The sequence below is a fragment of the Neolamprologus brichardi genome, chromosome 17, assembly GCF_056152115.1.
Source record: "Neolamprologus brichardi isolate AB-2024 chromosome 17, ASM5615211v1, whole genome shotgun sequence".
Taxonomy (NCBI): Eukaryota; Metazoa; Chordata; class Actinopteri; order Cichliformes; family Cichlidae; genus Neolamprologus; species Neolamprologus brichardi.
In genome coordinates this window covers 31,264,567-31,336,655 of record NC_142120.1, presented here as the reverse complement: position 1 = coordinate 31,336,655, position 72,089 = coordinate 31,264,567, and the positions used below count along the sequence as shown (strand labels likewise).

Below are 72,089 nucleotides of genomic sequence, written 5' to 3'. Positions count from 1 at the left end.
TCAGACTTTTGTAACGATATTGATATGTACAGGCTGTGCAGAAGTATTGAGCCATACTCATTTCCTCATAATTTACTTCCATAGAGCCTTTCTAAGTGGTCTTCAGCAATAGTTCTTCCAAACAAGGTGTGTCATAAGCGGATGAACCAATCTTGTGTCTACAGTTAACAGACAATTTGGCAAAGAACCGATTTTAAATAGATTTTTTAGGCACTTTTTTACGATCAGCCTGTTGAAAAACCATATTATTTGTTAATTTCTTCGGATGACCCTATGAAAATGCCAAAGAGTGCACAGGTTGACAGTATAAAATAGTATCTTTGCACCAATAAGGTGATTACCAAAGAGCTAAAAATGTGATGGCATGGTTTGCAGAGTGTTGTTAAAAACTCTGTGGAAGCTGAGGCCACTCAAATAAGTGGCAAGTCTAACAAAACAAAAAAGAAAGGCATTATCTACAGCTGATGAACTGTATCTGAAAATCAAGTTCTTAAGAAGTAGGAAAACAAATCCAGCAAGGGCCTGACATAAGACCTGAGAGATAAATCTGGCTCTGTAGTTGGTCAGAAATGGTCTCAGTGGAAGGGTTGCTGTCAAGAAGCCATTCTTAATGAAGGAAAGTAGGAGAAAAGGTTGAGGTTTGCCAGATTACACAAGAACTGGACTGAAAAACAGGGAGGGATGAAAGTACATTTGAAAATCTTGGTTTAAACTGGAGGTGGTCAGGAGAGAGGTACAATAGTGACTGTCTACAGTCATTTACAGTCATAACCATCGTGTTTTGAAGTGGACTTCAAGAAACCTGAAAAACTATCCTTTTAGGCTACTTAAAGAATTTAAAAGGAAGCTAAAGTTGTCTAATATTGATGCTTTTCAGCATCGTTTTTGACTTGCATGCCGTATTTTCATTTGTGTTTGCACATGTTCCAATAAATCGCTGTAAATCTTTTGCAACATCTAAAGAATTGAGGTGTAGCTTGAGACTTTTCCACATGTGTGATCTCATTGTGGTGCATGGAAGATGTTTTTCTGTCTTCTCTCTTTGCAAGTGAATGAGGCCAATAGAAACAATGTTAGGAAGACTTTTCATTATAACGTAGTGCAGTACAGCAACACCACAAGCCATAACCTCAGTGTTAACAAGTCAATATATATCTACTGTGAACATTATAAAGTGATTGAGTGATTCACATATTATAATAGTTATATTTCTTGTTTATTTTAAAGAGAATTTACTGTCTTGCATCTTTTATGGAGACTAGCTATGATCACCTTTGCTGTTTGACTTTCTCTAAACCAATTTTCCACTTTTTTTTTTCCTTGAAGGCTGCCAGAGAATTTAAGCCATGGAAGACAAATGCCGTGCCCCCGCCTGAAAGTTACACTGCAGAGCCAGAGAAGAAGAAAGGACCTCCCCCTGGAATGGACATGGCTATAAAGTGGTCCAATGTGTACGAGGACAACGGCGAAGACGCACCGCAAGCTTATACAGGCAAAGCTCGTTTTCTACCTGAAGAAGAGCAACCCTCAGACTCTGGTGAGTTTCAGTTTTATTCTCCTCATCCTTTTATACCGTTGTGCAATACCCACGGGCTTTAAAATCCCAATAAATTTTGATGTGTATTTAATCCTATGTTATTTGATACTTTGGCAAATTAGCAAGAAAGTATGAACTTGTGATAAGCAAAAGAACTACATGGAAATGAAACAAGGGCAATACAGTAGATACTAGAGGTGAACATTGAGTTAACGTTTTCAATATGTTGATTTTCAATAAGTTGTGTGAGGATTTTTGGATTTCTTCAGAGAAGAGCTGGAAATTAACAAAGATTTATTTGATTTGCTGCCACAAAAATGTGAAATAAATAATACCAAAAACTAAATAAAAGTATCAGATTATAAATGTAAACATCTGTTTCAGGCCATATATGTAACGAATGAGTGCACTACAGTAAAATAATGAGGGCGTTTGCTCTGCTTTCTGCTCTGCACCTGCTTGGAAAATGTGGACTTGTTTATTTAAACAATGTGCTGTTGAGAAATAATAATAAAGTTTATGTTTTACTCTCCGTCCCTCTACAAAATCTCAAACCCATCCAACTCGTCATCTGCTGATCAGATGAGGAGTCAGAGAAGCCAGGGCTGTCTGCCAAGAAACGGCGAGTGGAGACCTTCCAGCAGAAGGAGAAGAGGAAGAGGGACTTTGGACAAGCCACGTCTGACAAGAACTTTGTTGAAGAAGAGAAAAGGATCCTCAGGCAAAAGATTGAGTGAGGACCAAACTTTCTGCACCCAGGAAATTGTCTGCAATTTAAATCTTTTCCATCAGCAGGGAGCATTCACTGCATTAGAGCATGCAATCATAGAGCGTTGTTTTATCTGTATGTACATGTTATAATTTGAAGCAGTAGTTTGTTTTTTCAAGACTGTGAGCACATAAGAATTTTTTAATTTGATTCAGTTTGCAACATTGTTAACAGTGCTTAAATTTATCAGACCAGCTGCCATAAGCTCAAGAACATCTGTCAAAAACTTGTTTAAAGCTCAAACTTGTTGTAGTTTTTTAGACAAATGACAAACTGAATTCACACTTTTATACCCAAATCTGAGCCGGCACACTGAACTACAATAACAAGTCAGAAATGATCGATCCCGCTACTAGGCCCAAATTATAAACCTCTAACACCATTGTTTCTGTTCAGGAGTGCAACTTTGAGGTGGCATCTTAATCAAAAATAATAATTTACTGTTTTTTTTCTGCTTTTCAGTAAAACAGTTTGAAAATTGCTGGAAAAAATAGTTATGTATTTAGCACTAAAAATATAATTCAGAAGATGGATTACCTGTTACAGAAACATAAAATGATTTTGGTAATTCCAATATCGTTCATTTGGGGGAGCTGTGGTATAAGCCTTACACTGGGTAGTGGTCTAATAAATCTTTTAAGCACTGTATATCATGTAATATCAAAAAACATCATTTGATGGCCCCACTGCAAAGGCTAAAGGCTAACAGCTGTGATTTTGGACTTAATAACAAGCTAACGGGGTATTTTAAAGGCACAATGATAAAGGATATCACAGATGTACAAAAGTGATCATTTCCAAACAATTAACGTTGTGAGATTGTTCTTGTTTGACTCTGCTGGACTTCAATTATCGTTTTTAGTCATAGCCATTAGGCCTGAAGGCCAAAACATGTTGACCTGTAAGTGTGTTTACTTCCTGTTTTATAAATTTAATTAAGTATAATAACAGTGATGTTTGGCTGTGGTGGGTAACTTGGTCTGTACTTTGTTTTGTGTTGTATACTCACTGCCCATTCACCACCAAAATATGATTGTGTGTTGTTCTTTGAAATCTGAAATTGCACCATTCCCCCGTTTTTCCTGCTTATGGCCACTAGATGTCGCCTTTAGGCTACACTGAAACTCCATCCATGTTTATGGCGAGGTCAGCTGTGTGACTGCATAAATGCTGGCTGCTCAAATTACAATCAGGAGCTGTGTATATATGTCATGTCTGTCAAAAAGGGAGTGGTAATCTTTGATTTGGAAGTTTGTGTCGTCTCAGTTTTCTTGAGGTGCTTGTTCCATTCAAACTGTTGATTCAGTGTCATGTACCAGGGACTACAACAGGAAATAACCTCCTACATGTTTATTTAGACAACGTCGAGTATTGGAACAAGTATTTCTTTGTGGATCTTTTATTTCTTCCAGCAATTCTCTGAATTCAGTGTGAACCGTTACGGTATATTTATAGCTTTCTGGGCAACATAAACCATTGAGGCAATAAAATTGTTTATTGAAAAGAGTTATTTAACTTTTAAGTTGCAAAGTCTGTTTATTTATTGAATAGCTTATTTGTTTCTTTTTTAGCCATTAAGTTTTTTAGATTTGTGTTATCAAAGCAACAGACTGTAAAACTCACAATCCATTTTTTAGGTTCCTGTGGCCGTTGGAGTAAATATAATGGTTTTCTGAGAATTGGAGGAAAAAAGTTTCCACTTTGCAACAGTTTAGTGATCAGAGGAATTCCTGGTCTATCTGTCATCATGGGTTGACATGAAATAGTGGTGAATATGCTTCTGATAAAATTCCAGCCTCCAGGTATGTGCCTGGCCTTGTCTGAAATGTGTACCAGGGCCTGCAGAACAGCAGCGATGAACTGATTTTTATCAGCTGTATTTACGCACAAATAACCCCTCTCTGTACTGACTGAATGAGCAAAGACCAGCGAGGTCATATCCATCAGTGTTTAGGAATTATTCATCTCATTGTCAGTCTAGTAGCTGGAAATTTCCCAGGAGATGGATATTTTGCAATGCGTTGCCTTTAGAAATATAATTCCAGCTTAGTTTTTGTGAGGTTTTTTTGATGCTGTTGAATTGTTTCTGTCTTTGATATGATATCCGCAGCATTCTTTGACTTGAGCCTCTTTGTCTTATAGAGATCATTTTACCACAGGAAAGCATTTTTCATCCCGCCAGAAGCCACACATGGCTAACCTTATCCTCTTATCTTTAATGAAAGAGAACATATTAGTGTTATGTTACACACTTTTAACAAAAACAGAATGAATGCAGCAAAACGTCACTTAAAATTCTCAATATCTAAATCGCATTTTAAGAATATAACATTTTGTGGTCATTTGAAGGAATAAAACAGTACTAATGTAAAGTTAAATTGCAAGAGATTTCCAGTTACGGCTGTTCCCTGGATCACTCTGCTCATTGTGGAGTGTGTGTCACTCTAACCTTAGATCACTCTTGACACATTTACTGGAAGGTCAAGACCTCATCATGACCACTGAGTATTCAGGGGCCTTTACTAAGCTGGCTTCCAGCAGCTGCTGCTACCTGACTTATGACATTTTCACACTGTCAGCACAATGTAGCAGCTTGTATGTAAATGTAACCATGGCTGCTGTCTGGTGCTGCTGGGAAATTGGAGCCAATGAGAGAAAGAATACACCTAACAGCAGCTAAATGCAACTTCACATGTACAGTATATATACCAGGTTCATTATCTTATGATTGGCATGATAGCACGGTGCACGGTGGTTGCTTTTTCTTTTCTTTTCTCTTTTTTTACACAGACACGCAATAAAAGACATCTCAGGCTAACTGATATTGTAGCTGCATGGTCTAAAATATTTTATAATAGTTTATCCATTAGTTGTGACTGCTCGTGACAACAGAGGGAAAGTAAATTTCCTTTTAGGAGTTGTAAATGTCTAGAGAAATTTATCGCAATCCTTCCATTACTTGTTGAGATCTTTCACAGTTGACCAAAGCTGTGGACTGACTCACTTTTCCATCCACGGTGTCATGCTGCTATAGTGGCAGACTTTATGGTTTTATTTACACTCTCCACACCATGCTGGTCAACACACTCACCAACGTCCCTAAAATCTCCACTCATCCCTGGATGTTTTCTAGAGGCAAACAGCTGCTTTTCACACCAACAATCGGGTGTGGCCAATTGTGTCAAACAGATGTTCAGTAGAAGAGAAAATCTCCTAAGACTTGGGAAACAAATACAATTTTCTGCCTTGATCTGAAGTAAAGTCCTGTGCAAAAACCGTGAGCTATCCCTCATTTCTTTATGGGCAAAAACCTGGCCATATCTTGCATGGTCTGCAGTATGTCTTTAAAAAATTAGGAAACTAAAGTGAAGTGAAGTGGAAGACAGAAGAAGAAGTGGTAGGCATTAAGAAAATCTATCTACAGCACATGAATAGTTTGTCAAAGTCAAGTCCTTAAGGAAGGGGAAAAATCCACCAAACACCTGAGATAGAACCCAACAGATGCAGCAAGGCCCTCCTGTTGATTCATCTACTGTTTGCCAAAGACTCTTCAGAATTGGACTCAGTGACAGGGTGGCTGTCAACAAGCCATTCTTAGTGAAGGGGAGAAAAGGGCTGAGGTATGCCAGATCACAAAAGAACTAGAAATCATGGCAACAGGTCTTATGGAGTAATGAATCTTAAATTTTACATTTTGGTTCAAATCACCATCACTATGTACAGAGGAGGTCAGGATTACTTCTATGAATCACCACCTTACCATAGTGGTGCCATTTGTTTAACCCTGTGATCCCAGGTGCTATGTAATTGACGTTTCCCCCCTCGTAGTCTTCCAAGGAAAATTGGTCCTATGTAAGAGTCCAGGCTTTGCTCCACTCTGGCGTAAGGCCTGGGGAGGGAGCACAAGGCAGAGGACCTGATGAATAGTCCTTAGCCCATGGAGCTGGTTGGGCATAATCTGAAGAGGCAACATGTTTGATCAGGATACATGACAGGCTCAGCATGTCAAAACATGTAGCCAGGGTGCACTGGGAACATCTGGCCTAGGCTCCAGTTCATGAGATTTTCAGCTTCTACCTCCAGCAGACCTTTCTAAGCATTCCAAAGGAGGTTTGGGACACCAAGTCTGAATGGGCCGTCTTCCACACCTTGATTGCTTAGGTGGCTGTGCACAGCTATGGTTAAAGGATGGTTGGTGCCTGCCATGGTTGTAATCCCCAAACCAGATGATGGAAACTGGAGGTGGACGGAACCATCAAGCTGAGGAAGTCTGTGGGACTCCAAGGCAGCTGACAGGTACTAAGTACAGCTCTGGCAGTAGCTGAAACAAAAACTCAGGTGTTTGAGGAGTTGGATGAGGCCTCGAAGTGATTCTGTCAAATGGTCAGGTGACTTGGAAGGTGAAAGCAGTGCTCTATTCACACTGTGTACAGTGGGAGTGGTCTCCTGTTGACTTCAGCTGAGGATACAGATGGACGACAAAAGGAATACTTCAAGGATTTTCTCAATGCCACTAATTACCTTCTGTAGAGAAAGCAACAGGAATGAGGGAGATGACTTGCCCCATCACTACCAACCACAGGTTGTGGTGAAGAATAAGGGTTGCCATACCAATTATTGACTCCTAAGTTTGTTAGAATTGTACAGATGATGTTTCGCCTTATTTCCATGGATGGTTGCCCATTTCCATGAATCCCTGCAACCATTCCTCATTTCCTAAAAAAAAGTATAAAGAAAAGATGTGTGGCTCAAAACATTTACACATTAATGTACATTTGGATCACATTAATGATTAATATTAAATTGTTGAAAATATATACTTATAGAGAAAACTATGAAAGAGCAAAATTATTGCTTTACTCTGATCAGGCTTTATCTGTTATAAACCACGGGGTCTTTTCTCATAGCGTGAGCACGGGGTGGTCAGACTGTAACATAATATTGCAGTTTACAGTAACATTGTGGTACTGACCACTGATTGCAGTCGAATATTTCCAAAAGATGTTTGAAGCTTGAAAAAAAAAAGTTCCATTCCTTTATACCACCAAGAACATCTGTGAAGGATTTTAGAGAAGAGCAGTGTCATCAGACAGACAAATAAAGGTTACAACTGCAGAGTAGAGAAGGACAACAACGGCATCTGAAAAACTAAAAGACGTGGGATTCTTTTATGGGTTGAGACTCAAACAAATAAACTGCCACAATACACAAGCAAAGCTGTCATTTAAGTTTATAGAAAGATTATTTTTCTGCTAAAACATTGGATTGACTAAAGAAATTGAAAATATATTTAGCTTCCAAGACACTGAGCACCATCTTAACTCAAGTGTAGAACCTTGAATGAGAGATAATACAGCTTGGATAATATACAGTGATTCTGTGCTGGATCTGACAGAGTGAGCATGACAAGACGGCCGTGAAGCTGTCAGGGACAGGAACGTACTTTCACACTTCTCCAGCGATAGCGAACAGTAGCAGAGATAAGAAGACTGAGCTCTTGTCATGATAAATGTCAGAAGTTGTCTCTTGATAACGACGCGGAGCAGACACCAAAGACAGCCCAGTCTCCCCAGTCTCTCTCTGTTTGTGTGTGTGTGTGTTTGGGGGGTGCTATCTATGGGTATCCTATCATTTTGGCCATTTGTCCTTAATTCATCCAATCAGACCAAAGCCAGTTTTTTTTTTCTTCATTCATGATTGTGCTTTTTTTCTGTGTGAATATTGTGTAAGTATGTCTAAACACATGTATTAACCACAAAGCGCTGGTCTGTTGTGACACTGTGTTCTACTTACAAGACAGGTTAGCAAAACTTTTTGTTTTTAGATTCAGTTCAATTTCATTATGTTTATCGTATCTTTAAGGCAGCTTGTGTGGTCACTCTCCTCAATATGTATATATCCAATAGTATTTCAGTCAATATCTCAACTGTTTCAGTCAGGTTAATGTCCGATAAGAACTTATTTATGTTCCAGAGAAAGTATCAGGAGATACTAAAGGCTTATATTTACACCAACCAGTTCACAGATACTGTCCTTTTATTGTAGCGTAATTAATAGTTTATAGTTCATAATGATTGTCCCCAGCTTGATTGCACAGATGCATCACTTCTGTGGATGTTTTCATCATTTCAAGCTTAAAACCAGCTTAATGACTCTCTGGTAACAATGAAGCTCTTAGCTTAGCTTAGCATAAAGACTCAGGAGAGAAGAGGGGACAGTCAACCTGGCTCAGTCCAAAGATTAAAGGGTCTTCTGTTTGATCTTTCTATAAACTAAAGTATATACCAAGCAGTTTAGCATTTCCCAAGATCGCTTTTTCCCAGCCAAAGAAGTTGAATTATTTATTTGTTTCCACTGTAAAATGACCCTTTTAATTTACTCTTGATTATCTCATAAAAGAGCATCTAATTAGTGTATAAATGGATTTTCCACCCTGACAACAATTAACTTGCGTTTTATGGAACACAAGGTTTTGCTTATCGAACATGATTAAAGCTGCAATATGCCCACAACTTTGACAAGACTGTGCTGCGGATATAATGAAGCATAAAATAAACTGTAAAGGAATGCTTGTGACAATGTTGTGATTCTCTGAAACGTAAAGCTGCAGCCTCTTGGCACTGCAACTCTGACAGGGAGCATCCAGCCTAATTTATACCCTGAGAAAGGCTTCTGTCCAAGGGCATAAATTTAGCTGCGGTGTGCACTGAAAAAAAAAAGAGGGGGAAGGCCCATAAACAGGCTGGGACAGAGAGAGCGAGAGAGAGCCAGAGACACGGAGAGAGGAAACAATGGGCAGCCATCAGGAGGAGAGCCCCAACAGCTGCAAAGCTCTGAATCCCAACACACGCTCGCGTGCATGCGCAAATGTGCGTGCACATACACACATATATGCACATTCAATCCTTTTATTTTCCTCACTCTGCCGCACACACACACACACTTACACATTCACTTTTCTTCCTGGTACGCTCTCTGGCCAGGCCTTCTGAAAAGAGGCCAGCTAAGCAGATGTTCTGCTACTGCCTTCACAATAGGCACAAGTAACTGGTGGAGGCAGAACAGAAAAAGGTCAACAAACGTTCTCCATTCCTCCTGCACTGTCGAGTCAGCGCGCTGAGCAACCCGTAACACGTGCTTTATTTTGGGTTCCTTTGAATCTGCTTTAATTCATTGTGTGAAGCACTGTGGTGGGATAAGGCTCTACATATCTGCAGTGTCATCAAATTGAGTGAAGAAAAAAAAACAATAGTGTGCTTGTCTTTTTTCTGCCCTACTTTCTGTCATTTCCTTAACCAGTTGGATGCTGTAGATTTAGAAAATGCTACGGAAACAGCAGGTGCTGTTCATATTTAAGACAGATTTGGTGCTAGAGTAAGTATTTATAACTGTATGATGGAAATTGCCTTAATTAAATGGCAGTGCCTATGTTTCTGATTATGTCAGAAAATACAATGCAGTGTATGTTTTTTCACTGTTTGTGAAGACAGGCAGATCGTTATAGCCCTGCTCATTCCAGACGGCCCCCTATGAGCAAGCACTTGGCAACAGTGGTAAGGAAAAACTCCCTTTTAACAGGAAGAAACCTCAGGAAAACAACACACTGTGGAGGAGAGCCAGAGCTTAATAATAACTAATGATTAAGTGGAGAGCGCGGTATAAACACAAGAAGACAGAGACCAGCAGAGACATATAACAGGCATCACTTATTATTATATGGTCATATTATTAGAGGGGTGGGCAGTGTGACATCCAGACCAGTAGGCAGACCGTTGAGATCCAGTATGATCGATTTATATAATGTTTTCTAGTTACATTTTTTTAAAAGGCTATATCTTCTTAGTCTAATTTGTGTGTTCATAAGTTTTATATTCAATGCATGGGTCACTAGAGGTGAAACAGTAACCAATATTATAGTAATACATTACTAAATTGAAACAAATCTTTAAAAGTACTGCTAAAACTTTGATATTTCCATCCCTTTTTCTTCTCAGTAAAATTAACTTTTTAACATTAGCTCATGCCAAATAATGCCGGCTACTTTTCACTATTTTCTGACTCAGTGCAGATCAAATGATGACCCAAATAATCATTAATTAAGTTACTGAGTAACAGATAATCATCTTCTGCATTCCAGTCTCACACTGCTGTGCCTACGGGCAGCCAGTGCTGCTGGTACAAAGGAATCAAAAGCACATTTCGAAGAATGCGAGACATTTTAAATATGAAAATTGCACTAATTTGTCACAAAGAAGAGATAGCTCATGCCCTGAAGTGAGCCCACTGAATAACTCCTGCCCTTCTTTAAAGTTCAGAGGTCTGCATCCTTTGCTGTGCTTCTAGCTTCTTATCCCTAACCCCCCCTCATCTGTCTCCTGCTTTCTCTTTAGCTCTCTTTCAAACACAAACACACAATATGCAGCCTGCAGGTTTTGACCTGTAAATAACTGCCCAGACAGGGTCTAGTCAGTCAGTCGGGGAGGCAGGCCGAGGCGTCAGGGCCTACGCGGCTCCTGCAGGGCCATAACAGATGCTTATCATGTTTTAGTGAGGGTAGTGGAGGTGGGTGGAGGGGTGCGTGAAAGTGTGGACGCTGGGGCCCTGCTGATGAATGGCTCTGACAATAAATGCCCTCAATCATGGGTAGACTTTAGAAAACAGAGGTGCAGTGATGCCAAGAGGCTTACAATGGATTCAGATCCAGTCAGTGTGTGTGTGCAGGAGGGGGTATGAGCATGTCTTAAAGGGAGGGGTATATACAGAGCGCATGTGCACTTATACACCCACTGCAGCTTTTCAGCAGCTCATCCTCTTGCACATTCCAAGTAGAGGCAACAGCAAACAAACGGCTTAAGGTTGAAGTCAAGTATGTTTCATTCCTTTCACTGCGGTTTCGGCTGCTTTTAAGACACGGGTTGTCCTGCGAGCAGGGACAGGGGTTAGATGCGAGGTCAAAGAGGAGAGGATTACAGAAGATACACTTCAGATAAAAGTGTCAGTCCAGTAATCGGCAGTGATTTATCATCAGGCAGGCCAGGCTATTTACGTTGGCATCATTTTGAGGATAAAAAAAAGGGATTGTGTGTGTAAAGGTAAAGATAAAGTAATGAAAAGACAAGTTCCCCATTACACACGCGATCCTGCTCATTTTTAAAGAGTAACCCTGTGTGGCTACCTCATCACCATCTTCTTAAGCTTAGTGTTTTTCCCTTTTCCCTCTCTCTTCGCAGAGTGTCAAGCACATTTTTCCCATGAGATGAAAGTTGTTGTTTTCCCTGCTGTTTGCTGAAATGCCTTCACAGCTACCAGCGAAGGCGGTAATTTGAAGTCCTGGCTCACTGCTCTCCAACTGAATTTAATTCACATTTTGGGGACAAATATGTGTTGAATTTTAGCAGAGAGGCAGGAGCTCCCGAGAGCTGCGCTTCACACCCCATCACCCGCGCCGTGGCTCTGCACGTAAAGCTTAAAACGCTACAATTATACGCATGTATTACCAAAACGGAGAAGTTCTGTGATGTGTGGAGCCATACTCGTGTTTAGATGCAAAGCACATTTGCAGCTTCATTCCAAGGAGTTTGTTTGTTTCACTACATTTAGTTTATGGCAACTCTTACCAAGATTTACAGTTTGTCTGTTTTTTTTTTTTAATTATTGTACTGCATGTTTATCAATGAACATACAGGACTGAATCAGCAATATGTCAGTGGTATACATTTGTATAAAACCATTGTTTTTCACATAAATGCATTTCCTCACAAGAAAACCTGTAACTGAAACACTGTTATATCATTTACATGTCATTTAAACCCTTATATTTGTCTGGATATATATATATATATATATATATATATATATATATATATATATATATATATATATATATATATATATATATATAATTTCCTTATTCTGTAAAAATAAATGTGAACCACAAGAATGCAATGCCGCCTGAAGGCCCAAAGATCACCAGAGTCCAGTACTGATTTTCTGGCCTTGTCTCTTGCACACAGGATACAAGCAGTTATAATCTAAAGAACATTCTTCTTTGTAGAAACAGTTTTTTGCAGATTGTTGAGCCTCCACTCATCTTTACTTCTGAGAAACTGCCTGTATGAGATGCTCTTTTTATACTCAGTCACTGAACTGTGGACTGTTAATCTAAATAGCTGCAATATGCTCCTCCATTTGTTTCTTTTTAACACCTCTTACTCTCCAGCCTTTTGCTACCCCGTCCCAACTTCCCCGTCCGTTGCTGCCATTAACCCTCCTGTTATGTTGCTGGTCAGATTGACCCAGAACAGAAGAGATGTCACATGTCATCTGTATCACTACAGAAAACGAAAAAAACCAACCAAAATTAGAAAAGAAAATTGTAAAATAATCAATTCCAGTGTTTCTGACATTTTTGGATGAGTAAATTTGCCCCGGGTTCAAATTAACCCAAATTGGTGTCCCTGGAAACCAACAAAACAGGAGGGTTAAATTGAAAATGACACATTTTTTTCTTAAAGTAGTCTCAGTGAAAATATCCAGTGTGTTTTCTATGTTCTACTACTATGTTCTGGAATTTTGCCCAGACTGTCTTGTAATTTGAAAACATAAATCTTTTGTTAATCAAAAACAATTTTCTTTTCTTGCTAAATCCCTTCCCCGTCTAAAGTAGACGTTGAAAAGACATGATTTTCTTCTGTTTTTCTATTACTTACTTAAACTCTGAGTTTGAATGTAAGCTCTAAAACTTAATAAAGTATAGTTAAAAGACTAAAATGTCTGCCCTGCTTCACATTATCCAAAGCCATGCAGTGGGACCGGATTGGAGTCTTTGCCGGTGTGGTTGCGAGTGTGTTTCAGAGATAACACAGACAGATAGATAGCTTCACACCTCAGGGCAATTTAGACTCACCAGTGAACCCCTCTTGTGTGTAATTGGATTGGATACTCCATCTGGATAAAACAAAAACAAAAAACGCGCACACACAAAACCCCACAAAAAAGCATCCATATAACTTTCTTCGGATAAGTCACGTTCAAGGTAAGCCTCGTCTACTTGAACTTAAAGCTAAGAAAAATGCTTCAAATACTTGAGATGCAAACATGAGGAAAGGGTGAGGTGAGGCGCTAGAGAGAAAGGAAGAGCCAAAGCGTGTGCGTGCGTGTGTGCGTGTAGCAGCAAGCGAGGGAGGGAGAGAGAGAGAGGTGGTGCAGTTGAGCAAAGTGAGCCTGGAGTGAGTGGGTCGACAGAGCCGAGGTGACAGTGGAGAATGGAGAGGAGCCCGTCCGCCCGGCGAGCTTTGACCGCGGCGAGCAAAGGAGAACCCACTCGATCCTTTCCTTTTGGAGCAACTGCGCAAAAAGAAACCGGGAGGAATTAACTAGTGGGGGACGGGGGAGGGGTGGGGGGGCAAAGGAAAGGAATGGCTGATCCTCTGCGGAGGACTTTACTAGCGAAACTCCGGGGGAAGAAATCCAGGAAAGGAGCGACGGTCGGCGGTGGATACGGCTCTTCTGCTGCTGCCGCTGCGGTGAATGGGGGCCGAGAAGGTAAAGAAAAAGTTTTGCAAACGCAGCGAGACTCCGATGAGGCTCGCTCCATTGTCTTGTTCGCAGATCTGGATTGCATGCCAGAGAGAATGAGTACGTACGAGAATTATATTGACGGCGCTGTGGTGCAGACAGACGGGGTTATAGCAGTAGCGCAGAGTCGCGCAGCGCAGTTGGCCGGCTCACGTCCCCGAGAGCGAAGCCGCGGGGGCAGGGTTCGGGTTAATGAGGAGCTCCTGGGGGTCCCACTTCAAAGAGACTTGCCGTTTGGGGGGGATGCTTTTGGGGAGGGTGATAGGAGAAAACCGGGGCACCGGTCCGCTGACAGAGTCACCGCGGGTGTTCCACTCCCTGGACCGCATGTCCAGAGAAAACACTGCATTTCGGTCGGAGATTCAATCGGGTTTGGGGACAGTTCAAATCCCGTTTTAAGCAAAACGCAGGTACAGGTGCATGTAGGGGATGGGAGACCATCAGAGGGCCGGTTTAAAGGAGCTGATGGCGAGGTTAGAGAGCCCAAAGACAGAGAGTGCTCCCGGCACATGGTAGGGACTGTTTTGGCCGTGCGTGAAAGCAATGCCAACTGGAGTTTTGACAGCAGACCGACTTTGGAGACAAACGCACGAAATTACGCACGCGTGTGCCCAAACCGCATGTTAAAGAACGCCGAAGAAAACGCCGTAATCAGAAATATTGAGAGCTACGATCCTGACTATGCCGGGGACGTTAGAGGAGGTCTACTGAGTCCCACTTTTTTCCCCACTGAGTTAGAAATATGCGACGTGAACATGGCATCCCTGTGCGCCACAGAGCCCTCACTCACATACCCTTTAGACAGCGAAGATGACGATTACTACGATAATGAAATTCTGCCCTTCTACGAAACAATCAGACCAATGACTGACGGTGAGAGAGCAGAGACTGTAGAGCTCAGCCAGCCTGGTCAGGAGAAAGGACAGGCTGGTGATAGTAACAGTGCCCAGGAAACAGACAGGCTTAGGAACCAGCTGAAAGAGGCTTATTACCTTCTTATCAATGCTATGAATGATATCAACATGGATGTCCAGCAGATCGGTGGTTTAACCGAGCAGCAGGCTACCTCATCGTGTAGCAGCCCGTCCAGGGACAGCCTGTGCTCCAGGTTGTCTTTGAAAAACAGGGACAGTGACTCCTGGTCGTCAGGAGAGGACCAAAGCCCTCAGCAGGTGTCAGACACCGACTCACTGCTGCTTTGTCTCACTGGGATTGTAGAGGTAGGACTTAAAGGCAGGCTGAAGAGTAAGAGCATGGCAAACTTGTCTTTCACCAAAAAACCTACTTTGTCACGCTCTACAAGTGATGGAGAGATTAGGTACCAGGACACCTTCTCAGAGAGTGTTCAGGCTTGTGGAACGCAAAGTGCTGAAATCTGTGATGGTCAAGAAGCTGAACGAGGTGAAGGAGGCACAGGAGCGGGTGAGCTGTCTGAATCTCGGGTTCTCTGCAGTGCCGTCAGCAATGAGGAGCTGCTGCAAGATGATGGCGTTGAAGAAGAACGGGGCGGGAAGCTGAATGAGAGCAGTGGCTCCATCAACAGCATCACAAGTTCCTCAGACAGCAACACCGAGACGGCAACACATCAGGGTCACGACAACAAGCAGGAGCTGACTGAACTCCAGATACAGGTGGCCAACTCGGCCAACAAAGGTCATGGCGTCACTGTCAACAAGATGCAAGAGTGGATGCACAAAGGCCGCATGCTGTCTTCTGAAATGAAGCAGCGCATTGAAGGCTCATCTTTGCCCCGCGGTGGAGACAAGAGCCAGGACCGGTCCTGTCCTCAGGTTAACCCAGGAGGCTGTAAACCGGGGACCCAGACATCCAGCCGAGCGGGTAAATCTGTCAAGGCCAAGTCACAACCGCACCAGCAGCAGCAGCAGCCAGGTAGGACGGCTACACGGCATGGCCTCAACTCCCGTGGATCCTCTAAAACAGACAACTCTCACCTTCCTTCCTCCCTTCTGATAATTATCATCCTCCTCCACTCATAGTACACTCCTTCTGATGGCGGTCCACCCCGCACTCCTCCTCTTCTGGATGCAAAGCAAAGGGACGAGACACCTCAGACCTCTTGCTTTCCTTTTTATTTTTTAAGACTCTAATCGGTGGCGGGCTTCTATCCTTCACACTAATTTAGGTGCATTTTAACACCAGATTAATAGCACATCAGGCTGTAGGTCGGATTACTCACAGCGTAGTTCAGTAACAACTAACTCACTCCTGGTAGAGCATTGTTAGTGGTGTTGGTGGTGGGATTTGTGTGTGTGTGTCTGTTGACTGGAATGACATTTGATTATCTGATTATGAACATATCCAATGATTTTCTGATTGTGCTTAGATGACAGAGAAAACATCTGTATCATAAAACGACCGTTACCGGGTGACACATGTCGTCATCACCCCTCATGCAATCAAATGGCAGATTAATCAGAAAGTGTCTGTGTGGTAAGCTTTTATTGGCATTTAGCAGCACAGGATGTGCTCTATGGATCAAAAACATGCCCATGCCTTTTAATTTCTCCTCTATTTTTTGCCTCCTGTGGTAGTTTCCTATGTTGCGGCGCATGTGTTCCAGCATGCCTGCCTGTGAAATGTGCGTGTGTGTGTCTCTGACAGTGTTTACCATAGTAAGACGATGGTGTGCCAGGGTACGAGGGTGGTGTTGACTGTCAGTGTGCCGGACTGCTAGAAATAGTGTGTGATCCGTGAGGCCGCTCCTCTGTCGGCTTAGCATAGCTCCAACTTTACAGCTCTTTCCTCTCTGGTCTTTTAGTTAAAAAATAAAGTCAGGGCTCTTGTAGATGTTAGTTTCCATGCACCCGTTCACCCAAATCTCATATTTTCCCCATTTTGTTCAGCTTTCCCAACTGAACTTTTCCACAGCTGTGGCCAGAGGAATCCAAAAGCAGGAGAGAAGCCACTGCAGTTATTTTCTGTGGTAGTGGCGTGTGTGTGTGTGTGTGTATGTGTGTGTGTGTGTGTGTGTGTGTGTGTGTGTGTGTGTGTGTGTGTATTTGTTTTAGAGTAAGGGGGGCTGGGCTGTCATCTTGCCTTCCTCCCCAGTCATTTGCTTTGGACAGCTCCATGGTAACTTGCATTTTAAAGAGACCTTGGATTGAATATTTAGAATGCCATTCCTGTTGTTTAACATGTTTGCATTGTGTCACTTAATTCTCCACCATGAATGAACAAAATGAAGAGTGATTAAGTATTTATTTAGGTCAGCCGTGAGCTTATCTTGCCCTTGCGGGCCTCCACACCATACAAAGACCCATTTAAAAAAACAAAAGAAAGAAAGAAAGAGATGCCAAAGCCACAAAGTTTCTGTTAAATGCTTTTTTTGGCCTAAAGCTCTTAATTGAATTCATTGGTAATCCTTGGTTCGTGGAATTATTTATGTATTTCTGACTTTCTAAAAATAGACCAGTTCCTCCTCTGTGAGTATTATTTGGAAATTAAACCACAGCCTAAAATCGTAGCACAAAAATACTGTCTGAATTACACTATAGCTAATTAATTTTTGTCCTGACTTGTCCTTTAATTACTCTTGTAAAAGAAAAGTGTCCATTATTGTGTGTCACTCCTTATGTGTGGGTGTGCGATATTGTGCACACAAGCATGCATTTGCACATCTATGCTGTGAGTGTGCATGTTTGTATTTGCAGTGTGAGGATTTATAGTTTTGTTGTGTTTAGTTGCAATGGAGCAGCAGGTGTGCCGGCAGGCATTCAGTATCCAGGTGTCATGTTTTGGCCAGAACTGAGCTCAGGAGTGGTGTGTCAGTCAAAGCTGATATTGAGAATGAGCCATAGATAACACAAATAGAGAAGATTCACTCCTGGGAGGCAGACTGTTTATTTTTTTTAACTTCTTTTTAAGCCCTCTGTTCATTTGAGTCAAGTGTTTCTAAGTCCCTGGTTACACGTGTGTGGAAACCAGTCCCCAACTATCTGGCAACCACTTGTTGCAAGGGAAAAATGTGAATTTCCTGACTGGTTTTGAAGGTTGATGGCAGTTTACTTTGAAGGTGACTGTTCTGTTTCCACTTTGTGTTGTATTTTTTCAACTTTTACTGTAGTTCATAAAGTAAACTGCAAGTGTTGTCTCCCACATAAACTATGGGTGACCATGGCAATATGCTAGCAACCCAAGCAATCATGGTGCAGCAGCCTCTTATCCACCAATTTCTCCTGGATGCAGCCAGTAACCTCCAACATTCACCAACTTGTCATATTTTTCCCAAGCGGAAAAATATAACAAGTTCAAATATGAAGCTGCAATCAGCAGGTAGTTTGCTTAGCTTAGCTTAATGCATTTAGTGAAAACAGCTAGTCTGACTCTCATGTATAAAATCTGCCTACAGGCACCTGTAAATCCCAGTAATTACAATCAATGTTAAGTAAGGTCTATAAGAGTAGGCTATGAGATATGCTAAGCGATATCTTGTTTTTCATCAGGTTTTCTGCAGTTTTTAAATATAAAAGTGATAATTTAATAAATGCACAGTGTACAGAGTAAACAAATGAACAGATGTTATGTTTTAATCAGTGAGCTTAAGTGATGCTGGTAAGTGAACTGTGGATGGGCAGAGTCATGCTAGCTGTTTTCCCGTTGTTCCTGTCCTAAGCTATGCTAACTGCAATGTCATTACCTTAGCATTAACATGAGACTGTTCACAATAACATTTGAGACCAACATTTCCTTAACTCCAGAACTGTTCTTTAAAAGAATAACATGTCAAGCATCACATTTAATATGCTGTGAATTAGGTATACTGTTTAGCATTGCTTAATCCGAATTCCTAACTCCAAAGCTTAGATGGGAGTGCAGGTGTAATATAATATTACTCAACTGCTGTCAAGTCATGTCAGAACGATGTGGCGTTTGGTTTCTGCATTATGCCAGAAACCTTGTTACAGAGCTGCTGGGTTTTTTGGTTTTTCGCAGTGATTTGTCTTGTCTGGTGTCGGACAGATTTATGGAAGATGGTAGCTCTAAAAACAGATCAGGTGACGAAGGAGAAACTTGAGGCATCTGGGTTCATTCCTGGATGATTTTATGAGTTGTGTGAGTCAGATGACGGTATCTGCTGCAGAGGTGGGGCAAACATTAAGATGAGGATGATCACAGCTAAACAATACTAACTACAGTGAAAATTAAAACTAATGACAGGTGAAATAAATGCCATTGATCATACTGTTTCAATGCAATGGAAATCCTTGGGCCCTGGCATTCATGGGGAGGATTTTGAAATGTTATGTTAACCTGTACATTGTTGGGCTATGTTAAAGTCTTTCTACCAGGCACGGTCAGTCCAACTGCAGGTTATCAACGACATAACAATCTGTTGATTGCCTGTGAAGCACAACAGCAGTCAAACTGAGGTTCATTCAAGGTCAGATAACAGATGATACCATAATATTGACAGACAATCACTACAGATCTCCGGTAAATGTTGTGGGTTGTTAACTTCTACCCAGGTTTTCTTTGGGCTAGTAGAAACCTGAAATTAAGACTGAAGATCTATTTTTCTAGAGTGAGCTTGCCAAGAGAAGGGCAGACATTTAATGTGACACGATGTGTCTGAAGTATTTAGGTTGAAGAATGTTAAAGGCTTTTATGTAGAGCACCAACTGATATAGAAGTTTTAACATGATTCATGATATTTGATGATATTTTCTGTGGTATTTTAAAAATAGGATCTATCAATATGTCAGCTGAGATTTTTTTTCAGAAACACAAACAACGAACAGATTTCCCTAACATCTGTCATGTGTTGTTATTTTGTTTAATGGTTTACAATCTGCCTGCCTCTGCTTATATCGGACAACAAACTATGCAACCTCAACAGTCATAACAACGGTGTTTCTAGTGTCATTTCATTACTTTTTAAATATCTATTTATTGGTTGTTATAAATGGTAATAACAAGAGATATCGGCTTGCCAATAAATCAGGCTCTACTTTTATGTAGGGGCCTTTGAAAATTTTCTTCTGTACAAGGGCTTCCTGCTCTTGAAGGTTTGAGAAACCCGAGTTTAGGTGACAGAATGAGGGACCTACACAAAGAGGCAGGTGGTTTTAATGTTGTGGCTGATTGGTGTAGATTGTAATAATTAGGTGGCAGCTTAAGGGCTGAAGAGCTTTCCTGAAAGGCCTTTCGCTTACTTTTAGGGACTTGTCTTAGGATTGCAAATGTTTCAAGCTTAATTGGGTAATTATCTTACAGCGTCCTTCCTCGGGGGCATTTGATCAGTTTTTCTTTTAAACAGAAGCAATTAGACAGGAAAACAAGCACTACACAGAAAAGATTTTGGATTTCAAGCCAACATACCGAAGTGGAAGTGGCATTAGGAACAGGCTACGATGCCAGGACACCTCAGCAGGATACAAGTGTTGACATGTGATGCAACCCTGGATGATCTCAGCGCTGCCTGCCTGTAAAGAGAAAAATCTACACCAAGAATCATCATTAGCATATGAATGAAGGTCAGCAGTAATCTATGGCACACCGCAAAAGATTCCCTCTGAAGGAGGCTCCGAAACTGTATTCACAACAAAGTTTTGTCTGTACGGAGGCGAGAACTAGCCGGTGTGTTTCGCACATATCAAAAGAGGAGCCTCTATAAAGAAGGAATTTAGGGAATAAAAGAACAGCCTATGGGAAAGTGGATCAAGCGCTTTGTCTTAGAGAAAAAGATTCAGCCACTCAGAAGATTTAGACGTGAATATAATTGGGTCTACTGTCAGGCTCATATGGCACAGGTCCACAGCAGCACATCAAGTAAATAAGATTTTGCTTTTTTTCTTAGGAAGGTGCATTCCTTGTAGCACCTCAGACAAACACGACACTCCTTTCAGTGCATGCACCACCTCTCCTTTTCTCTTAATTTCCACCCACAGACATGCACCCGTGTACCATCTGTCACTTTCAGGTCAGAGGTGTGATTTTTTTTTTTTTTTTGCCTTACAATGAATACATTATCTACACACAATGATGGCAGAGGCAGACAGGCTGTGTTAGCTCTGGTATGGAAATATTTTGCAACTGGGTGCTACTAGAGGAAAAGAGCTGTTTTTCTGGAAGGCTGTCTTGCTTTATGTGGCAATGTAAGTGGGAATGAGTGAAAGGGGCTTATTCACTAATGCTAATTTTCACAAGACATACAAAAAAAATCTTTCCCTACCTTACTTTGAATAAACAGACTTTAAGCTAAGAATTATTTTCCAGGTCTGTTAATTTGTAACAGAAGGCTGTAAAATGTTGGTGAAAGATGAAGCTGCTGTTTCGTTGTTTCATAATGAGTTATGTAGTAGTATGATGGTTATTTCAGTTGCTTCTAGCACAACTCAAAAAGCAGTTGGTAAGCCTGGCCAAGACTCCTCTTGCGATTAATAACTCACGGCCAGTGTTCACCTTCAGGGTGGTTGTCATAAGGTTTGGTAACATTCTTGCTTCAGGAGGAGAATAACAGCTAACGATGATAGTGGTTTTTTCATATTTCAGTACAGAGATAAAGGACATTAAGCTCAAGACCCAGTCATCATGAGGAATGGCTTATTTATGGATGCAGTTAACAGTAATAGCCCATTTATCGAGCATGAACATTAAAACAAAAGTAATGGCAAACAAACAGCTAAAAATATAAAGCTTATTTTCTATATAGCAGTAGGTACAAAGTATAGAAACAGCTTAATGCTGCTAACCTTCTCTGTAATTTTGCAGGCAAATTCTGCAGACAAATCTGAGGATATTGTGGTAGAAATGATAATTCCTAAAATTAGATGCACCCTTGCATCTCTTGTTCCATCAGAAAAACAAACGTTTTCTGTTCATTTTGATATGTTTTTGACTCATTTGGCGCCCTAAGTGTAATCGTGGTATGAAGATTGTCATTCAAGGAAGGCGCACAAGTTCCTTTGTGTGTTTAATATCAAGTCTGAATGTTCTGCAGTTCAAATACTGAAATGTTGGTGTAAAAAAGTTGCGAGGAAAAGGCAGGCAAGAGTGACAAGAGTGAAAATGGCTAAAGTCTCACTTATTAAGTCAACGCAGCAGGCTGCTGTTTGCCAGGGTGAGGTGTTACTCATGTGAAGGAGTGTGACAGTGCGAGGAGACAGCAGCCAGGCTGTAAATCTGGAGCTGTGGTCTGGAATGCTGTTCGTGTCAGAACTCGCTTCCTCTTCCAGTTATGAAAGACCCCTTAAAGAAGATGGCATGCTGACAAAATCTTTGTGCACAACTGTCTCACCTCTCTGTAGTCTTACGGTACCAGGTTGAGCACGCAGTGAGCTGTGCAGCTTTGGATTGGTCGTTATAATCGTTCCTCCATTCTGCCAAAATGTTCCTCCCATCTCATATCACGTCTTTTCTACACCAGTAATCCGTTTCTTGCTTTTCCTACAATCTATGTGTGTATTCCCGTTTTTTTGAAATTCATCTGGTCAATTTAGACTTTTTCATGCAAACTAACAATTGTAGCCTTAAGAGGCGGAAGTTTTGAACATCTCGTGGTGCTAAAAAATCCTTTTTGAAGACCACGCCTTTGTAAACTATAGCTTACAGTCGCCGCCTTCATTGTAGTGTACTTTCTAAAAGGTTTCCCCTCATAAATTTCCAAATATAAGTAAAAAGACTTCTTGCAGGCTCAGTTGAAAGGGTAAAAAGGAACTGCCATAACATCTGAATATAAACCATAGCAGATTAGTAGAGGCTGGCTGCTTAGGTCTACGCATTAACTTGTGGGGCTCAGTGCATCACCACTAGCTTAGCACACTTTTGTCTTTCTCCTGGCAGTCAGCACAGGCTGAAACTACTAAACTTCAGGCCCTTAAAGAGCCCAAACCAGGCTAATGCAAACACGTTGCTGTTCCAGACACAGTAATAAGAAAACAATAAAAACTTAAAATTTACATCCTATAGCAGCGGTCTCCAACCCTTTTTGCACTACGGACCGTTTTTTGTCTGACAATATTTTCACGGACCTGCCTTTAAGGTGTCACGGATAAATACAGCAAAATAAAACCAACCGGCACCAAAAAAACGAAAATTTATTGATTTATACATAACACGGGAAAAAACCCAAGGAAATCAAGTTAATGATAAAAACGATTTAAAAAATAAAAAATGTTATTTTTATCGTTATTAAAATAACGTTTTTTTAATAAACCGGAGGCCCGAGAGAGGGCCTCCTCTCGTGGCCCGGTACCAAACATTTTACGGACCAGTACCCGAGGGTTGGGGACCACTTTTAATTGAAATGAAAGAGAAGAGAGAGCGATGTGATTGGTTTTCTCCAAGTTGTTATTTCTCCCACTTTTTTCTTGGTGAGAGGAACTACATAATTGATGTTTATGGGACAACAATTACTCTATAATGCCGTAGATCACTGGGAAGGCGGGAGACACTGTTCAGAGATCCTGGTCGACTTCCAGGGAAAATGCTGTGTCTTTGTCCTAATGCCAAGTTTGTTAACAATGATAATAATAATAATGAGCATGAAAAACTTTGTTTACTAAGTAGAAGTTATGGCATGTGATTTTAATGTCCTCTCTTGGATGATATTTATACTACAGTCAAGTGTGTATATACTAAAAACCCTGTGTTAAAGTCGATTTTGTAAAGTGAAAATATTCTCAAGTCTATAATTTGCTGGATAGCCTGACATGCATGGAAATGTATTTCCTTGAGGAAAAGAGATGTTGTCATTATAGCATGCAGAGGGGCTCGTCTGGTAGCTGCTGAGGATCAAAACAGCCTTTTACACGAGTCTGCTGTACAAGTTCAAGCAAGACCCTGCCCTCAGCACCTCACTCTCCCTGTCACACACACACATGCACACACACATGCGCACAAGTTGTTTTTCTCCGGCTGCATCTGCTAGCAACCTTTGTAAAAATAAAAGCGTCGCATTTGATTTACAGGCAAAGGTGTTTTTTGATTGCTTGGAGGAGACTTTTTTGCAGTAGCTCCTTTGTTCTTTTCTTTGGGCCATCGAGGCACTGCGTCATCTCTCTTATTTGGCCTTTTTACACTGGGCACATATCGCCATCAGCCTCTCCACCCGTCCTGTCCTCTTTATTTTCACAGACGTCTGATTGTGATTTAAAGGCCGGTTAGATTTCAGCTTTTATTGTCCTGTGAACCAGCAATTTCTCACATCTTTCCATCTCCTTTTTGAATTCAGAACCCACATGTTCGTGAAGCTCACATGAACTAGGATCCTAAAGATGAGGTTAAAAAAGCTGAGATGCTGCAGGGGATTGTGGTGGCGTGATTGAAAGTTTGACTTTGGGTATAAAAGCTATTTAACGATGGTCCGTCCAAAAGTCATAAAGCAGAGAAATCAAACGAGACAAATCAAAGATGTGGCTTCAAAACACAGATGAGAGAGAGAGACGAGATGAAATCTAAAAGCTTATAGTAAAATATCACATTTCCTCACCTGTGGTTTTTTGATACAGATGTTTTCTTCATCTTGTCATGACACGAATAGCCTGAGATCAGTTCCTGTAATTCAATGCAGTTAAGAAATTACTTAAATGATAGTGATCAGGAGGAAAATTAGTTGTCTGCTGGCATGAGGCTGTAACTCTCTTCACTCTTGCTTCCCTCAGCTTTCATTGAGAATGTCCAGACCTCCTGTGCTAATAGCCGAGAGGCGGGAAGGACCAACGAGAGTTCATCATGGAGGCCACAGCTCACCACCATCACTGTCTCCAAGAAGCGCAACTGGTTGCAGCAGAGCTCACTTGGGAAGAATCAGTGCACTAAGGATGAGCTTCAGGGAATGCTGGGAGCTGACGAGGAGGGCAGCCAGGGTTTCCATCAGCCACTTCCTTCTCCTAGTCCCTCCCCAGACCATCTGAGGCCCTCAAGGGGAGCACCCCCTCGGCCGGTTCGCCTGCAGCTGCCGCAGGTTAGCCTCGAGGTCTCTCTTTTTAAAAGGATGAGCTATAGATCAAGCAAAAGTTGGTTAGCTTAGCTAAAAAGACAGAAACTGGGGAATACAGCTAGCCTGGCTATATCCGAATTCATTTAAGGCTACAAACAAAGAAATAGTCCCAAAGATAATGTGTCGTAAACCCACAAATGATATAATAAGGTAATCTGAGAATCTGAAACTGTGTAGCTAGATGCTTCCAAAGTTTATTCTAAGTTGAGCTAACTAGATAAATAAGCCTAATTTCCCATTAAGTCTTATACTAATGCAGAAATGCAACCAGCAGTTTTCTGGCAAAGTTTAACAAGAAAATGTGTCGTTTTAGGTCAGCGTTAGTCCGGCAAAAGTGTCTCCTCACCCTCATAGCATGGACCCAGCTGAGGAAAACGATGCAGATGATGAAGGCGAAATTTGGTACAATCCCATACCTGAGGAAGATGAGCAAAACAATTCTGATCAACGCTCCCGAGGGCTGACCGCCCCTCCTCGAGCTGAACCCCAGAGGGGGTCCAGCAAAGGGACTGATTTGGTTCATGGTGGCAAGTCCCTAGATGGATCCGGCTGTGGTGGGCCAGAGGCCCTCGTGGAAAGCCTCGGTGGTGGTTCAGGAGATGCAAGTCAGGGGAATGCTGTGCATTCCACAGAGGTACTACATGCGCACAGGCAGCTGCTCGCGTGCAAACCTCAGGAGGAGGGGGGGCCTTCCAGCAGCAGACCCACAGGTAAGGCAGAAAAAAAAGACACCCACACCTTCCCACATTCTAACTTCACTTCCTGCTTTTCATCAGCTTCTTTACTCGCTTGTTCCCTACCAATTTTCTGTGGTTGATGCTTGAAGGCCAATTACACTCTTTGTCGCTTTGCCAGTCTCTCTCGGCAGATTTTTGCAGTTGTGCACACCTTGAGCACTAATCAAAGTTGACAATGTTACCAGTCAACAGATAAACAGACTTTTTTAAGCTCAACATTTTTCCCAGCTCACTAAAAACTCTGCTTACAAATAGAAATTCTTATATCACCTATAAGTGCTGGAGTGTGTAATTTCAAAATAAAAGTGCACTAAGAGAGGCAATCTGAAATCTGAAAGTTAATTTTATACCAATTGGTCAATATCACAAATAGGTTAAAGTGATTAAATTGAATTTAGCGCTACAACCTTTCATCCAAATTGGCAACTCAAGGTTTTAAAATCTCCAGTTTTCAATTAACATAAATCAAAAGTTTGTAATAAGGAGCCAGACAAGGAGAGTTTCATCTTCTTTCTCTTTTGATCGGCACAGACAGGAGCCACGGCTGTCAAATCTCATCGCTGCACATCAGTGTCCCTCATAAGTTAAACTTAGACAGACAGAGGAATTCATTCCTCCTGGCTAATTCATTCCTGAGAGGAAAGAATATCAATTTACTTGTTATTCCAGCTAATAAACACACACACACACACACACTGTGAACTTTGTATATTATGGCTCATTGAAACACCTCTCCTCAAGAAAACAAATTCAAGACCTAAAGATTTATTTGCAGAAATAAATGAATCGTAGCCTTCTGTCTTTTTCACTTGCTGCGCTTTTTATTTACTCGTGTGTTTAAAAGTCATTGACAACTCTGCTCCACGACATGATGATGACAGCCAGCACACGGCTCCCTGTCTCTTAATAAGCCCCGGTCTGTTTTTTCTAACTTCCGACTTTTTGTTCTCTGTGATGTGGCAACATGGTAGTTTGAACCAATTGGCACATCTTGAGCTGAGCCTATAATTACAACTTTTAACAACGCTTTTCTGTGGCACGCAACAGCCATTTTTTTCTAGCTGTGTGAGCACAAAGACAGGCTAAATGCTTTGGGTTTGGAAATCTAATGCTTCAGCTTTAGCGTTCTCAGCAACAGTTCCACAGCAGGGGCGAAGGTGTCTTAACAAGCTCTGTAGAAACATTTCCCTCCATGGCTACGCCAGCTTTTTAAGAGTTAAAACCATGATCACTGAGACGTTGAGCTCTCGGTGAGGGCTAACAAATGTGCTCTTGACAAGGACACAGGCTTTGATTGGCGTATGATAAACTCCTTCATCCTGGCTCTTGCTGACATCACATGTGGCTCAGCAAAACTCTCTGCCCTGAGAGACTTTCCTTGTAGGATTAGGATTAAATCAGAATGAGGCTCAGTGTACCAGCCCAGGAAAAGCACTAATCATGCTGCACTAATTAAATGTAAGCTTCTTTTTTTGGTGCACCTTTCGTTGTCAGACCCATTGTGCCATTTTGCAGCACAGAGGAAACTGGATAAGCAGACGAGTGGACATAAGTGGAGGCCGGACTGCATTGTTCAGCAGATTTTTTTCCAATGTTCGGCAACATGCTACTATTCAAAGACCTGTTCCTCATTTACATCCCGTAATGCAGTTTGGGAGAAGTCAGTAGAAGGTGTTGGTTTACTCGTTGCCTGAAAATGAGACAAGAGAACAGCAGTGTTGCCCCCCCCCCCCCCCCCCCCCCCCCTCCCGCTCCGGAACTGCCTCCCTCTCTGCTGCCTGTTGACTTTGCAATTGATTCCTGTGGGTTTGTCGACGCCATCCCACACTCCGCCGCAAAAAAAAAGAGCAACGTGCTCGAGTACTTGCCATCAGAGAGGAAACACTCACTGGCTTCTGGTTGATTAGTCATTGTGGATGCAGTGGGACTTTTAGTTTAGCTTTCTTTCCTTCACTGCCTTTCTTCATCTTTAGTTAGAAACCTCCTCTCCCTTCAGAAATTGCTATGTGCATTAGGGCTGCAGAATGACACCGCACTCCTCCTCCACTTTAAACTGGTAGGCAGTGTTGGGGGATGGTGGGCAGCAAAAAGGGCAACAGCTCGCCTTCAATTCACCCACTGTTCCATTCCTCAAAATAAGCCTAGATAATGACCAAACATTGTTTCCTGGGTGAGTGACCTGCTTCATCACTGACCTCAAAACGCTGAGTGGATTAGTCTGTGTTATAGCACACAATTATCAGTAAGTATCTGCTGAATCTGGAAGAATATTGATTAACATATTACTTACTTTGGCATTTTATAGCTTTGAGGGAAACGCATCGGCACTTTTTTCATGTGGTTGCCGTCGATTGCTTGCAGCCGTTCCCCGATTTTGCAGAGTCGGAAGATTGATTGATTACTCTCAAACCCTTCAGGTCAACTTAGCTGAAAGATTGTGAACAGGCAGAAATGTCTAGCTTTAGAAGTGTTGGTAAGCACATTTCTTTTCTGCTGAACGGAGCCAGTTGAAGTTGCTTTTTGTTACCTGTTTTCAGTGTTTATTATAGATTGTGTGTAAATGTTTGGCATCGCCACCATCATGTTGAATATTGGTTTGTGGTCCAGAATTCTGAATCCCAATACTGACCATTTTGTCTTGCTTATTTCTGGAGTTTACAGAGACTATATTTGGATAAGAGGGTTTACTGTAGCATCAGCTGTTGGTTTCTGAAGAGCGGTTTTGAAGCCTCAGCTTTACCATTGTGACCATTCCCATCACTCCCAGCGTTATTAAAAATGTGGTCTTGGACTGCACATTTTAAAGGGCTTAAATGTAATGGGCTTAAACCTCCTCCAACATAGTTATAGCAATTTGTATGTTACTGTGGCTCTTTATAGGTAATAATATGTTTAACTAAACCTCAGCAAAGACACATGTTTGTTGGTAGTAACATCACTATAACCGCCACCATGAGCCGTATCTTTTATCACATCTACTGTATTTGTGTTTAAGTTACCACGTAATGGGTTGTTTGGCCACATTTTCTAAATGTGCCCATGCCACTTACGATATATTCTTTGATCTAGGATTTACAAAGGTTTTAACTACAACAAAAAAAATAAAAAATCAAAGAGTGCTGCCCCAGACTTCTTCAGTCCAGCCTCTCTGTCACTCTCAACTATTTTCATCTTTTCTGTTTTCTGTTTCCAATTCATTGTGAAAATGAGACCGTACAGACACCACTTTATCTGCCGGTTTAGAAATTTGACAGTCCCTTCATTGATTGAGTGTGAATAGGGGCATCTGTTGAATTAATGAAGCCGTGCAGATGTAGATGACTCTTTGCGACCATGGTTTTCTTCTGTTCGGCTGGCTGGTTCTTTTCCCTCTCACCGGATACACTCCAGACTCCTCGTGTGCTGCCTATTGAGTGACTTTTTGTCCATTTCAATGCTCTATTTGTATGGAGAATAATGATTGATGGACTTTGGGGGTGGTGAGCTTGCTGTGTTCCCAATCTGCTGTCCCCTTTAGCGCCTGTTTGGGGAATCTGACTTGGCCAGCACTCAGAATGGGATCAGAGCTATTTCTGGGGGATGTTTTGGTCACACTGGCAGTTGAGTTTGAGAGTTGGCCCTGGTTGCAAGTTACAGAGAGCTCACGCCTCTGAGCTGAAACTGGGAACCTAATCTATGCTGACGATTGCATGGTTGGGTCTGGAGGAAGTCAACAACTTTGTGAGGGCCGCACTTCAAAACCAGAACAGATTCCTTAGCCGGATGTTAGATGTGAAGTTCAGGTCACATAGTTTTCTCATAGCTCTCTCTTTCTGCTCTGTTCTTCATTTCAGCACCAGAGCAGCTGTGGAAAACTTTTCTGGTCTCTGTTTTTAGGGGAGAAAACATTAGTGAAAGCAGAATTTTTATATACTGTAACTAAATATACATAAATTGGAGGTCACACAAAGGTAGTTCATAGAGCTTTACGACTCTTTTCTAACTTGATTAGTTTTCTTCCAACTACAAAAATTCAAAACTTCAAAAATGTCCATCACAATTTTCCAGAGCCTATGTAATGTCTTAATCTTGATAGTTTTTTTCCAAGCACAAGTCTAAACCAAAGCTCATATATTATATTAAAAGTAAAAAAAATCCTCACAAGGAATAAATTCATTGTATTGCTTCATAATTAATTATCTGACTCTATGAACACAGTGCTGTCCAATAAAATAATTAGGCTCCTTAAACAGGATAGCTAGTTTGAGTGTAGCGTTTGACCTTCTCTCACACTTCAGCTCCTGTTTGTGACCGAATGGGTTGTTTGTGTCAGCAGACGGTGGACGGTAGCTCTTGACCATCATTTTAATTTTTAAAAATTGGAATTATCAGAAAAATAATGTGTTCTGCAGTGAAGTTTGTATGTTTTGGCAATAAATTTATAATATTTTCTTACATAGCTTAGCTTAGTTTCTGTTATGTTCTTAATTAGGAGTTATGTGTGTGTGATATTCAGCTGAGTGAAAACCAAGATGTATTATTGGTATAAATTAAGATTAAATCCAGGTACGATTAAAGCCAGCTTTTGAACCACTTACATTATAAAGTAACTTCTTTTAAAGCATGTAGGACCTGAACTGCATCAAGTAGCAACTCGCATAATCAATACCTTTAGCAAAGTTTAACGCTTCTTTGTTATTTCAACATTTGTACTGGTGGATATTTGAGTGATATGAAATACAATACTTACTTTTTAAAAGAGAATTCCTAGACCACTTTGCTTGAACCATTGCTATTTTTTTAAAACATTTAAAAAAAACCAACAGTTACTAATTTTGGGATCAAGTGGACCATGAAGGATCCAGCCAGTGCATCCACCTGGGAAAATAAGGGCCTATTTGTGGGCCACATTCAAAAGAACCTTTAAATTTGGATAGGCTTCATTGCCTTGCTATGCTGTAAGCAGCTTCCAGATGTGAAGGATGTAGCGGCTGAATCGGGATGCACAGTGTATGACTCAACTATACAGGCTATGCTAACCAAGCTTGCTAGAAGAGGTGGGAGATATAGCATATCGTAATATTTCAAGGACATTTGTGATAATTATATTTATGACAATGCTGAAGAAAAAAAAACACTGAATAATGTTTTATCAGTCCTCCTATCATAACGCAGCAGTAGCATTAGGGCAAACAAAGTGAGAGCTGTTTTCCATTCTTTTTTATCCAATGAGCTACTATCACTGAAGACTCTGTGTTCTTCTGCTTCTGTCCCAAATGGTAATAATTTGTTTGTTCTCTCACGCTTTGTTGGAGGTTATCGTGGTGGCTCCCTTTGTAGGTACTAAATCATCATTGTATGCTAACACGCTGCTTCCAGTCAGTGTGAACTCATTGTGTTGCCATATCATTGATAACCACGGCATTATTGTGGACAGTATGGTACAGCTTTAGTTGCTAGCTTTAGTTGATAACTTAGCATTCTGCCCTCTTTTCCAATAATGGTCACTTCTAGGCTTCCAAAATATGGTGGCTGCCAAAATGCTAACATTGAACTTTCAAAAAAAACCTCCCACAAGTGAAATGGTGATTTCACTTGTGGGAGGTCCATGAATGAAATTTAATTCTGATGCTAGTAGCGGCACTCTCTCTCATTCTTGCTTTAGCTGTGTTATTCTTTGCTATCAAATCACTCGGTCTCTGAGTAACGTTCGTCACTTACCCTATGTGATGAGCAATTCATCTCTATTCATATTCTGATATTTATTTACTGCATTTACTATATCTGTGTAGTACATGTTTTTTTGTCTATTTTTAGATAAAAAAGGAGTTGCATGTCAACAGTTACCACATATCTTCTAGTATGTTTTTCACTCGAGGCAGTGTAGTGAGACCGATGTGGCTGCAGGCTGACTAGAATTAGCAGCCTCTCTGTCATTTGAGTTACAGCTGAGGAAGAAAAGGCCAGCAGCAGTAGGCGAGTGAGGCTACATGAGGAGTGCTTTGGCAGGGGGCCATGTTGTGCTAGCGAGGAGGACTGCATGCTTGGATATATTAGCAGAGGTTTTGTAACCATTGTAATGAAACGGCCCTGCTCCTGCAGCCGCTGAAAGGCCTTCCAACACCGAATGATTTGGAGCCAAGGGGGAGAGGAAGCGGCTTAAAGCTGAGCTTCGGTCACCGGGTAAAGAAACTACAGGACAAGTATGCCATTCACCAGTTTATTTACACTCCCCTTGTTTGTCAGCACACCCTGGTCCTTTTTGTTTCAACAGTTAACACATGCACATTTGGCAGACGTGCTTGTACGGGCACATGCACTCAAGTGAATACCAGCAATTTTACAATCTTGAACTCCAGATTATTGTCTCCCTCCAAGGCTTATCAGAGTATATGCAGAGCAAATAGTCTCTCTCATGTTCACTGTCAGACACACACGGCTAATACACAGTCTCACATTCTTGCTGACCAGGTTCCTGATAATTGTTTAATTGCAAGACACTTCATATTGTCTCGCTATTATTTCCATCTTGGTTGTCTTGTGTCTGCTGTCAGGTGTATTTGGCAATGAACTGTTTTTCCCTCGCATGCACCCACACCCTACACTCCCTATTCTTACACCTGTCTGGTGCCAGTACTGTGATAAAGCATCGCCATAAATTCCTGAGCTTTGTTAAGAGGTGTCAGCGGCCGAGGGCAGCAGGATCAGGAAGGCATGTGCTTATGTGTGTTTTTATGAAAGCACTCTTGCTTTGTGCTACAGTAATATGGTGGGTGCATGTCCATGATAAAATGTTGGAGGTTGACACAGTTAGCCAACTCAGGTGTCCTCCAGAAGAATGCAGACCTTTTGCCCTTTGACCTAAGAACATGGCCCTGGAGGGCTGGGTGTCAAGTCATCGCCCCTGAACCTAAGCTTGTGAGGAGTCACGTTACCCCGCTGGCTGCTGCCACAAGGCCAGAGGCTACAGAGGACACAGCTTTCATGTGTGTGTATGTGCCACAGTCACGCAGTGCAAGTGTTATTACCTTTCGGATTAGTGTGTGTTGCCTCGGTCCATGTTGATTATCCAAAGAATGTGACAGCAGCAGAGAGCTGATGATTCTCGCTCTAGAAGGTGAATGCATTTGTTAGTGAGGTAAATGAGCTAATTTAGGTCATAAAATGTGGCTGCTGCAATTCAGCAATGATGCAACAGCTGTCCTTACTGCACTGGCACAAGTTCAATAATTACTGGGATGACAGTTTGATTAGAAACAAACTTTTTTTTTTTCTCAAGACGTGTGCACGGATGCCGCGTAAAGGTCTGTAACTAATATCATCTTATCTGTGTTAATAACACAATGCCAATATTTCGCTTTTAAAAATCGCTGATATTATAAACACTAATCATGATGCTCCTACACAACTATTAAAAATATCCTTGTTTATATAATCTTGCTCAGATATTTCTCATATAAATCTTTTGACGCTGGTGCATTTTGCCTTCAAGCTTAACTTGAACATGTTGAGGCTGCCCAAACTAAGAGATTAGCAGAATCTACAATATTATAATTAATGTTATACCATGTTTGGTTCCAGTAGTACAAGCATTGTCTGGACAGCAACGGTACGGTTACTTTCCTTAATCAGATATATGCTCAGTCTTATATAAAGTGTAAAACAAATAGCCATAGGCCTATTTTAGCAAGGATATTGCCTGACATGTGTTGTTTTCCTGTGGCTGTATTGTTACCACTTTAAACAAGAGACAGGATTGTTTTTACTGTAAATTAAGTGACAATTCTCAATGTTTATGTACAGCCTGTATTAAATGCATGTTTACCAAATACACTATTGTGCACAAAAACCCGTGGGTTCAATCCAATACGGGTTCTAGTTGTACTCTATCTGATCCGTACTGTAAATCAAAATGAGTTATCTGTTTTTTCATGAGGAATTTCACTTGTAAACTCCTCCCAAAAGCTCTCTGTATACTATCCCTGATGTTTGGTGTATTTGCACTACCAGTGGTCTCCACCCGTTTTTTCCCATCTTACAGCACCTCTATGTCTATTATAGGCAGGAAGCTGTGACAAGGAAGGCTACTGAGCTGGGCTAAAAGGAGTGTAAACATGGTTTGATGAGGAATGTGAGAGAACAGCCGTGTTCATTTTGTACATTCACCAGTGGGCTTGCCAGCCTTCCAGTCGTCCATCTAGACCTCGGAGTGCCTGGACAAGGGGTGCCTTTGTCCCTCATCTGTCGGCTACACCCTGCCCTGCTCCTGCCCCCCATCTTACCCTTCTCTCCATCCTGTTGCACCTCCTCTGCCTCCCTCTTTTCACCCGTGGGCCCTCACCCCAGAATAGCACAGCGGGTTCCCTCAGAAAAATAGAACTGGTGAAGTTGGCAGGATCAGGCGCTCTCTGCTTCTTCCTCTGTTCACTTTGTCGCTCTCTCCATATTTGTTCTGTCTCTTACATCACTATTTGTTTCCAGAGTTTATTCAGAGAAACTAATTAGCCATTCAAAACAAAAACTACATTAGTGGCTTAAACAAGGAATCTCAACTCAATACAGTTCATAGTGTGAATGGGTTGAATAGCTTCTCAGTGCCAACACTGAGGAGCTATTCACTCGTGTTGCTTAATATCTAGGCCAGATCTAAAAACACTCATCAAAAGACCTTCAAAAAGTAAATTCCTTCTCTGAATCATGTGTTTCAGCTTTAATCTTCCATGACCCATGCAGTGAGGTATCAGCTCTTTAGTTAAAAAAAGGCAGGTAAGCCATGGAGGGAATCTTGTTAAAGGAGTGCTGAAAGCAGAAAATAGTTATTTAAGTCAGGTTCAAGCTTCCTGTAGGGCAGACTAGGCAGGATGCTCATAATTTGACATATTCCACTTTAATCATTTAAATCTTTCTGTTTTTATGCCAGGTAGATTTTTGGGGCTTGGAAGATGACAGTGTGTTTGGCTGTGGGGATCTGAATTCAAACCAATAGAAAGAATATACAAATGGGCTGTTGTCAGTACAAGAAATGAACTATGAATCAGATTCCTGGATCTGAAATGGGTGGCTTGTGTTGTGAGTTCCTGATAGCAGAGCCTGCAGCTAATTCTTTTGGGGTTTTTGTCAGTCATTGGCATTGCTTTCAGATACAGTCAGCTATTTTAACCAAGAAGGCTCAGACAGACCCAGAGGAGAGAGAGGTTTAAGTTTATAGCAAGTAAAGAGACCAAAAATGGTAACTGGTAACACATTAGCCTTAACAGCTGTGTCCGTATTGAACTTAAATTCTACTGCAAATTCTCCAAAATAGACCAAAATATTTGAATTATTTACCATACAAGAAAATTATGATGAAAGCTTAAGTCCTGTAGACTAAACAGTGGTTGTCAGACACTCTATAGACACAGAAATTTTCATGTTCATTTAGACATCAAGGTAGGCGAGAGCTGCCTACAAGGTCAACCCCAAATGGATATCTTCCAGCTTGAATAATGACTGAGTAATTCTACCTCAGCCCTGAAGCAGCTGGTGTCTCCGGAAAGACATTTCCCTGCTTTTCTTTCTTTTGGAAGATTAATGAGATTCCACTAAAATTTCCATCGTGCTTAGTTGAATTAATACAATATATTGCAAAGAGGCCTCAGAAAGATATTCAAATTTTTCATATTACATCCGTTTCAGCAACCCTTTTCATCATAACCGTTAATTATCTTGAACATAGCTTGGGTCTACATATATAGACTGTAGCTGTATTATAAAGTGCTGAAGTGTTTATATGAAGCGTTGCCTCCCATATGTGTCTGTCACTGGATTACTGGGTTTTATGTAAACCTAATCACTTGATGATGTGCTGTGAGGGTGTAGCACTTTCCTGTAAATTATGGTTCACGCCTTTGATTTTAAATATCTTTTTTCCAGTCTATATCTAAGTAAAATTATCCTGGGGAACCAGTAACCTAAAGAATTTGTGACTGATGGTTACCTGTCTATTTCTTTCAATACTACACAAACCCTGCACTCCCTATTCCTGCACCTGTATGGTACCAATACAACCTTAATGACTAAATAAACATGAAAATACAAAGAAAGAATAATCACATTTTCTCTTGTCCTGTCATTTCCTTTGTAGATTGTCTTGACCTGCCCAACACCGCCAGCTTTTCACCTCCCTCCAGCCCAAACCCAGCCAAGAAGAGCAGCTCAATTAACTGGTCCTTCCCAGACAAGATCAAGTCCCCACGTACCGTCAGGAAGATCTCCATGAAGATGAAGAAACTCCCAGAGCTAAGCCGTAAGCTCAGCGTCAAGGGGACCCAAAACAACAGCAGCAGCAATGGAAGCAGTCAGCTAGAACCGAGGGCCCATTCTCCGAAAGCAAATGGCAGCGGGTCAGAGGTTGTCTTGCAGACTTCAGGGCCTCCTCGGTTAGCTTCATCTGGGGTTGGGCAGGCTAGCCGTAATGTGATCTCACGCTACCACCTGGATAGCAGTGTGTCCACACAGCACAGCTTTTATAAGAAGAAAAGCAGTGGTAGCTCAAAGTCTGCCAGTAAAGGTGGCTACCTCAGCGATGGTGACTCGCCAGAGCTGGTGGCCAAATCTGGCAAACATGGGTCTGGAGAGGGGAAGGGAGGAAAAGGCAAGGATACAGAAGGAGGAGGTGGAAACTCCAGAATCAACGGCACAGAGCTGGACATTGATGCTTTCCGTCATTACAGCTTCTCAGAGCAGCCCAAGTGCAGCCAGTACATCTCAGGACTGATGAGTCTGCATTTTTATGGTGCAGAGGACCTCAAACCCCCACGTATTGACTCTAGAGATGTCTACTGTGCCATTCAGGTGGACTCGGTTAACAAAGCACGAACCGCTCTCCTCACCTGTCGAACGACCTTTTTAGATATGGACCACACCTTCAACATTGAGCTGGAGAATGCCCAACATCTGAAGCTGGTAGTGTTCAGCTGGGAGCCCACACCCAGACGCAACCGTGTTTGCTGCCATGGCACAGTGGTACTGCCTGCTCTCTTCAGAGTGACACGTTCCCACCAGCTGGCGGTAAAGCTGGAGCCACGTGGGGTTATCTATGTCAAGCTGAGTCTGATGGAGCAGTGGCAGAACTCATTGAATGGTGGTCCAGATGGAGACAGGGAGCCACAGGTGTTTGGTGTGGAGGTGTGGCGAGTGGTGGAGAGGGAAAATACAGGACTGATGGTACCACTTCTTATAAGCAAATGCATCAATGAAATCGAGAAGAGAGGCTGTCAGGTGAGTGTAATTCTGTTCTTGTTTTCCTCAAAGAATTTTTGTTAAAAAATAAGAAAATGTTTGAAACATGCTTATATATATAGTCTAATCCTCTCCTCTAATGAGTCAGATTCATTTTTAAATAAGGCTGGTAATGTCCAATTTTAGAAATAATTTTTAAAATAGGAGGGAAAGAATGGCTGGAGGAATAATTCCACATCCACAGCATCTTTTTAGCTCCATGAAATGAGCACACACCCTGCAGCCATCAGGAAGGCTCAATAACCGGCATGAACTGAATGGACAGAGGAGACATAGCACACTTAATGATGTCACAGAGTTTCTGGCTTCCTGAGGCAACTGGCTCTTTTATTCAGGGAAAGAGGCTCAGAGTTAAGAGGTTGCTGTAGTCATAGCAGGAGTGACAGAGGAAATGAGAGTTCATGAGGCCTTTGACACCCAGCATAGAGAGAGCACAGAGAGGAAGAAGCGTTTCTCCTAATTAGAACTGAGACAGCAGCAATAATAACGTCTGACCACTGTTTTTGACTCATCACTCTAGATGGGCATGCAAGGCCCAATGGCAGTGCCTTGCTTGCCCCTCTAGAGTGTTCTTGACTGATCTCTCTAGAGGGGCATGCAAGGTTCAATAGGCAAACTTTTGGTGCCTGTGCATTATATTAGACTCTGTCTTCTACCACCTACGGCAGTACAGCAGTAGTAGTAGCAGAAAACCTTCCAATTTATAATAAATTGGAGAAATTTATTCATTTGAGCTCCAGTAAACTGTTTTTTACTCTCCAACTCCAGTAAGCCTGTGGCTTAAAAGGTTGCATATTAGCAACACGTCTGAAAGTCTGACTGGTGGTCGAATTGCACTGACATTTAAACAGGAAGAGAAATACAGCTCTCAATCACCTACAGCTTCGTTTTAGTCTTCTTTTTTAACTTTTCACTTTCTGTGAGTCAGACAGTGTTAAAGTGCAGTGTTAAATTGGTTTAGGGATATTTGTGCGGTATACACAAATATAAGATGTGAGTCTGATGGTAACCACTGCCTTATTCACTCTGTAATTCTGTGCTGTGATATCTGTCTCTGCTTCTCCTTCACTCAGTCTGACAGTGTTTGTCGTCTGCCCCTCGCAGCTGTTTTGCTGCCTTTGTTTCTTTACAAAGATGCAGAGCAGCCTTTGTACATGCTATCAGTCTGAGATCAAGTGTAAGGGCTCCTCCAGGCTGCAGGCAGATAGAGTTCACGATGAGGATGACACCAGATCCCAGAGGAATTTGCAGGTTGTGTCACCAAAGCACGTATGGCTAGACGTGTAGCATTGCGCCTTTTCAAATGGCTTTATGGAGACTTTTTCTCAAAGTCTCTTAGAATTGTGTGTCCTCTGGGCTTCTGCGAGATGCTGGTTGTTTGTGAGTGTTTTGAAAAGACTGCAACTCATGCTATGTATGGGAGCACTCAGAGTGCTTTGAAGACAGGGGGATGTGTTTTTAAAAAGAGCTTTTATACATGCCATATATGATGCACACAGATATTGGAACATGTTAGGAGCAGCTATTCAGATGCATGCCTTTATACAGAACAGAAGGGTTTTTTTTAAACAGACTTTTCATTTAATCATTGTGACTTCCTCTGTCCTTTAAAGGCAGTGCCTTGGAGCTTTCATACATAGATCTTGATTACGTAATTGTTCCATGAAGATTCTTTTCAAAAATGACAGTTTATGTCATCTAGCAGTGATGATATAAGCAACAATCTTACTTATGCTATCTTAACTGGTTATTCAGTTCTTAACTGCTTATTGATTCAATTCATTTCAATTTTATTTCTATAGCGCCAAATCACAACAAAAGTCGCCTCAAGGCGCTTCATAGATACAGAGAAAACCCCAACAATCATATGACCCCCTATGAGCAAGCACTTTGGCGACAGTGGGAAGGAAAAACTCCCTTTTAACAGGAAGAAACCTCCGGCAGAACCAGGCTCAGGGAGGAGTAGGGCCATCTGCTGCGACCGGTTGGGGTGAGAGAAGGAAGACAGGATAAAGACATGCTGTGGAAGAGAGACAGAGGTTAATAACAGATATGATTCAATACAGAGAAGTCTATTAACACATAGTGAGCGAGAAAGGTGACTGGAAAGGAAAAACTCAATGCATCATGGGAATCCCCCGGCAGCCTACATCTATTGCAGCATAACTAAGGGAGGATTCAGGGTCACCTGGTCCAGCCCTAACTATATGCTTTAGCAAAAAGGAAAGTTTTAAGCCTAATCTTAAAAGTAGAGATAGTGTCTGTCTCCTGAATCCAAACTGGAAGCTGGTTCCACAGAAGAGGGGCCTGAAAACTGAAGGCTCTCCCTCCCATTCTACTTTTAAATACTCTAGGAACAACAAGTAGGCCTGCAGAGCGGGAGCAAAGTGCTCTAATAGGGTGATATGGTACTACAAGGTCATTAAGAGGCCTGATTATTTAAGACCTTGTATGTGAGGAGCAGGATTTTGAATTCAATTCTGGATTTAACAGGAAGCCAATGAAGGGAAGCCAAAACAGGAGAAATATGCTCTCTCTTTCTAGTCCCTGTCAGGACTCTTGCTGCAGCATTTTGGATTAGCTGAAGGCTTTTCAGTGAGTTTTTTGGACATCCTGATAATAATGAATTGCAGTAGTCCAGCCTGGAAGTAATAAATGCATGAACTAGTTTTTTCAGGGTTGTGGAGGCCGATCCCATGAGTGAGAGGCAGGGTGAGACAGATTTTCTGATGTTGTTTTCTGACTTCCATTCTCAATGAATGTATGAATCAACAAGCTCTTTTTTATACTTGACATGACAAGAAAAACCCTTCTACAACTTGAAATGTACCTTTTAACAGCATTTTGTTTTTTTGCTTTAAGTGATTTTATTTTCTCAGTGGATGATGGTAAATTTACACAACAGTCTTTAACTGTGTACTTCCTTAATTCTTCCTTCAATCCACACTCGAGGCCCAGAAGCTGGAAATATTAAGACACTTTGTTTTGACACAAGTGTTGTAATTATTGTGGCTAAGAGACTCAATTATGAGAGCAGCATAAAGTTTACTACTTCATGTTCTCCCTATGCATGGATATTTCTTCTACGGGCATGCCGGCTTCCTCCCACAGCTCAAAGACATGCATGCTTGGAAAATTAATGTTTCTAAAATTTTTAGGTGTAAATGTGGGCGAGTGGTGGTTGTGTGTCTCTCTGTGTTAGCCATGTAACAGACTCGTAATCTGTCTAGGGTGTACACAACAATCTGTGATAGGTGAGACAGGCTCTATCCCTACCATGACCCCAAATTGTCACACACATGAAATGGGCGATCGTGGCTCAAGAGTTGGGTGTTCGGCTTGTAATCTGCAGGTTGCCGGTTCGAGCCCCGGCTCAGACAGTCTCGGTCGTTGTGTCCTTGGGCAAGACACTTCACCTACCGCCTACTGGTGATGGCCAGAGGGGCCGATGGCGCGATATGGCAGCCTCGCCTCTGTCAGTCTGCCCCAGGGCAGCTGTGGCTACAACTGTAGCTTGCCTTCACCAGTGTGTGAATGTGAGAGTGAATGAATAGTGGAATTGTAAAGCGCTTTGAGTGGTCCCGAAAAGCGCTATATAAATGCAATCCATTATTATTATTATTATAATGTCAGTGGGTATTTTTCACAATTACTTTTATATTTTATAAACAAAAAAATATTACCGATTGCTGACTGCCTGATAAAACAATTAGCGTATTAAGTTTTGCCCATGTCATCTCCCATCATGTGTGTGTCTTTGTATGCAGAGAATACGCCCACATAAATACCCTAAAGGCAATTAAATGCACTTTTCTTTCTGTCCTTTTTCTCTTTGTTGTTTAAAATATTAAAGATATTCCTAAACCAAGAAAAAAAAGCTTCTGACCCCTCCACATCACCTAGGCATCATCTTTCCTCTGGATCTCATTTCAGCATATAGGGTTGGCTAGTGGTGCCTGTTGTGCTGCCCAGAGGCCACAGTTCTTAAGTCCTTTTTTTGCTAACAGCTGTTCCCCGCCTGCACTCAGCTCTGCCCCAAAGAGAGAGCCTTCGCTTTTTTGGGGTTTTTTTGTTTTTTTCTGAATGGACTTGTTGTTCATTGTGCCCAGTGACTTCTGTTTACTCGCATACAAAGCCAAATCCCTGCCTAATCTGTCCTCCTCACTCCCTCTCGTGTGAGGTTTAGAAAAACGCTGCTGGACTCGACGAGGAGAGTTCACAAATAGCTGCTCTGGTGGGATGGGGGAGACATTATAGCGCTCCTACGCTGGAGCCCGGAAAGGCCGGCGGTGTGTGTGCGAGTGTGTTTTGTGAGGAACCGGACCCAACCCGCCATTCACAGCCCACTGATTTAACACGTTTCCAGGGCAACCACACCAGTTGGTCTGCTATGCCACATACCAGACAGACACATGTAGGAGAAATTATGGTATGTCTGTAGCCGGGCCTAATCCCAGCATAACAAGGAGAGCGCTGGTGCCGAGTTACAAACATCAGATGTCTCAAGTTTCTTTAGGTCACAGTCTGGAGCCTTAGGTAAAGAAACATAAATGCTTTATAGCTTAGTCCTTTCATTTTTAATGCTGAGCTGTCACTTGGGTTTTAGAAGATCTCAGTGTTTATCCATTCATTCATGAGGATGTCAACTCTAAGATCATTTCACTTTGCCAGCTAATTTAGTGTCATGTATTACTGTTAGGTTTCATAAAGAGAGGTCCATTTGCAGGAAAATGGTCCTTAACATGTTGTCTCCAGAGTGGGAGGTTAATGTTGCTTTTACGATACTGTGTTTAAGTCTTTACCGTGCTTTTGCAATTGTCAGTTTTGTGGAAATGATTTATTACAGCAGCAGAATATCATGAGAGACTCATCAGGCTCATGACTGTTGTAAATATGTTAGGATAATGTTATGTGGAGTGATGAGTATGCATAGCTCTGGGGTGCACATATATAGTAGAAGTATAACTTGTGGTGGAATAAAACCTTTTTAAATCTTATTTTTGGTACAAAGTGACCTTTATTGGGTTTGACTGATAACAATGATTCTGTACATGCGGTGTTTACGTCCTGGTGACCACTAAGTAAAAGTTTATGAATAGCTTTTCTCAGATAGGGTTTTAGAAGTAACTGCCTGGAGGTGTTGCCAAAATGGCTCCAAAGAGGTGAGACTTGCATCTTAAAGTGTTTTTGACGCAGTCCAGCTCAGGCAGACTGCCTGAACATGCTTTTCTCCTTTTTCATTCCAGTCTATAAATGATCTAATTGTCTTATTACAGATGAAAAGTTAATAAGGGAGGAAATGCACATTTAGTCCCTTTATTCCACTAAGGGGTTTTGCAGTCACATCCCTCTTCCTCTGGTTTGACTGTCAATGCATAGTGCTGGATTGAGCAGGGCTAAGACGCAGTAAGCAGAGGGCCACACACTGGACAGTTGAATTGACGCATGAGACATAATAGTGACTTATATTGAATCCTTTCAATTTGGCTAAATGTGGTAAAATAGGATATTGTCCTAAGTCTTCATTTAAAAAAGAAAAGAAAAGAACAAAAACCAAGAAGACTTACTCTTTCATTGTTAGTATAAGGCACTTTTGTTTCATTATTTACTCCAAACGTTATGTGTGCATCTATGAATGGGCTGAATGGAAGGATTTCTAACAGCGATACAAATATTTGGTGATTTAAAAACGAAATATTCTGATATAACAAACAGAATCAAATCAGATCCCGAACTTTTGAAATGTGTAGTTATTTATTTACTCATATCAGTTTCCTGTGTGTTGCCAAAAATGAAGGTATTCAGAGCTCGCTCTCTCTCGTGAACAAACTATGCAACAATAACACTCATAAAATTATTGAAGGGTGTTTCTCTTCTTTGCTTTTTAAATTCTTATTTGCTGATGTCGATAGTTCTGCAAATAGCTATGATCTGTCAATGATGCTGTCCTGATGATGAACTGGTCTAGAATTAGCTCCACTCTCTTTTTATTGTGCAGCTAGCTCAAACTCTTAAGACCATGCAGACCTGCATCATTGACTTACTACCTATTTATATAATGCATATACAATGCATTATATATATATATATATATATATATATATATATATATATATATATATATATATATATATATATATATATATATATATATATATATATTAGAGATGGACCGATCCGATATTACGTATCGGTATCGGTCCGATACTGACCCAAATTCCTGGATCGGATATCGGTGAGAAATAAAAAATGTAATCCGATCCATTAAATATCAAAAAAGCACCTCACAAAACTTGCTACACGGCGTAACTCGGCTCATAACCGTAGCACGTTTCAGCAGTGTGGTCACGTGATAGAGCAGCTGTGTGTATTTGTAGCCTCGCTACCAAACCAGCATTTCATCTCCGATGAAGTTATCTCAGAGAGAAGTAAAGCAAGTGTGTAAGTTCATCTCTGAATGTTTGTAAAGCATTCCCATGTTAAGCTTAACAACCGTATATGGAGCGACTGCCTCTCTCTCTCTCTCCTGCTCCCACTTCAAACGTGAAACTGATTAATGATCAGCTGATCGGCATTTCTGTCGCGAGTCCGTCTCTCTTGTTTGTTTTTGGTCCACTTTGCACCAGAAAGAGGAAACCAGCGGCTGAACAACAGCAGCACGTTTAAGCTTGATAAGCTGTTGTTAGAATTTATTTAATATTACTTTCTACACCAGGATCCTTTTCTATGCAGCTGGCGGCTGGTAACTGTGCAGGGGCGGATCTAACAAAGTTTAGCCAGGGGGGCCGATAGGGCATGAACAGGGAAAAGGGGGCACAAAGACATACTTTTCTTTCTTATTCTCATTTAAAATGTCGAGCTTTTAATAAATAATTATCTGACTCTTACACCCAAAGTTTTAATCTGATGTAAAATATATAGAAGTCCATTACTGTATATAGTAACTGTTAATTCTAATATACCCTAGTAAGCTATAGTACTTTTTCCTTTGGGAAGGTACCATCTGTGCAGTCTGCAATTTTGTTGAAGAAAGATGTTGAATCTATTTAATTATTCTTGAAAAATAATTTATTTCTGTGCATTTTCCTCCCTGCATCAAATTAAATTTGATTACATCGATTAAGCATCATGAGGTGGAGGGTGGTTCCCTTTTTCTTTTTTTTTGCTGGGAGTTTGCAACCCTGTTAGTTTGGTTGCTTAATATTTCTGCTAAGTACTCTTTAAAATACCAGAATAGGGAGGATGGAGCAGGTTTAAGTTTATTAGATTGATCAGTTGCTGAACTATGAAATATTTTGGGCGCAGTGTATTTTTTACATACAGGTATAACAGAATAGCTTTAGTGTTGTTATTTATTTAAACTTGAGTATAAACTTATACAAAATGCAGCAAGATATTAAAAAAAACGTTTTATTGATTAAAAGACACACTATATCGGATTCATATCGGTATCGGCAGATATCCAAATTTATGATATCGGTATCGGTATCGAACATAAAAAAGTGGTATCGTGGCATCTCTAATATATATATATATATATATATATATATATATATATATATATATATATAAATATATATATATATATATAAAATGCATTGTCTTATACATGAATACATTAGTTCGTGTTCTCCTCTGAATTGATATTTTAGACTTGTAGTTTCTGTAAGTTTGTTTGCATACTCTCTCTATTACAGTTAGATGGTAAAGACCCACTGCTAAAGATTCATTATCATAATGCTTTCTTTCATTGAAATTTAGGGGTTGTCGTGTTTTCCTTTTAGGATGCTGCAAGCTGGTTTGAGCCTTGGGGCTGTATTTTACCCATTTGTGGTATAGTGGCTAACCATAGCAAACTTTAAATAGATACTGCTGTTGACAACAGCAACTCAGTCTTCTGACTATAAAAGCTGAAACTACAAGCAATAAATGTGCTTTTGCGGTGTTCTGTAAATTCAAGCATTTGACGACTGGGCCTTATTAGCTCATGTTGGCTTTTGTTATCAAATTCTAGATTGATAAAGATAGACACAGAGACAGTTGGCTGACTTTTAAGGTGCTGTCTCCAACCATGTTTCAGAGAGTGCCAGTACTTTAGTGGTCATTCATTTCAGATTTATTTGTCTCGCCTACATTTCTCTCATGGCTTTACTGCATAGCAGCCTCTACACACAAACATGCAATGTATGTTCAGAATAACTGGAAAAGGAGTGAAAGAATTAAACTATGGATACAGTGGATCCAAAATCACAATATAATAAAAAAAAGTGCATAAAGATGCTAGTGTAAAGTAACTGAAAGTAGACGGGGAAAAGATAATATAGGGAAAGTGTTAAGTTTAAGATTTTCTGTTAGTCCAGCATTTCTTTGTTACATCAAGTCATCTTCCTGTGTCTTTAAAAAAGTGAGTGCTTATAGTGTTATTAGAAACATATACATTTTTGGTCTTTGGTCAGTTGTTAAATTGGGGCGCCCTTTTCTGGAGATAAAACAGACTGGTGTTCGTGACGTGTGAGTTTTCTGAGAAAGTACTTATGGCTGCCTTCCAGGACATTATCTGAGTGCAGACGTAGAACTTGATCGATGAGGCTGTAAAAATGTCTACGTCGCTGTCAACTGTTTGACTCTCGAGCCATGCGTGTTTATTTGACCTACTTGTGTGTGTGTGTTTATGTTACCAGGTGGTGGGTCTCTACCGTCTGTGTGGTTCGGCAGCAGTAAAGAAGGAGCTGCGTGAGGCGTTTGAGAGAGACAGCCACGCTGTGGAGCTGTGCGAAAACACGTATCCCGACATAAACGTCATTACAGGTAAAGTGATCACCAGGAAACAGAGAAGATGCCAACAAGGCATAAGATTACTAAACACACTTAGTTTAATTACAAGGGTGTTATTCAAACCTGACAAAGTTTCCAGAGAGCACTGGTGTGTTTTGGTCTGTTTCTCTGTAAATTACCTTCTTACTTGTACTTAGCAGGATAGTTACAAAATGAGCAATGTATGCAGTTTCTAATTTAAAAAGAGATTTTCAATTTTCACTCACAAAAGCCAAGTAAAAATCCACAAGTGACCATATTTGGACAGGAATTTGAAATGCTAAGCTATGAGCTAATGCTTGCTTGCTTAGTTAGCAAGCATTTGTAGCGTGAATATGTACATTACAAAGACAGTGCTACCTGCTAATAACAGATAAATAAATGTTAGTCAAAAATGCAATTTTACTCAATTTACATGAGTACATTTAGTCCCACAGCAATTATTTGATAGAAAATTACATTAAAAATGTTCCAGAAGGCAACAGATTACTTATACTAGCTAAGGCAGCTATTAACTACACCTGCTGGTTCAATTCAAAACAGCCACACCCTTAATAACAATGGCAAAAATACCTTAATACAAATTAAACAGGTAAATTATAGACAAATTCACAACCCTGCATATGTATGGCAAAGCCAAAAATTCACAATAGAGACCAAAACTTTTTTTTTAACAGGACAATGAAAATGTTTATTTCTGCTGTAAAGTTGGGCAATTTAACATTTAATAATTTTCTGTCTGCCTCAAGTGGTCAATAAAGGAATCTTAGTTTTGGCACTACCACAAAAGCTTACTTTTCCAATCCCTTAGGTTGAAGCTTAATAACTAATAACAAGTTGCAGTTAATATTGAGCAAAATAAGGGTGGAGAAATGACTAAGGACTAGGAAAAACTAACAATGAAGTTAACAGACAGCTGTTAACTGCTTCTATAGCTGTCATTAAGTAAATACTAACCACAAACCTAAAACTGGCATCTATAATAAGCATCTCATTTAATCATTTGACATGTACACATGACTCCCAGTAAAACAAGAAAAATACAATTTATGAGAGTTTTTACTCATGGAACAAAACTAACAAAAACAAATGGGGTGTTAATGTAATGGAGTCCAGCTTCAGTATTCATCCACTGCAATAAATTTGCCTGAATGTAGCCATGGCGAATAGGTCAGCACCTGTGTATATCTTATAAGAATTTATGTGTGTGTGTGTCAAATCCCTGCAACATAAAGATCAGTGTGAGAGGAAGGGCCACACACACACACATGCTCACATGCTCTCTCACACACACACACACACACACACACACACAAAGTCAAACAAATCAGATCATTGCACGCATTCAGACTGTTCTTTCTCAGTTTCAGTTTTTGTGCTTTGGGCCACGTCAAATGTGGGGATTTTTATCTTGTCAAATGCAAAAAAGTCCCCCTGAAGCTGTTTGATTGTCCAAAAAGCAGAACTGCAAACCTTACATTTCTAATTTAAATGCCATTCAGATTCCTGTCAGCTGAATTTTTTTTCTGCTCTGTTGCTCCCTTGAAATGAAAAATGGAAACAGTGAGCACATCTCACAAAAAGAAACCCCAAAATCAGCTGTGGCATTGAATTGAGTATTACTTCTAAAAGTGTAGCAGATTTGGGGAGATGGGGAGGGGGCGGCAAAGTTGTAGAAAATGACTTGGTCATGATTTTTTTTTTCTTCCACAAAAGGAGGAAAGGACCATGGAAACCCCTGGGCATTTTAGGGGCTGCTGTTGGTTTTGGGGAGAGGCCCTGTATAGGCGTCGTCCTATCATGCCTGCTTTGATCCACATGCATTTGCATGGCAGGGCAAAGCACACAGTTAACAGTTGAGCGGGTTAGAAAAAAGGATTGTTGGTTTTTGCTCGCTGCCTAAATTTGCTCTGCCAGGCGAATTGCCATTGCAGATGGGTCTGAGTGAGTGGACGAGGACATAGAGAGAAAAAGACTGAAGATGAAGAGGTTTATGGTGTGTGCTTTAAAAAAAAGCAGGGATTTCTGGGATATAGTGATCATAAGGTAAGAAAAAATAAAAGAAAGGATAAAAAGCACAGCAGAATAAAAAAACACACAATAACAGGAGTTTTAAAAGCTGATTGTAGCATTGTTATATTCCACACCCTGTTTGATTTCAGTAGCCAACATACACGGAATAAAAAAACATATTTTGTTCTAATTTTAATTCATAGTGGAAGCCTTAAACTAAGCTTGGGGTCTTTTGTTATGGAGTCAGACGAGAGGCTAATTAGCGAACAGCTAATGGAGCTAAGAGGGCTGGCGCGTCGCACAGCTAATTTAAAAATGGAGGTAGTGAAAGGGATTATCCAGGGGTCAGAGTTCAATCCTAAGCTTGCAAAACATGCTCCGCGCATGGCGCTCCATTGTTTCAAATCACAGTTCTTTGCTTCACAGTATGTTTCACAAAATGCTTTTATTAGATACACCTTGCTGCTACTGTTAGTAATTGCAGTCATAGATTCAACAAGGTGCCGAAAACATTCCTGATCCATATCGACACGATAAAGTCACACAGTTGCTGCACATCTGTGTTCTCATTCCACCACATCCCAAAGGTGCCCAAAGTGAGAGAAAGAAACTATCCCCTACCCCATCACACCACCACGACCCTGAACCACTGATACAATGCAGGACTGACAGACTGGTCCATGCTTTTGTGTTGTTTATGCCAAATCGGGGCCCTATGAAGCAAATGTTGTGGCAGAAATTGAGATTCATTGGAGCAGGCAACATTTTCCACTGTTCTGATATCTACTTTTACTGAGTCCATCTAAAGTGTCCTATTCTTAGCTGACATGGGTAGCATCCTGTGTGGTCCTCTGCTGCTGTAGCCCATCTCTTCAAGGCTCAACGTGCCGTGCGTTCAGAGGTGACCTTGGTTGTAACCAGTGGTTATTTAAATTACTCCTGCCTCCCTATCAGTCTGGAAGAAGTCTGGCTATCATCCTCTGGCCTCTGACATCAGCATCTATTTTCAGAACTGCTCCTCACTGGATATTTTCTGGACCGTTCTCTTTAAACTCTACAAAGGCCTCTGAGCACATCCTGATGACATTCTTCTTCTTTCTTCTTGGTATCCCTTTTGTTGAAGAATGAAGGCTTCAATCAGTGGTTTGACATGATAATGGGGGGATCGGTGCCCTCTCTGGTGGCTTTGCCTGAAGCCCCTGCGAGTGTGCGGTTGTGAGCACCTGAACATTTTTTGCCACACGTGTTAAATTATGATTAAATCCATCTAATAGAAGATTTTAGTCTCGAAAGTCTTGAAAGTCACTTCTCCTCTACTAATGGAACTGGTGTGTCCTCTGCCCTTTTTCATTCGGAGCACTGGCATTGATTTTTAGTCTGTGGTCTTCAATTTCCCTTGCCTGAGTCGACTTTTCCATAGCCTGCTACTCTAAATTGCCCCCAACCCCCCCAGCACCCCCAACCCTTGCCAGTACTCCAGTGAAGACATGGAAAGTCATTAACAAGTGCCCCCTTTGTTGCCGAACAAACACAGATGGTATTTGGCTCACGCACGGGGGATTAGCTGAACCCTGGGTCGGCCGGGGAGGCAGGCAACCACTTGGTGAAGAGTTTTCGAACGGTGTGGCTGTCAGAATATTTCTTAAACTGCAGGGTGGGATTGAAAACTGGAAGCAGGCGTATTTGTGATGAATCCACGTGTACCGTGTGAGCGCGTGGTTCTAGAGTTAGAGCTGGAGTCTGCTCAGTTTTGGAAAAGTGAAAAAGTTGAAGCAGCAACTGTACATTTTGTGTTAATACATAAGGCAGTACACAAACACAAATCTCCTCTGGCCCCCCTAGTGGCGTGGGGGCGTGCGGGATAGCAGAGAAGGGGGCAGGACGGAGAACAAACCCCCTGTTTGTTCTCCAGGCGAGGCACTGACTGCAGCACTGACAAGAGGAGTGACCTTCCGCTTTGTTTGAACAAGAGGTCAAAGGTAGAGCCATGCCCCAGTGTATTGTGTCCCTTGTAGTGTTTGGTGGCATATTTGGGACACTGAAATAGTCTGAAGTGAGCAAGGAAAAAAAAATACTTGTATCAGATTACTTTGAGGTGCTTTCAGTTTTTGTTAATGTTTTTCTTTAAGTGTTTGTTTCTGCGGTCTTTATCAGCCAAACATGTAGGTAGAGGTGGGGAAAGTATATGCAGCGCAGTGCAGATAGTGCTGGTGCAGAGCCATACCAGTCCCCCCCCCCACCCGACAGTTTAAATCTGAGTGAAAAAGACACGCAGCGTGCGCCTGTTGTCAGCTTGCTTGTTGTCAGCTTGCTTGTTGTCAGCTTGCTTGCGACCACAGTTCTCATGCATACGTGCATATGTGCATATATGTGAGAGCTGTGTGTGTCTGTTTGCGTGAAAAAGGGCATCAACAGGGGCTAACGCACCGAAGTAAACAAAGCACCAAGTCAAAGCAGGCTAATGATTTACTTGAATGGCCCCATTCTCCTCACGTCAGACAAGCCCATGTGCACATGCACGTACACAGTTTTGGCCAGTTGGCTTTTGAACTGGAAAGAGCCTAAATGTGTGTGGTGCTTTCATGTGTTGCATATCAAGACAAACACGAGTTGTTTCGCTTCATCGGGCCGCGCTAACGTGTAACAGTCCCGCTGTTGTCGGGTCTTCCTTGCAATGCAAGGAAGGTCAGAGGGCTCTGCATGATTTTCTGTAATAATGGCAGCAAAAAGCAAGCCAGGCGGCGCCTCCCAGCACGTATTATTCGCAGATGCAGAAAAACACAAAACAAACAAAGAAATAAAAGCTTTATTTTAGCGAGATAAGGATAAAAATATATTGCTCATTTTTGCTTCCAGACGGTCTGTTTTCGTGTGATCAAACAAGCTGATTGTGGTTATCTTTGTAAAATTTTCCATAACGATTGACGAAGGGGGGTGGAATCTTCACACAGCATTTCCGGTTAATCTGCTGCTGAAATCGGCATGCCTAGGGAAGCGTTAAAGAGAGTGAATGTGTCTTTTGTTTATATACCCTGATCAAATTCAGCTCATACCAGATTTTATACTGAACCTATGCTAGCTCACAGGCACAGGGAGGGCGTTTAATTGCAGGGCAGTTTTATGAGGGTTTAAGAGCATGCTTCCCCAGAGCGCTGTTAAAGTCTAACCCTGCTGAGTAGTATCTGTCAATGTTTTGATCTACCTGAGATTGGAGGGCTGAGATAGTAAGCTATTCTCCTTGTTTGGGTATGAGCTGTTTGCCTACTAAGCATCTGGCTGTCTCAGGAATACAGAGTGTTTCCGTATTTCTAATGCCAGGAAGTGTTGAACATTACATGTTCAAAGAAAATAGTTATGGCAAGGAACAAACTTAAAAAATGTCTCAGTTTATGTTAAGCTGTCAGAATCATATTTACTGTTTTATTTTTATTTTCTATATTTATTATTTTTCTATGAAGAGACACACTGTACAGAATCATAATTAAGTAATAATAATTCCTTAATGTATCATATTCAATATTTTCGGTCAAAGCTAAGTTGCTTCTAGACTTGTTTGCCACAAATAATTGCTAACATGCTAAAACATACTTCCTATGCTAACATGCTAAAATTGTGCCACATTGCACGACACTGTATATAAAAGATAGACATAGCCACAATCACCTGTTGTCGTGGTATGTTTTTTTCTGAAACTTTTGAGGAACCAAGGACACTGCACACCAATATGGTAGCAACTCGGCTCTTACAAAGTAACCGCACACTGAAGAATACTCTGTTATCAGCAATTTTACTCTAATAAGACTTAAAACTATGGGCTGAGGCCACGACCTCATTAGGAAAGTGTTTACTGAGGTCGTAACCGAAATAAGCCCACTTTGCTTTGTTTTCCCAGCTTGAACATTGGAGTTTAGCATTCGGCTAAGTAAGGGATGGACCTGATTAAGAAGCTGAAGACAAGATTTATTTTACTTTAAATATGCTCAGGCTTTATTTAATATTAAAAACCTTCATTGTGAAAATACTCGAGTTAGAAATCAAGTTAGAAATAATTTTCTCATAGACCTTTATAAGTTCTGACTTACTTGTTTCAGCCAGAGGAGTAGCCCCCTGGTGGCCATTAAAATGAAAGCAAGTTTATAAATACATTTTTTTTAATACATTGCATGGTGACATGTGGATTAAAAAAAAAAAGTCAACAGTGACCATTAATGTCTTTATCAAAGTTTTGTTCAGTTGGGGGATCTGGATCCTGTCCCAGCTGTTATAGGACAAGAGACAGGGTACACCCTGGACAGGTCTCCAGTAATGGAGACAGACAGGCAACCATTCTCTCTCACGTTCACAACCCTATGTATGTTTTTGGACTGTGGGAGGAAGCCATAGCATCTGGAGAAAACCCACACAGACACAGAAAACATGTAAACACAGAAAGGCCCCAGACTGGATTCAAACCCTGGACCTTCTTGCTGTAAGGCACCACTGCTAACCACCACACCAAAATCCAGAGATTCTTCTGAAATTTTTAAGAAGTGTAATGGATTATTCCTTTAAAACAGTCACAAGTTTCATTATGGTAGCTCAGTCAGTCAGTTTTTTTATTTCTGTGGTAACATACAGAGATAAAAGGAAGCAGTTATTGTCAGCTGTTGGACAGATTTTTTTTTTTTTTTTGCCTTTTTGATCACTGATTGGTTTTATTTGTGATGTAAAACAGACAATTTAAAATAGATTAGTGTTGTGTTTATGTTGGTGCTGAGCGCCACTGTGCAGATACTAATCACAATGCTAATCATAGACTTTGTACTGTAACACACTAAACTGAGTTTAGATCCTCCCTCCACTCTCTGATCCAATTAATTTTTATATAACTGCAGCAAAGGAAAATAGAAAATGCACGTGTGACAGCACCTGAAACTCTGGTGCTGTTAGCTAACACTGAAACATTAGTTTGTCCACATTATTCTAATGTTCTGACGATGCTGTTTAGAAATAGACTGAAATATATAAATAGACTGAAAAGTGGTAATCCTAATGCTCCCTTAAAGAGCAGATTTAGGACTTAGTGGGATTATAAAGTGAGCATGTTAAGTTGGGCCCTCTGTTCTTCTTACTGGCCCTAAGGAAGCTCATTGGATTTACTATGAATCGTACTGTAGTATGCTGTAAATAGAAGACAAGAGGCAAAAAAAAAACCCCAAGGTGGACAAGAAAAGCAGTGAAGTACGTGTTCCTTTTTATAGCACTTTAATCAGTTGTGTCACTGCTTTGGAAACAGGATCGTGGTTGACATAGATACAGTGTCGTCTTATCTGTTGTTCTACCAAGAGCTGCTCCTCTTGCACGCTTTAGAGTCAGGGCGTGTTCACAAATTGTGTCACTCGTGATTTTTCCTGTATTTATTGTCCTATAATCACACACATACAGCCACATGTTCAATAATGCGAACAACAACCCCAAGCAGTCAAACTGAACTGTTGCCACAGGGAAATGTTTCTAATGGATAAAACATCCAAGACATGAATGCAACAGAAAAATCACAATTATTAAAGTTACTTCAGAATTTAAATGTTCCACAAATACCAATGGGTAACACTAAAGACTTCCACATTGTTATACACTGAGACTACCAAACTTGGAGAGGTCTTGTGAGATCCTGTGACTGGATGTTCTGGTGCTCAGTGTTCTGAAGTGCTGACCAGAGGGCAGCAGATCAAAGAGGTTGTGGCCTAGGTGTGAAAGGTCTGAAATGATTTTTGCAGCTTTTCCAGCCCTTTTTTCCTGCTCTAGAAGAGTACAAGTCCTCGAGGGTCAATCAGGGAGCACCAGTAATCCTCTCAGCAGCCCGGACTATTCTTTGTAGTCGTCTCATTTCTGATTAAGTGGCTAAGCCATATAAAACAGTTAACTGAAGGATGCAACACAGACCCAAATACAGCTCAGCAGAACTAGGACAACAGCTCTGTTGGCAGGTTGAACTTCCTTAGGAATTTAAATACTGTGCTTCATGTCATACGTCTATGGAACCTGAAGAACCTAACCGTGTCTGAAATTTGAAGTTTGACTTGCATTTCTGATACATCAAACGGAAGCTTGCACAACCTCCTATCTTTATGCAGGCTTGCTTCAATCTTGGATACAGTTGAGCCCAGCAGTGTCATCCACAAACAACAGGAGCTTAACACAGGAATAAGAAGAAGTGCGTTTATTTGTCTAAATGTAGAAGAGGGGAACAAGACCTGTTGTGAAGGTGCTGGATGTGAATTTCTCTAGCTTAGCTAGCTACATCCTGTCTGTTAGAAGGTAAGAGATTCACTGACAGAGGGAGTTTGGAGGTGAGCCAGGAGAAGATGAAGCTATCCAGAAGCAGGAGCCTTGGAAAAGTCCTAAGTGGTCTCTCTTTTGGTCTTTTTGTCATGTCTCCCTCCACTGTCCCCCAACCAGTTGCAGCAACTGGCTGCCCCACCCCGAGCTTCGTTCTGGTTTCTTCCTGTTAAAAGGGATATTTTCCTTACCACTGTCGCCAAGTGCTTCTCACCTGATTATTGTGGTTATCTCTCTATCATTGTAGGGTCTTTACCTTACAATATAAAGTGCCCGTTGTTTGTGATGTGGCACTACGTAAATAATATCAAATTTGAAAATTGAAAATTCGCTGAGTTGTTTCAGTCTGCACACACTTCCATCTTGACTGTATTTCCCACTTACATGTTTGCTGCTTGGCAAGTTAAAAAGAGTCCAGTAAGGGTTCAGCAATATGCTTAAGGTGGGTCAAAACAGACTACCAACATTAAAGGTCTGTAGCCACTTGACCCTGTGATCTTTGGTGTCTTATCAAATATCATATCGTGCTGACAGGCAGGAGATCATCATTGTGGATGGAGTAGCACAGCTGCTTAGAAGTAACTGCAGTGAAGGAAAGTGAGGTTAAACTGATTTCTTTTAACCCGATATGTGATGCTCAGCTGAATATGAGGTATGTGAAGAAAATAGGTAATATATAAGGAAAATATGTTTCCACTGCTAATGCTAATTGTAGTAAGCCAACATAAAATAAAGAAAACAAGCAGCAAAAAGCCCTTTCTGAGTTTGTCCCAAACAACAACCAAAGAAAAAAACTCTCAGACACTACAAGAGCTACGCCCGTGATATCAATGCAAATGCACCTCATACAGTAAACAGAAGACAGCAGCATATGAGCAGACACTGACACACAGCCCACAAGCTGATAGGTTTTTGGCCTCAGCTGCATATAATATTTTTGATAAACCTGAACGGAGCGAAGACGTTTCCCGATAAGCATGTTAGCACAAGAAGAGCACGGATCACTGGCAATCGAAGTTGCCAACAACATGGGGAATGAGATCTCTTACTCTGGCTTCAAAAACATGTTGGAACCCAACAGCTGATAAGTCACTGAAAAACAAGGTCGCAGAGCACCAGCAGATGTAGCTGTACGAATATAAGGGTGCACAGCGTGGCGGGAACAGCAGGGAACGTTTGCAGCAGTTTGTCAATGAGCAGTGTGGACTTTAGTGTGTATTCAGTGTGTTGCACATCAGAGTCATTGTATTTGTAGCCTCTTTTGCAGACATTTAATCCTGGTTTATAGACAAATGAATGCTTTTGTTGCATTAAAATAAAGGATCAGGAATTTATCAGGCTAAATTATTATTATTAGCAGCAAAGATCTTTAAGAAAATAAAAGTATTTGTCTTGGGCGCCAATATAGCTCACGTGTATTTATCTGGTTATCCTTCATCCTTTATTCCGTTTGCACTACTTGGGAAGATAACAAATATTGCTAATTGCACAATATGTTGCCTGCGTATTTAACGGCTAGTGTAAGAACATGAAACGGGCTTGTTTGCGTGGATGTTAAACTCACTATCCTGATGCAGTTGAGTTTCTCATGCCGTGCTTTCGCTCTCTCGTCAGGAGTGCTGAAGGACTATCTACGTGAGCTGCCCTACCCTCTGATCAACAAGCAGCTATATGAGGCAGTGTTGGAGTCTATGGCTGCGAGGCCTCTGCGGATGGGAGTGTCTGGGTGTGAGAATGACCAGGCCGACTCTGAACACACCGTCAGCCTGCTGGAAAACCTGCCAGAGGTGGAGAGGGTAAGGACAATTTAAAAAAAGTGCACATTCTTCTTCACACAGGTGGCTTTGAAAGGGCATATTGTGGGTAGATAATCATGGTAATAATCATAATGCTACAGATTACCACTGTTCGGCTGATAATTGTGATGTCGTGCAGCCTTGCACCTCAAGCACTGTCATCGTATCCACAGTAGAATGACATAAAAGTGAAAACGAATAGTTGCTGAAACTCTGTATCCGTACGCTATTGGTCCAAGTGAACAGAGTCACCAGATTCATTGAAAGAAGCATGTCAGTGCTTTGTGAGAACACAACTACTCTCTTAGTTTTAAAAGTGTAGCATTTGCAGTATTCTGCACTCGGCTTCTTTGCCAACACGCCTTATATTACTGATAATAATATTCCTTCTGTTTTTTTTATAAAACCTTCAGTTTTTTTAAGATAAACTTACTGCTGCACATGTGTCTTAAAGCAGTTTTTGGCTTTGCATCTTTACTGCTGCTGCGAGTGGTACAACTGCAACTACTAATCATAATAATAACATGTTTTATTTGTCTGGCTTTTGTGTATCTGTGTGTGTGCGTGTGTGTGTGTGTGTGTGTGTGTGTGTGTGTGTGTGTGTGTGTGTGTGTGTGTGTGTGTGTGTGGATCAGATGATGCTGCGGAAGCTTCTTGACCACCTGAAGCTGGTGGCATCCTACCAAGAGATGAATAAGATGACGTGCCAGAACCTAGCGGTGTGTTTCGGCCCGGTGCTGCTGAGCCAGCGTCAGGAGGCGTCCTGCCACACCAACCGAGTCTTCATCGACTCTGAGGAGCTGGCCAGCGCGCTACACTTCAAAAAGCACATCGAAGTACTGCACTACCTGCTCCAGCTCTGGCCAGGTGATTGTGACCTTTGTTTGTTTTGTTTTTCGTCCCGCTTTCTCTAAAGACGTTTTGAGCACATGGCGTGACTTGAAAAAGCAGCACATCTACAGTCAGGTCGTGCGCACGCTGGTCTCTCTTGCCTGAGGGTCTTGTACAAATCAGTACCAGCCCTGCGGTTCAGCTCTACAAAGGGCTGTTAAAGGGACTGGGCTGCTTTGATCCTTGAGGTTTTTCCACCACTGGCACAAGTGCAGCTGATAGCCACAGGCCACCATCTGTCGGCTCCTCAGAGATGAAACCCTCCACAAGTGCTTCATCGTGATGGGTTGAGCCAATCGGAGCCAAGCCAGTAAAGCCTCAGTGTAAACCAAACATTTGGGGCGTGGTCCCCCCCCCCCTCTGTTTTTAGATAAATTACCAATCAAGTACAGTCAGCAGCAGCTTCTCTCGGCACAGGTCATCTGTCTGCCTGCACAGCTGCTCTCTGCCAGCTGCAGCTGTCTGCTTGCGGTGAGATATGGCAAAGTCCATAGATGATCCAGGAGAGGATGGAGAATGATGAGACAAGTGTGTGTGGCGTGACATTTGCATTGGTTACGGGAACTAATCTGATTTTTTTTTAGCTCGTGGGATTGATTTTATGAGTTCACCACATTTCTAATAATCAAGTGAGCCATGCAGTGGCTGCTGATGCATTTAAATTCTCAAAGACTCGAAAAAAAATCAAAAAATGAGCCCCTGGGCCAAGCAGACAGCTTAGTTGTTTTGTTTTGTTTTGTGGGTTTTACATATGCATGACTACCAATCCGAAACTAATCCAACTCACTATATTTTAACATTTTTCTGAGTGCAGTGTTATTCTGTGGATTTCCATTGAAAAAGCACATGTTCACCGTCTTTAAAACCCTTTTTCCCAATGGCTCCGACATCCTGTGAGACAGGCTTTCCCTCCCGAATGATTACAATCCTCGGAGCTCCTCCCAAGCAGCCTGCAGCTTTAACCAGATCTGCTGATGTGCGTCTGAAGACTAAGTGACTCTGCGTCTGGTTGAGCCTCTTAACTTTAACTGCATCCTCCAACTCCCACGTTGAACCCATTCTGTGTAAACCACTGAAGCTTAGCACCCTGCTTTACATCACCCAGAGAAGCAGCACAGAGAAAGAAATGTAAGCCAGCGGCTTAATTAGTCAGCATCTGTGAATCCTATGATTGCAGGTAGCAGAGGGGATTACATTTGGAATTTTAAAAATTAAAGCATAAAAACTGTGGTTTTTGTTGGGGTTTTTTGTTTCCCCGCAGTTGCCTTTAATGACTTATAAAGACACTGACAGAGCATTTTAGTCCAGGTTCAAGCCTTCATTTACACCCTCAGCAGTGTTTCCATTCCATCCGCTTCCCCAGTACAGAGTACAGGGCGCCTGGACTGTATAATTAAAGACATTCCTGGCTTAACCTTACCCCTCAGCCCCTGAAGCTTCACCCGTACATTTCGCAATCATTGTGGGATATTTTGAGCCGCCTCTTCACGCCTTTCATACACACATACCAAACCTTCCAAGGCATTGTCGCTCAGGCCTCCACAGCCTGACTGACACTACTTACAGGACGTGTGTGTGTGTGTGTGTGTGTGTGTGTGTGTGTGTGTGTATTGAAGAGGCTGAGGAGGTGATGAGTGTGCATGAAGAAGTTTTTCCAACTGTATGTCTGAGAAGATGTGAGTAGATGGTTAGACAGACAAAGTGACGCCAAGAGGATTCTTTTAGTGTTGTCTTTAAAATCCCAAATTAGCTGCACGTTCATTTTCAGTTAATTTGCCCTGCTTCTTTTTTTAATTTATCATTAAAATCAGCTGTGGGTTTATTGTTTTATTTTGTCCATTTCGGTTTTTTATTGTGTTTAGATGTAAAAATACACGCATCCTAGCACAACTAAGTCTAATCTTAATATATTACAACAAGTAAACATTGTGAAGCTGTCCAAGAAAGGTAAAAAAAAAAAGATCATATTCTTGCCTGCTTTCCGTCTTCATTTTCTCAGCTGACAGCTAATAACTTTAATCATGTCATCAGTGAATCATGTCTGGAATTAAATAACACAGCGCCTCTGAAAGGAAGATAATTTCTGTTTGTTTTAAGGTGATAATTGCTCAAGTCTTTAGCCTCGGGTGAGCTGCGAAGTGTGCAGCTACTTCTCGTAAACACTATAGCAGCAACAGCCACCCTGATGAATGAACTGCAGTGAACTTAGTTAAGACAGTGCAAAAAAATTCTGTTTATCGTCAGCTGGATGAAATACGCGAACGCGCGCAAAGGAAAAAGTCATTTCAAGGTCATGTCCCAAAATAAAATTTAGCATTTCTTTTTAAATATCTAATGTATCTATTGAACATGGACTTACAGCCCTAACTGTGTTTTTGTTCTTTTCCAATATAGTAAGCTAGCGGAGCCAGAAAATGTAGGTACTGAGATAAATGCAGAAAGGTAACCAGACTGTGGTTGTGTTTGGCTGCTCACTTTTCCTTCACCTAGTCCACTTAGAGGAGTCTTTCTTAAGGTCCAAGCTTTAGTTAATTTTTAAGTTTGGTTACTCGATAACAGCACAGGAAGCAACAAAAACACTGTGTGCAGTGGTGTGACTTCAGCATGTGTAACTTGGCATGTTCGTTCACCTAATGATGAACCGATTGTTCTCTATGTTGTCCTCACAGAGGGTCATTCCGCTAAAGCGGGAGTCTTTTAAACAGAAATCAGCTGCACCAAAACAAGGCTTGTGGGTTTTTTTGTTATGTATGTGTGTTGTTTGGTTTTTTTTAGTTCATTTTAATCACAGAAAATCATATTTTCTCATCCAGCCCTGTCTAGCCACGCTGATAGCATCACATTCCCTTACTGCGAAATCTGTCAGATGGATTTTAGTTTATGAAATGCGCACCATTGTATTTTTCCATAAACATGCTGATACTGATATGCTGATACTTTTAAAAAAAATGCTGCATATACAGACTGTACATAAAAGATCAGCTTGTGCATCTTGGTGTGGTTTTTGGGGTGGGGGGATGGGGTGGGGGGGTTGTTGTTTTTTTAAGCCAGCAAAGTTAATCTGATTGAGAAGTTCAGACTGTTATGATAGCACTAACAAGTTGTACTGTACCCTGAAGCACGCCCTTTATGATCAGTGCTCGTGATCATCATGCTGAACTGAAGACTTGAAATAAGCAAAGAGATCATAGTCGTTGTAAAAAAAAATGCATTTATTTATTTGGAGAAATAAAATGAAAAGTAGAGTCATTTTCAGGAGCTGAAGTACGAATTGGTAGGTGGGTAGGTGTAGCAGTGCAGTGGGGAAATCATTTGTACTGTAAGCTCCAGTAGATTTGTTTCCAGGCAGTCATCAGCTGACCTGCGCTGTATCTCGCTCTGAGGTTTACTGCTTTTTTGGGAGGGATTCAGTCAACTGCATTCTACAATATATAAGTGGATAATACGTGAGCCATAAGCTGTGCTTTGCAGCTCTTATAAAGCTAATATACGACTAGAAGTATATAGTCTAAATCAGCGGTCCCCAACCTTTTTTGCACCACGGACCAGTTTAATGTCAGACAATGTTTTCACGGACCGGCCTTTAAGGTGTCGTGGATAAATACAACAAAATAAAATGATACAACCAAGACAAAAATATATTGTAAATATAACAATAAACGCAAATTCACTGTGTAAGTGTGTAACTTTATTAGCAGCGTCCTCCTGAAATGTGCCAATAACATTGAGAGTAACATCCTCCTCGCTGCCCCTTAATGCCGTTTTGGTCGCTATGGTAACGTGTGAATATTTCTTTCAAAATAAGACCCAGGGAAACCGAGTTAACGATAAAAACCCTGAAAACCATAAGTTGCACACCCGAGCCTCAACTCTCGCGGCCCGGTACCAAACGAATCACGGACTGGTACCAGTCCGTGATTCGGGGGTTGGGGACTGCTGGTCTAAATAACGTAATTATTAAAGAAGAAGAACAACCACTTTTCCCTCCGAGAAAAACAAAAGAATGAGAAAATATGACTTTTTCTTATTTTTGTGTTTTTGTAATTTTCATGATTGTTTAATAACCAGCTGGCTTATATTTAACTTTTTCTTTGTTTTTGTTTTTTTTTTTCTTTCTTCCTCTAGTTGTGGACCCACATGGCCAGTCCTCTTCTCAGCCCCCAGCACCTTCTCTGGTTCCAACTTCCTCTGACCTGCGGACAGCCCCCCCTCTGCGACGGAGAAAAGAGCGCCCTCAGGTGCTGAACCTCACTGGAGCAGAGATGGCGGGCGTTCTGCGACCCAAACCAGGGCGTCTGGACAGCCCCAGCAACCGCTATGCTGGTGACTGGAGTGGCTGTGGTGAGACGTACTTCCCTTCTGAAATGTTGTTACCTTCCAGCAAAGAAGAGGCAGACTATGACGACGTTCCCTCAGAAGACATCGAGGCAACGGAGGAGGTCCAGGAGAAGCAAGAGGAAGCAAAAGACGGCATACAGCTCAAGGTTGATTGTCCTGTGTCTGATACCGCAGATGAAGAGCAACCTCAGAGAAGGGAGGTGGTAAAGGAGGAGGAAACACGGGAGGCGGTGGAGGAGCAGGAGAAGCTAATAGAAAGTGACAGCTCAAACAGTGGACACCCATTAGAGGAGGAGGAGCAAGAACACAAGGTGTGTAACCACATCCTGCCACCTCGGCTACCTAAAGAGCACACTTACCAGGCCTACATGAAGATCCAGGATATCAGTCCTGTATTGAGCAACAGGGTGAACCTGAGGGACCTGCAAGAGAGCATCGACACTCTGATAGGAAACCTGGAGAGAGAGCTCAACAAAAACAAGCTCAACGTGGGATACTAACTCCTAGACACAGATACGCAGACATATCCACCCGCACCCCCATGAAGCTCGATAAGGTTTGGGACAGAATCTCTTTATCTCTGAAGGTGCTTTGGGATACAGCCATGGAGGTCTTGTGACGTCACCATGGCAGCATGGTGCACGGTACTGCTGCTGCAAAATCCTAGAAGATGAGATAAGAAATGTAACAGGGCACTTGTGGCGTTTGTACCATATCCACAAACATTCCGCAATATTCTCCTTTTATTTTGTTGGCTGATTAAACTTTATGTTGTGTGGTTTTGTTTTAGTCCAGTTCTGTGTTCCATGTTGTTATTGTTGCTTCTCTTCTTATTAGAAGAACCCAATTACCCCTCAGGGGTTTAAAAGGTGCCTTAATTGTGTGAAGGTGGTACGTCAAGAGGAAAGTCTACCCTGAAATATAACACATCACCTCCGAGGATCTGGGCCTGTGTAGATAACGCTTGAGAATGGGTTTTCAAGAGCCTTTCTTACAAAAAAAAAAAAAAAAAGCTATAGTGCATTTTAAATTCAGCAGGTACACATCCATTTTCTGAACTCTGGGGCTCTCTAGCAAAATTTAGCCCAGTCTGAATAGAGAGCTTGCAAATTTAGTCACTTTCAGACCTACTTTAAACCTTGTATGGTGGTTAATTTAGTAAAACGAACCAAGATCGTTGGAGGAACGTGTACACTTTGTCTTAGGGTGGATTTCCTTTTTAAGGCAGTAAAGAGCTTTTTCTATTGAGGTATAAAACACTAAATGTTATACAACAACAATGCACTTAATAGGCAGGCAGTAGTGTAGATTATCATCATGCAGTAAAAAGTCTGTTCTGAACTAAGGGGAGAAACTGCCGCCACTTAAACCTCCTCTATGTTCAAAGTCACACCTACACTTACGGCTAAACATACATTTTGAACAGATTTTGATTTTAAGCAGAATTGTTTCATGTAGTGTTGCAGGTTTGGTAAATTCACCTTCTTGCCCAGGATTAGATGAAAAGATTGATACTACCCTCATGTCTGTAAATGAATATAAGCTAGAGTCAGAAAGCGGTTAGCTATGCTAGCTTAGTGCAGCTAAGGTTAGTGTAGCTAAGATAGCTATGTTCTTGAGAAAATAGAGTAGAATGGTTGAAAAAAAACATGAATAAATTTAAAAAAAAAACATCCTAAAATGTTACAGGTCATAATTAACAAACATATAGATTAGCAAAGACGCGGACGTGGTATCAACTTTCTCATCTACCTTGATGCAAGAACATAAAGAAGCTTGTTATTTCTAAGCTGGTTATTTCTAAGTTGTTGGGGGGTTTTGTTAAAGAAAAAAAAAAAAAAAAATAGTTAATTTAAAAAAACACATGGTCAAAAACAGTGAAATAAACAATGTGAAGCACATCATGCAGATCAGCAGCGGAAATAAAAATGGCGGGCTCATCCAGTTAGTTCAAAATAGCTAGCTGCTTAAAAAGACAAAGGACGTTTTCAGCAATCCAGGGATTCAGAATGATCAGTATTTAACCTATATGTATATGTATATAATTATATAAATGTATTCGGAATATATTATTTTTACAGCTTATATTTCAATGGCGTATTTAAATACTTCTTATGACCTCCTAGTGTTGCCGTGTAGCAATAGTTGCTTTTTTCCCTTAAAGCTACCTGTACACATCTTAATGTGCTGGACTAATGGTACAACTTTAGCTGTAAAATATATGGTACAATCGTGCTCTTGCAGAAAAAAGTGATATTGTTATTTTTGTGATATTGTGTATATATTTGACATTGTTTTATGTCTCTGGTGGACTAAGGCGTGCTAATGATTTTTTGGCGTTTTTTTTTTTTTTTTTTTTTAAGGTACTGAACGTTGCATGGTCAAAAGCTTTACTGACATAAGCAAGGCTCTGTCTCATCTGCCTTTGTATATCATATTTATGTGTAAAATAAGATTATTTTGTAACGTATGCGCATTTGTTTGACCCCCGTTCCTTTGTAAGACACATGACAGCATTGTCCAAGCTTTTTTCCAAAGGACTTAGAGGCAGGCAGTTTATGAAACGCAGAAACTGGTAACAATTTTTTTTTCTTTTAAACTCCAGCAACAACTGTAAAATGCTTTTACTGATTGAAAGTCAATGGTTTAATTGCACTGTTATTGTTATTAGAATATTTGCTAAATCACTTTTGGTTTAATTTTATTTTAGGAGGATTTCTAGCCTAAAATATACAGAATAAGTAAAATAGTCTTCAAAATGGTTTTACTTATACATTGAGTTTCTTGTTTGCCCTCCTGCATGGTGTTTTTGCACAGTCCTGCTGCTTCATGGTGAAGCTGGGCTGCTGCTGAGCGGATCTGTTGAAACTGGGTTTCAGCAGGGTTCCTTTCAAACCATCTGTCTGTGCAGGCAACACACAAAGAACCAGGGCCTCATTTATAGAAGCCATTGTGAAGAATCAGCTAAGGATTTTTTTTTTTAATGTAAAGATTGTCCTTTAAATCTCACGTGCATTCTTGCTTACAATGACCCAGTTTCCCTAATAGGATCTCAAATTATTACTCAAAGAGTACACAGAGAGCAGACATGCTTTTATGGTTTCAACTCAACAATCAAATAGAATGAAAGTAAACTGGGACGCTAATGGCAGAAGTCTGTTTCAGAGCTAACATGGAGATGCAAGTGCAGCGACGGAGTCATTATCTGACCTCCTCATTTCCCACCTCCTTCTCCTTCCACACAACAAACAAACAAAAACCATTTCTGTCTGATCCTCTTTGTCCTTTGGAGGAAAAAGTGCCACATTCAAAGCATCACTAAACAAAAACAGAGAAGTGCTTTGTATTGATCCTGAGAAATGTATGGTCATAATAAAGTATGTTATTTTACGTTCACATGTGGCTGCTGTTGTCTTTTCCCTCCCTTTCTTCTTGGTGGTTCAAGACTTTTGCACAGTACTGTAGTTTTTAGTTTTTCAGAATAAAAAGGATTTAAAAAACAGAAAAAAAATACCATCACAAAAATAAACAATTACCTGTGGTTGGCATTGTCAGTGGCACAGCGAGCATCTTGCCTTTCTCACACACAAATGTGGAATTCATTCATAAAAACCTCACAAAACTTTTTTTTTTTGCTTTTTAGTGTAAATACATCTGGTAGTCGAGCATGTGGCCTAGCAATCACATCACAGTTGTTGAAATAACTTGACACTGTGGCCATAATTCCCAAACTGTTTTAAACACTGCTATTGTTTTATAGAAACCCAACAGGAAAAGCTTGCTTAAACTTTAGGAGACATTTTTATGTTTTGCAGATTCACCTCTTTGCTGTGGGAGCAGGGTAACCCAGCCTCAGTAGAATACGGATAAATAAGCCGGGGAATTGCCCTTGTTGGCTTGTGGAAATCTCCCAGATACTCTGAGCTACAGGGACATTCCCGGGATGCAGCTGCATTTAGCCGTCCAGTAATATTCACTGCTAGTAGACCGCACTTTTACTGCGGCTCCGACACCCAGCATTTCCAGTGACATTCACGAGACGCCTACAAATAGCCTCAAGTTAGAGCGAGCAGTTTACTGAAATAGTTAAATGTCATTTTATTTTGAAATATTTTTCCAAAGTAGCTATAAATTCAAACAGAAAGGCAGAACGTCGCTGACAGGCGGCTCCAGCGTGAGAAGTCTCAGCAGCCGGAGGCCTTTTAGCATCAAATGGTTTTTCAGGCTTCTTTGATGTCACCACTGTAAATATGGTGTTTTTTTTATGGCTGCACTGAACAGGTATGAGAAAGCTTTAGGGTACAGAATGTACACATACCTGTTTGCACGCCCACATCTTCAGTATCTGTTCTCACTGGGAGTTTTTGTGCAGATGGAGCCAAATATTTCACTGACAGTCTGAAAATGCAAATACTTTTTTACACACTGAGAATAACAATCCCATCAGCTTCAAGGGTTTTTTTGGCTGGGGGTGTTGTTTAGTTCACTCACAAAGCGTAAATGGGAAAGGATCTGCTTTTGTTGAATTCCACATTTTTACTTTACACATCTGGAAAAAAGGTTTTATATTTAGATTCAGGTGCTCGACTCTGATGGCACAAGCGTCTGTTGTAAAAGTACTTTGTCCACATTCAACTTGCTAAGCTGTTCCCTCAGTCCCAATAAAAGCAGGAGTGAAATCCCATATGAAGTCAGAGGTAGACATAATAACAGCGAGCCTGTTTGGATAGTCAGGGTCGCCACTTGATATCAGGCAGTCGGAGTGAACTGAACTGAACTTTTGTTCATTTCTAATTCTGGAGAGAAGAGATACGAGTCTTGCTAGGTAAACATCCTTGACAGCCACCTGCATGTGAAACCAGACCTTTTCTCCTCTCCTCCTCATCTGCTCCCTTAATCTCTGCTGACCTTTGAGTCAACATTGTGGCCACAAGTCAACTAGCCGACCACATAACACACAGTCTTTGTTTCAAATTAGACTTTTTTCAGCGTTAGCTGTGGTTTTTGGCAAGATTGGACCTTTGAAATCATCCACGCAACCTTTTAAAGTTGTTTGTGATCAGCTGTGGGGGCAGGAGGGGGTGGACAATGACCCTTAATGAAAAAGAAAATAACTCCCAGGCCGCTCCGGCAATAAACTAACATCAGGCCCGTCTCAAGGGGGGTTCTTATTTACATACAATATATAAAAAGACATTCATAAAACCATTTTTAGATTCAAAACATGCTCGAATTTAACCAGGTTTTCTTTTCATGCACTTGTGCTGAAACTTATAAGTGCATTGTCTGAATAATCATTCAGATAACCTTGAAGACACTTTGATCAGATCTAATTTGTTGATGAGTTCTTTAAAAAGCAAACCAATAAAAACTTCTGCGTGTGACCTTCTACCTTTGTGGATTGTTTAACTATCGAAAGGCGCTGCAGTGGATTTAGGGGGCACATGCCCTTTTGATCATGTTTTCTTCTGCAAAACAACTCCTGCCTTTGAATATTTCTTTCCCAAAGTACATTTGTAAATCACCTTTGAAACCACAAGATCATTAGCTGGACCATTTCCAGCAATTTGTAAAGAAAATAATTGTATTCAATTCAATTCAATTCAATTTTATTTATATAGCGCCAAATCACAACAAATGTCGCCTCAAGGCGCTTCATAGATACAGAGAAATTGTATTGATGACTACTAAAGTACAGACTGGCTGCTTCCATAAAAGATGCCTCTGTCTTAGTTAGAATTTTTAGTTAGACTTTGTGCAACTTTTAGACAACTAAAATTATTGAGTGATTATGAATTTCCTACTAGGCCCTCCACCACCTGAAATAAAGTCAACTCCATTGAAGTCAACTTTCTGATTGGCTGCCACTTGCAAACAGAAGGGTTCAACAGCAGGTTGGTGAGCGTGCTGTGCCTGAGATGACCATATTAAGCACATCGCCTTGCAGATTTGTTAATGCTCATTATTTGAAATGCTGGCCGTGGCTAATTTATGCATCCTTGTACTTTATGTATAAGATAATAGGTCTACTTTAAGTATCAATTAAGCGATTATTTTGGTTCCCTGTCATTAAAAAAGTGCCCTGGCCACATTTTCACCCTTTTAGCTGAAAACATATGGCCTCTTGTGTGAGTTTGGTTCCTCTGTTTTTGTCACTTTAAGATTATATTTGTTTCTCTCCTCAAAACCTGTTCAAGCGCTGCAAATGAACACAAATATGGTGTATGGCCTGGTCTTCTGATTCAACCACTGAGCTGCTCTCCACACAAGGATTACCACTGTGTACATGTCATTAGGCACCCTTTACAAAGTCACATGTATGTCCATGCCTTTTACATCTGACTCCTTATAAACATGATTGAGCTAAAGCTTGGGTAATTGCTGGGAACCTCTATGCAGTGACCCTGGGCACACATTCCATACATGGTGCCCTTCAATAGGAGGGCTATTAAACACATTTTACCTCTATGTGTGTGTGTGCGTGTTTTTTTTGGAGGTCTTTTGTTCTCCTACAGTCCAGCCCCTGTACTTGGCAGTTCATCTGAGAGACTGAGGGCAGATCTCTTGACGCAGCGCTGACAGATCCGCCTGTTCTGGACCGCGGTTGACGATGAGAGAGAAGACGAGAGGAAAGGAGAGAGAAGATGAAGAGAGAAAGCGAGAGGTGAAAGTGAAGACTGGAGGGAAGGAGAACACAGAGGAAGCGGTGCTTCAGATCCTCCGGGGGCTGGGCCTCACACAACGCAGACCCTCTGCGCTCTCCTCCTTGCCTCCTGCACCTCCATAGCTCTGTCACTCAGGACTAGACGATTTCATTTTAATAAGGCTAATCCCTCCTAGAGGTAAGCTGCTCATCACCTCTCTCCCTCCCCGCTCCTCCAGGAGAGAGCGGTCTCCTTTCAGAGCGAGGACAGGATGAGAGTTTGCTCTGCTTGACAGATAGAGAGAAAAAAATGTGAAAGGTGAGACTGAAAAGAGGCCCTGACAGCAGCTGTGCTCGGACTCAGTAAGAAGATTTGGGCCTCACTGGTTTGATAAACTTGCAGGTGGCACACCTTTAATAGTGGTGCATGCTCCGAGCAGCCTTTAACATCACTCTGATATGAAGCTCGGCGATAACTTTGATCCATGCAGAGGAAGTGGAGTGATACAGTTGGTATTTTAGTGTATGCTATCACCTTCCTCCTGTCAGCAGAGCACTCTCCAGCTGTCAGCAGTAAAACTTAGTTCCCCTGCTGCTTGAGGTGATTGTCTATAGGGAGGTTATAAGGTCTTTGATGTCTCCTTAATGCTGACCACCTGCCACTATGGCCCCTTGTTGTTGAAATAGTTAGGCATTTTGGGAAAATGCACTTTTTTTTTTGCCACAGACATTTTTAAATAAGAAGCTACAGTCAGAAGTCCCTACAAATGTCTAACCTGGTTTGGTCCAGAGATAATAAATGTGAATCCATCATCTATAAGAAAAGTAATCATTATATTTTCATGGCATGGGTTAAAAAAAAGTAGTAGTTCAGCTATAAGGGGCTAACTCTGAGCTTGGCTACCCTGTTTATCACTTTGTCCTAAGCTAAGCTAACTAGTTGCATGTTGAGGTTTTGCAGACACGTGACCTCAAATCATGTGACATTAACGTGTCCACCATTTTGGACGTGAGACAATCATGGCAACAGTCTAGGTCAATGTACAAATACAAGTTCAATTAATTTCTCATCTCACACTTGGCATGAATAGCATTGACATTATTTTACAAATAGCCTAGCTAAAAATTTGCCCAAAACACGTTAGCTTTAGCTCAAGATAGCAAAGTTTCTGCTAGGCTAAGTCCACGTTTGGTTTGCTTTGAGGTCATTACTAATGACAACATGTCAAAAGAAGACTCAAAGTTTTCTGGCCTTCGGGGTGTTTATTATACATTGACAGACTGACAGTTCAGATGATGGGGGCTCATGGAATTGCATCTTAGACAGGGTTATTGCCAAGACAATGTTAAATGATGGTCTGAAATGACATTTCAGCATGAACACAAATATTATCAATATTGCCTAACTAAAGTGGCTTTCTTTTAAGTGGTTGAGATGAATGTTTTTGCTGGCAGTCGCAGCAGGTTCAAGAAAAGAGTCAGAATACCCTTTCAGAGGCTTCCACGGCAGAGCATGAGGAGTTCTTCACAAGAGGACACAAGTAAGGACACATTTAAAGGTCGAAACATTCACCACGACAAATTACAAGCCAAAATTAAACTGCATTTAACAAAAATATATTTTAGAAAATGAAGGAATGTGAAAGTAGCTGTTAAAGGATGAGAGGCATTGTAGGTGCTGAGAGGGCACTAGTCTATCGCAGAACAGTTAGGAGTGGATAACTCAATGACTAATTTTAAAGCATTTGTAAGTGATGTAGTAATCATCCCTGGATCAATTACAAACAGTGTTTCCAACTTAGCGACTTTGTCGCTATATTTAGCGAGTTTTCAGACCCCCTTAGCAACTTTTTTTCTAAAAAGCGACTAGCGACAAATCTGGCGACTTTTTCTGGTGTTATTGGAGACTTGTTTAAGCCGCTGCTCCCGCACTGACTGTAATGCAGTCAATTCTTCTTTTACTCTTATGCTGTTTTGTGGATCACAAGGTTTAAAACTACATATAAACACACACACACACACACACACACACACACACACACACAAAGTAACTCCACCAGAGTGCCTGTTTCGGGTCACCGGGTCAAGGAGCAGGGCTGGAATTGTGACATTAAAAAACAATAATTGCTAAAAGAAATTTAATTTGTAGTTCTAAATAAACTCTAAATGCATTTAGGATGTTTTTTACTCACTTTATGTCTCTTCCACGATGTTATTTCTCTCTTCAACAACGTAGGTTACAATTACATTACCATGACCAATTATGCAAATTAGGCAATGACGTCATTTAGCAACTTCTAGCGACCTTTAGGACAACCAATAGCGATTTTCCTTACTGAGGAGTTGGCAACACTGCTTACAAATGGCCCAGATGGTGCTGCAAGGCTTCTCATCAGGTCCTGTAAAAGGTTCTGTGACACAGATTATGTTCCGTTTACTCTGGGTTCAGTTCAATACTGACGCTTCAGTTTAAGATTCTGTTGATCACTTTCAGACCTCTTGATGATCAAATGCCTCCCTACATCCAGTAGCTGCAGTACTGAAGTCAGACAATCAATGATTGTTGGTGATACCTAGGACATGGTTTTGGACAAAAGCAGTGCTTTTTAGTTATTTTTTTTTTAATCCATTTTTACTATTTTAAGCACTATATGTATAAACTCTACTTATATACAACCCATGGCTGAAACGCTGATAGTATTATTTTCATTATTTTTGCTTAGGCTCTGGTATATCACTGGATCTTTTTTAGCACTGTCAGAAAGCTAATGTTAGCTGCGGTAGTAACCATAGTCATGCATATCAGCTAGTTAGCTAAAACACCTCCAGAGTCCACAGTAATACTACAGACAGTGAAAAGGCTTTAGAGCTTGATTTATAGAAATACAGCTGCAACTGTCAGATACACTGCAAAACTTTCTACAATGGTAATGTTTCATGTTAACATGCTAAAATAGATGCTAAATGCTAAAAACATCCACTGCTATACTGGGTTAATGTGACCTTTGAATTAAATGCTCAAGTTTTTAGTTTTGTAGCTTATTAAAAAAAAGATGTTCTGTCTTATTTAACCTGCTAAGATTAGCTAATCCCAACACAGTGCAGATTTTGGTTATTTCTCAGTATTTTAGTAGCAGACAAAAAGGGGATATCTTCACAAAACATAGTTTCAATGGACAGACATGCTTATTTTCCCCTCTAGAGTGGTGGACTTAAATGCACTGTACCTTCACTGGCTGAACATTAGCAGGTTAACATTGTCCTTGTGAATCTTCTGCCACTAGCTTCTCTGTTTAGCTTAAAGTAGAAACAGAACTTAAGACTTATAAGTTTACTGAAAGGTTTATTGGATGACCTACAATCTAATGATCCCATTGATGAAATTGTATTTAAAATATAGCTCACACTGGTGTCGCGGATGCTATAATTGAGGCCAAAGATATTTCTCTAATTAGATAAAGCTGCAAACAACAATCCTTTAAACAGCTGCAATCGAAAACTGGATTGAATAAATACATTTCTTTTTCTTGAGTGCATACAGGACATTATAAAACCACACACACACACACACACACACACCTACACACACACACACACACACACACACACACACACACACACACTCTACATGTTGCTGTAGATAACAGAAGGCGCTGGTAAAATGACTAGGATCCAAAGTGTTGAGAGCTTTGAAATTAGAAAATGAAAAGGAGTCAAGAGGGAGCATTCCACAGCACTGCCCTGGTCACCTGATCTCTTATGAGGTCAAGGGTCAACTAATGAAACCTACCACCAGCTTGGCAGAGGCTTTAAAGAGAAACAGCGGCATGGTTTACAGAAAGAAAGCCCAACAGTTTACCTGGGGATACTTTTAGCAATTGCACAGATGCTTTGAGATTAAACAGAATTCTGATTTGCTTGTGTCTCAAGTAGGAGAAATTCTGTTTCAGTCAATTAAATGTTTTCTTTATCTCACAGGCAAATGTGGCTTTCTCTCTCAACCGTCCTGTTCTCCAGCTCTGCCTCTTTTAATATCTTTTAACCCTTCTCGTTGTCCTGCATGATCCTCCTCTGCAGCTGGGGTCCGACTCGGATGACCGTGGGTGAAATCTGCAGGATGCCTCCCATGTTGGGAGATTTGTGGATGCAGGCCCTCACATGTCCCTCCCAACACCCCAATCTACCCAACACCCTCCGGAGCAAAAACAGATAGGAGGCCAAACAGAACAATGCCAAAGCAATGGCTTAATTCGCCTGGTCAGATTTACAGCCCCTCCTGCACAGCACCTGCGCTCATTGTATCCCAGGACTTGGCTTAAGAACTCTGATGAACTGGTAATAAAAACTGGACTACGGGCAATCCACTCTGTATAGACGCCCCCCCAATACTCCCCCCTTTAGTTAAAGATCACTTTTTATGTTTGGGAAATCTCT

At 41.1% G+C, this 72,089-nt stretch overlaps 2 protein-coding genes across 2 annotated transcripts in view; both read left to right on the top strand.

Moving 5' to 3' along the window:
* c17h1orf52 (chromosome 17 C1orf52 homolog) overlaps positions 1-3,821 on the top strand; it is a 4,451-nt gene extending 630 nt beyond the window's left edge. The window contains exons 2-3 of the mRNA XM_006803995.3: positions 1,327-1,537; positions 2,120-3,821. Of these exons, the coding sequence (XP_006804058.1) occupies positions 1,327-1,537; positions 2,120-2,274 (366 nt within the window). The 3' untranslated portion in view covers positions 2,275-3,821. The remainder of the gene's footprint in view (positions 1-1,326; positions 1,538-2,119) is intronic.
* A 9,874-nt stretch (positions 3,822-13,695) lies between these two features.
* On the top strand, positions 13,696-64,408 carry syde2 (synapse defective 1, Rho GTPase, homolog 2 (C. elegans)). The gene is made up of 8 exons (XM_035913487.2): positions 13,696-15,773; positions 24,506-24,807; positions 25,157-25,553; positions 35,683-36,818; positions 45,521-45,647; positions 55,602-55,783; positions 56,419-56,650; positions 60,800-64,408. The coding sequence occupies exons 1-8, from the start codon at positions 13,724-13,726 to the stop codon at positions 61,510-61,512; spliced, it is 5,139 nt and encodes a 1,712-aa protein (XP_035769380.2). The 5' UTR covers positions 13,696-13,723; the 3' UTR covers positions 61,513-64,408.
* The last annotated feature ends 7,681 nt before the right edge of the window (positions 64,409-72,089 follow it).

Excerpts from the sequence above, each read along its gene's own strand:
- syde2 (XM_035913487.2), top strand. The coding sequence starts at position 13,724 with ATGGCTGATCCTCTGCGGAGGACTTTACTAGCGAAACTCCGGGGGAAG. Across the intron at positions 24,808-25,156 it reads TTCGCCTGCAGCTGCCGCAG|GTCAGCGTTAGTCCGGCAAA; the intron begins GTTAGCCTCGAG and ends GTGTCGTTTTAG. Across the intron at positions 25,554-35,682 it reads TTCCAGCAGCAGACCCACAG|ATTGTCTTGACCTGCCCAAC; the intron begins GTAAGGCAGAAA and ends TTTCCTTTGTAG.